The 64,881-nt window shown below is 36.1% G+C and overlaps 4 protein-coding genes across 7 annotated transcripts; 1 reads left to right on the forward strand and 3 right to left on the reverse strand.

The window, feature by feature from the left end:
• Positions 1–19,956: 19,956 nt before the first annotated feature.
• Positions 19,957–47,528, forward strand: Ndfip (Nedd4 family interacting protein). Of its 4 annotated transcripts, none has more exons than XM_089103135.1 (6): positions 19,957–20,022; positions 26,526–26,615; positions 30,744–30,899; positions 34,858–34,993; positions 37,909–38,094; positions 44,776–47,528. In XM_089103135.1, the coding sequence occupies exons 2-6, from the start codon at positions 26,541–26,543 to the stop codon at positions 44,862–44,864; spliced, it is 642 nt and encodes a 213-aa protein (XP_088959261.1). In that variant the 5' UTR covers positions 19,957–20,022; positions 26,526–26,540; the 3' UTR covers positions 44,865–47,528. The 4 variants fall into 4 exon arrangements, with proteins under 4 accessions (XP_088959261.1, XP_088959276.1, XP_088959269.1 ...); XM_089103150.1 differs by having other exon boundaries at positions 19,997–20,043; XM_089103143.1 differs by having other exon boundaries at positions 20,004–20,096.
• Positions 47,529–48,227: 699 nt separating this feature from the next.
• LOC148955592 (uncharacterized) lies at positions 48,228–48,548 on the reverse strand. Its single transcript, XM_089107698.1, has one exon. It carries the CDS (start codon positions 48,546–48,548, stop codon positions 48,228–48,230), a length of 321 nt encoding a protein of 106 aa, XP_088963824.1.
• Positions 48,549–49,737: 1,189 nt separating this feature from the next.
• LOC148955593 (uncharacterized) lies at positions 49,738–50,199 on the reverse strand. Its single transcript, XM_089107711.1, has one exon. The coding sequence runs from the start codon at positions 50,197–50,199 to the stop codon at positions 49,738–49,740; it is 462 nt and encodes a 153-aa protein (XP_088963837.1).
• A 177-nt stretch (positions 50,200–50,376) lies between these two features.
• Positions 50,377–50,706, reverse strand: LOC148955594 (protein CFDP2-like). Its single transcript, XM_089107715.1, has one exon. It carries the CDS (start codon positions 50,704–50,706, stop codon positions 50,377–50,379), a length of 330 nt encoding a protein of 109 aa, XP_088963841.1.
• Positions 50,707–64,881: the final 14,175 nt, after the last annotated feature.

Consider the following 64,881-nt stretch of genomic DNA (forward strand, 5'->3'; position numbering starts at 1 on the left):
TATAAAACTATTAGTAAAGATATCACCGTCATCACCTTGCAGTCTTCTTATTGGTAGAAATTAAACGATAAGTAAAAATTTTTTTTTTTGTTTTTGATGACATTTTGGACCTGCTTCGATTTTTCATAGAAAATCCGAGGGGACCGCCAAAACCCAACAATGGAAAGCTACATGGGTTTTGAGTTTCTCCCCAGGCTTTCCACAAGACCAGGTCCATCTATTTAGATTTAATTACGCAGCTTGATACTGAGTAGGGGATAATTTCCATTGTTCATTTGTAGAATATATGTTTAATTCCATGGAGGAGTGTGAATTCGAAGTACGATGGGAAGGTTTTCAAAGTCACATCGTCGTATAGAATCGACGACATCGATTTTGAAAACACAACCACCTTCTCCATGATATAAGTTCCGTTATTGATCCAGATGATTGGGTAAATTATAGGTTGTCCAACTGATTAATTCTCATTTATAGGGGCATAGTTGATTTTTGTAGGGTAGCTACCTAGTAGGAAGAATGTGCCACAGAGGACCTAAAAACACTTTGTCACCATTGGTCGACCACAAGCTTCCCACCTTGGGTATTTCTCTCTGGTCGCCGACGGTTTGACATCACTTATATTATATATATTTTTTTTCATTGATATTTACTTGATTAACTTTATTGCACACTGTTAAATTTATTATGGTGGATCACAAGTTGATTTTCATAAGGGATTTGAAATTTTTTCTTTACATTAATTAGGGATATTTCCATGTGTCAGGTTTTTTAACCGTTCTAACTGACTGTGTCGTTATTTTTTCCTCTGTTTCTTGCTGTTTTTTCTTTTTCGTTTTTTTGTAGCGAAATAAGGCCAAACTTTTTGTATTGTTTTTTCAAAAATTCTTGCCCTTTTAATTTCGTTTGTTTCCCGTGTGCAGCTACTGAGGTCGGCCTTGATTTCTCTATTTCTTTAGCTACTATATGGTCTGATTCACCATCAGACTCTTCGGAACTAGTTTCCGACGAATCCGGATTAGAACTTTTAGGGGTGGCACTTTTTGACGTGTCACATACCCTTCCTTCGTAAATTTCGACTCCTCTGGAAGTAGAAGGTTTATTCTCTAGGTACTCGTCTTGAGTCCTCAACTCGGAGGTTTGAAAGATTCTTGAGTGCTTTGGGAGGAATCAAGAGTTTTCGCGGGGTTCTTCAATTGTTTGAATGCCATGTCTTCAGATGGATGGGGATTTTTTGCGCTAAAGTTTCTCTCTGCGTAATACAATGTTTAGGTTTGGCCTTGGACACAGTTATATCATAATATTAACCTTGCTGGTCATCCGTTGGAGTTTTATTCCCGGGCAATGTACTTTGACTCGTTTTTATGGGAAAATTTATTAAATCCATAGCCTCTCGCAGATGTGTTTTAGTTAAATCTTTGGGAGGAGTTTTCTTCACAGTAATACCGGGGGTTTCTAGAGCTCTGTTTAATTCTTCCTGTAAAGACAGGGGCCTTTCTATCGGTGTTGCAGGGGAAACCATATCATCTGGAAATCTTTTGGGGGGACATGGGGTCGAAATTCTATCGGGGAAAAATTGGGTTTTTGAAGATATTGTATAATCTAAATCTCCCGCGCTCGCCGATGAATAACTTTTTGGACTCTTTGGCGTTTTTATTTCAGGAAAAAATCCTGGTATTAGGGATTTTTTCTTAGGAACAACTAGATTTTCCATAGCTAAAAATTCTTCAAAGTTTTCCTGGTCACTGTCATTCTCAAAATAGTCTTGCTTGAAATTAAAGGGTTTTAGCTCTGCCAATCTTGATCTAGGGGGTTCATTTTCCGAGTCTGCCAAATCAGTAGAAGAGGGCTGGGATACCCATCTCTCTGGAAATTTGGCTCTTTTTATTCGGCTGACATGCGCCTTGTAAGTTCTTCCACTATCGGGGTTTTCCATTTTAAAAGTATATTCGTTATCGTACTTTTTGACTATTCTGTACGGTCCGGAATATTTGTTGGAAAGTTTTTTTCCTTCTTTTTTGCCTTTTTTTTTAAGTAAACGAAATATTCTACCATGAAATCTATATTTCCCACAACTTTGGGTTGGTTTCCTAGCTCTTGGTTTATTTTACATTTATCCAACTCTTGCCTAACTATTTTATAAGTTTTCCTCATTCTATTTATGAATTCTTGTTTATAATCTTCAGAGCTATTATAATACTGCCGAGATTCAATAATCTCATTATATCGAATTCTAAAATCAAGACCGAAAAGTAAATAAAATGGGGTGTCTTTGGTTGTTTCGGAATAAGAAGTGTTGATTACGTTAGTTAAATAAGGTCGGAATTTATCCCAGTCGCTCCTGTTGTATTTAGTATAAATAATTAGTACGTTCGAAAATATTTTATGTCTGTTTTCTATTTTGCCATTAGCTTGTGGATGATACACATTAGCTTGTGGATGGCGCTGTCACCATTTTCTCTATATTAAGGAAACTCATTAAATCTTTTGTTACTTATGCAACAAAATTGCTCCCGTTGTCGCTCAAAATTTTATTAGGAATGCCAAATTGTAAAAATAATTTTGCTAATTCATTACTTGTGGCATAATCACCTTGATTTTTTAATGCTTTTGCAAAAGTAAATCCGGAAAAATGATCTACAACCGAAAGAATACAAGTATTACCTCTGCTAGAAACAGGTAAGCCTCCACTTGTCCCGTATAGGTCAAATGAGATAATATCGAAGGGGTACTTTGCTACTGGGACCCTTCCCATTGGAGGATTTGGATACGCTGGGGGGATTTTTCTCAAATTACATGGTTCGCATGTACTTACAAAGTCTTTAAGTTTTTTCCGTGCCAATTGTATGTAAAAGTATTGTTTTAGATTGTCAAACATTTTCATAATTCGTGGATGTCCGCATGTATCCGAATGAAAATATTCAAATGCAGGCCCTTTCATGTTTTTTGGTAACACAGGTATTATCAAGGTTTGGTTTCTATTTGTCTCAGCAGTCACGATTCTACACAGTATTTCTTCATCAAGGTCGTAGCAAAAATTATCTATCTCTTTTCTAAGAGTTTTGAATTTATCCGGTAACGCTTTGTCATTCACAAAATAATCAATTAGTGCTACACACATTTCGTCCTTTTTTTGCTTTCTTTTTATATTTTCCAAAGACAAGGGACAATAGTCAATCCTATTTTCTTTTACTGCGTCTTTGACTTTGTTTTTCTTACAGCCATGTTTGCTTTTAGCATTAATAGCATTGACTTCATTTTCTTCAGTTTCCGACGGACTATTTTCTGGGTATCTACTCAAAAAGTCGCAAGCCGCGTTTTGTTTTCCCTTTAAATGTTCAAATTCATAGTCTAGGTCTTGGATTTTCATAATCCATCTAGCTAGAATGCCCGTGGGGTTTTTAAATGTGCCCAGGTACCGCAAGATTTTATGTTCTGATCGTAGTATAAATTTTTTACCAATTAAATAATGTCTAAATTTGTCCAAGTGGTAGATAATAGATAACAATCCTAAGTTTGTGGCGGAATAACTACTTTCGCTCTTTGATAAAGTTTTACTTGAATAGCATATAACTTTTTCTATTTGTTTAGGCGTTCCCTCTAGAGGGTTAGGGTTTTCTACCGGGATTATTTGCGAAAGGATAGCGCCTATGCCCTTTGAGCTAGCATCAGTGGTAACGATGAATTTTCCGTTTTCGAAATCAGGGAGTGATAAAATTGGTTCAGAAGTGAGCGCCTTTTTGAGTCTAGGGAAGTTTGAGCTTCCTGGGACCAGGTAACAATATGGGAGTGTTCTTTGGTTAATTCCGTGAGAGGTTTTGCAATTTGGGAATGATTGCGTACGAATTTTCTAAAGTAGCCACTGAGGCCCAAAACTTCTCTTAATTCTTTCATAGTTTTGGGGGGCTTGAGGTTTTCAACACATTTTGTTTTATCAGGGTCTGGGGATATCTCTCTCTAGGTTAATACTACACCCAAGAATTTAATTTTACGTTGAAATAAATTAACTTTCTCAGGCCGGCATTTTAAATTGCCTTGCCTGAACTTCTCGAACACCTTAGCTAAAGTTGCTAAGTGTTGCTCAGTGTTTTCCCCCACGCATATAATATCATCAACAAGATGAATTATATTCTTTAATCCTCTTAACAGGTGCAATAGGGGTCTACATAACGCGCTTGAACTTGTTTTAAGCCCAAATGGTACCCTTAAGTATTCATAAGATCCATATTCGGATGCTGAAAATGCAGTTTTATGGACATCCTTTTCGGCTATTTTCACTTGGTGGTAGCCTTGGGTAAGGTCCAAAGAGGTATAAATTAATTTTTTGTTTGAAATTAAGTCAAGAATTTTGTCTATTCTTGGTAGAGGAAATTTATTGCTAACGACTTGTTTGTTGAGGGCCCTATAATCTACTAGGAGTCTAAGATCTCCATTTTTTTTCGGTACTAAGATCACTGGTGCGCTATATGGATTTTTACTTCGGCGTATAGTTTAGTTTTTTTCTAATTCATGGATTTTATTTTTTAACCACTCTTTGTGCTTATATGGCACACGATATTGCTGTTTTGCTACGGGATTACCAGTCGTTAAAATTGAATGTTCGTAAAATGGTATTAGCCCGATATCATCTTCAGATGCAGAAAATACATCCTTGAATTTCCATAATAATTCGCATAATTTTTTCTTTAGTTCCAAGTCCGTAATATGATCCATATTAAATTTGTTTAAAAATTGCGATTTAGTCAAAGGATATTCGTTATTTGAAGTTTTAATGCCGTTAACTAGGTTTATTTTAAAATTTTCCCATTTATTTAAATCATTTTCCGTTAAAACCTCAATTTGGACTAAAAACGTCCCCTTTTTAATTGTAATTGTATCATTTTCATGGTTATTGGTTACCCAAATAAAACCTTTCCCTTTGTCATAAGATATAATCTGTTCCTCGCATAACAGATTTTCGGGTATTTCAGACGGTGTCGCAAACCACATTTCTGATATGCTAATTATTGGCTCGATCGTTTGTGATATTTGGATTTTTTGCATCGTTTTGGGAGGGATTTTTGTTTTCCTTATCGCAAATCCGTAATATTTCTCTTCATTTTCATTGTTTATTAGATTCATACTGGCGCTATGCTGCGCCATTGCGGCATCTTGCGGCGTCACGTTGGGTTTTTTTATGTTCTTCCATAATTCCGCTATTTTTTGGATTTCGTTCGACCTGTACTGTTGTATATTTCCTATTTTTATTTTCGCAGCTTCAATACTGTTATTATTTAAATTTACTTCATTTCTGCAATATCTCTTAGGGTAATTGAATAAATTTCCAATTATGCCATGTCTTTGCGAGACATGAGGTTCAAAATACTTCGACATTATACCACTAAGACTTTTGTTTACTGTTATGTTATCTTCGTAACCTCTGTTAGGATTTCTTAAGGGAGATATTTCTTTCCTTACTTTAGCTGGGTATCCGAGCTTCTTGTTGGCTATGTCTAAGAGTATTCTATTAGAACTTAACAAATTTGCCCCTATAATAGTTTCATATGGGAGATTGTCAAATATAATGAAATTTGTACTGAAGGTTCTATTGTCTCTTTTTACGTTTAGGCAAATTGACGCTTTTACATTTAACTTTCAACCCGTCACGCTCGTTGAGTAGGGACTATGAGCGTTAGCTTACCGCCTGGTATACAGAGGCAAAACATTGCATATGTAAAAGTTAAAGTTATTTACGGTCTATCCGGTGTTAACTATGACCATGAGGTATACGTTTTCTACATAAAAATCTGTTAATATAGGTAACTTGCTATTCATATCACTAAAAGAAGGCAATACTATTTTTTTGGACCTATTAAATATTCCTGGCACCCTCTGGGTCCAACTTATGTTTTTGAAGGGCCCGAAACGTTTTCCTGAGGATTTATTTCATGTGTTGGTGCACGTAATAGATATTCAGACGTATTAGGTTCCGTAGGCATATTTAAATGATTTACGTCTGCCTGTCTTTGCCATGTATTATTATGGTAACGTGGATGTCTCGTGTCAGTGCCGTTTGCTGGCGCTGACTGCCAGTGCCGTTGGCTTGTAAAATTTTCATTTCTTATCGGCAAATTTTCATGATTTTTATATTGCATTCTCGCATTATATTGGCCTTGGCGAGTATTTGGGTTTTCAAACCGATAATTAATTTGCCTGTTGGGGAGAGGGTTATACGAATTTCGTTTGTACGCATTATAAGGTACTGATTGGCGCAATCCCCCCTGTCTATAGCCTATTGCACGACCGGTGCTAAAATTTGTTCTTTTGAATAAATGGTTGCCGTAATTTTGCGTATTACCGACAGCATTTCTTGGTATGGGATTGGGGACATAGTAGCACTCTCTCGCTATGTGGCCAACACTATTACAATTATGGCACCTTATTATTGTAGGGTTAATGGGCTGGAAACGTACTGTTTTCTGCCTAGCGGGTTCTGGCGTTTTATTTCTTTGTGCCACTGGGGAGTTATCCCTTGAAAAGAAATTGGGGGATGCCTGATCACCCTTGAAGATTAGGTTCGCGTTTGAGTCGCCTAGGCTATTTATTTTTGCATTACTATGATTAGCAACAGTAGTAATCAACATTATACTTCTAACACGCCCCCGTACCAAACAGGTTTTTCTGGTAGAACCTTAAATTTCTAACACGCCCCCGTACCAAACAGGTTTTTCTGGTAGGTATTCTATTCTACAGGGCATTACACCTTTACCAAGAGATTTACGCAATTTAAGGACAAGTTTTTCTGACGTAGATTTCTAGTTCATGATATACAAGTTTTTTTTAAGGTTAAATCCGTGGTCATTCATCTGTAAGTTGATTAGTAGGTTTTTTTTTAAACTTGGCTAATAGGTTTTTAAACCTATTACTACGAACGCTACATGCATTCCATTTTTGGAACTAGGAGCGAGATTGTGTGATGCTATCAGACTGGTTTCGTTTCATGGGTTCATTAATAGAAGGACTAATGTTTTTGAAAAGGGTGATTACTTCTTTAGTTTACGAGATTTGCGAATTTTTTGCGAAAAGGTATTTGCGTAAAGGTATTGCGATGGTTAAGAATGCCTCACGGGTAATTAAAGAATGGGATGCTTGCATCAACAATACAAAGAATATGCTCAGATACTTAATACATTTGACACCTACAAGAGACATTGGTAGAAGGTATTCAATAGCTTAATTGAAAAGTAACGATAGAATGACATTGTGACTTGACCTAGCTTTACCTCGCTGATGTGGTCTGTATAATACACAAGTGATGATTTGCACAGTGTTGTCAATTTTAAATAGTTTAGAAATAAAAAAAATTAACAAGAAATGGCTGAAAAGTGTTTTGCGGGAGTTGAGTTGCACGAGGGTTCAGTTACATGCGGTTTCAGTTACACGGGGATTAGTTAAATGAGGTCGAGTAGCACGGAGGTTCAGTTGTACAGGGTTTCGGTTATACATGGGTTCAGTTACATGGGGGGTTCAGTTGTACGGGGTTTCGGTTATACAGGGGTTCAGTTACATGGGGGTTCAGTTATTTTTTCTGATTTTGTGTGTTTTCGCAAGAAAATAACTGGTCTTTTAGCAAACTTAGCCATAGCTACCTGAAACTCTGCATAAATATCTTCATTTTTAATCTAATTGCATAGTTACTAAAGGAACATTGAACATTTTTTCTGATTTTGCGTGACCACCCGGCACCCCAAAGACTCCTGAGCCTCCATTATAATACTTTTTAAGGCTTGATTATATCTTTTCAGAACAAATTATTATTTTAGGGAATTATTTCGGCGAAACAATTAGAGACATTTGAACGGTGTTGTGAGGTCCTTTGCCACAACCCCAAAGGGCTCCGATCCCCTCACTCCCCCCCCGAAGGAAGCCCCCGAACAGCAAAGGTTCTCTGGACCCTCAAATGACCCCCGGCGCCCCGCTGCCTCCTGAGTCCCCCATTATAAGACTTTTTAAGGCTTTATTATATCTTTTCAGAACAAATTATTATTTTAGGGAATTATTTCGGTGAAACAGTTAGAGACATTTTAAGAGATGATTTTAGAAAAGGACTTGAGGGTGAAACTCTGTAGTCGTTATAATACACAAGTTCCATTTGAACGGTGTTGTGAGGTCCCTTACCACAACCCCAAAGGGCTCTGATCCCCCCACCCCCACCCCCAAGGAATCCCCCCGACAGCAAAGGTTCTCTGGACCCCCAAAGGACCCCCGGCGCCCCCGGTGCCTCCTGAGTCCCCCATTATAATACTTTTTAAGGCTTTATTATATCTTTTCAGAACAAATTATTATTTTAGGGAATTATTTCGGTGAAACAGTTAGAGACATTTTAAGAGGGTTGTGAGGTCCCTTACCACAACCCCAAAGGGCTCCGATCCCCCTACCCCAACCCCGAAGGAAGCCCCTGGACAGCAAAGGTTCTCTGGACCCCCAAAGGACCCCCGGCGCCCCGATGCCTCCTGAGTCCCCCATTATAATACTTTTTAAGGCTTTATTATATCTTTTCAGAACAGATTATTATTTTAAGGAATTATTTCGGTGAAACAGATAGAGACATTTTAAAAGGGTTGTGAGGTCCCTTACCACAACCCCAAAGGGCTCCGATCCCCCCACCCCAACCCCGAAGGAAGCCCCAAACAGCAAAGGTTCTCTGGACCCCCAAAGGACCCCCGGCGCCCCGATGCCTCCTGAGTCCCCCATTATAATACTTTTTAAGGCTTTATTATATCTTTTCAGAACAAATTATTATTTTAGGGACTTATTTCGGTGAAACTCTGTGGTCGTTATAATACACAATTTCCATTTTAAAGGTGTTGTGAGGTCCCTTACCACAACCCCAAAGGGCTCCGATCCCCCCACCCCAACCCCGAAGGAAGCCCCCGGACAGCAAAGGTTCTCTGGACCCCCAAAGGACCCCCGGCGCCCCGATGCCTCCTGAGTCCCCCATTATAATACTTTTTAAGGCTTTATTATATCTTTTCAGAACAAATTATTATTTTAGGGAATTATTTCGGTGAAACAGTTAGAGACATTTTAAGAAATGATTTTAGAAGAGGACTTGAGGGTGAAACTCTGTGGTCGTTATAATACACAAGTTCCATTTGAACAGTGTTGTGAGGTCCCCTTACCGCAACCCCAAAGGGCTCCGATCCCCCCCCCCAACCCCCAAGGAACCCCCCGGTCCTCAAAGGTTCTCTAGGCTCCCAAAGGGGCCCCCGGCGCCCCAAAGACTCCCGAGCCTCCATTATAATACCTTTTAAGGCTTTATTATATCTTTTCAGAACAAATTATTATTTTAGGGAATTATTTCGGTGAACCAGGCCCTCATAGGTGTTTGTTGTCTGAAACCTATAGTTTGGGATGAATAGTTTGCTATTTCAAGCTTTTCTGAGCTAAGAATTCTTAGTATTTCATAGGTGTGTGTTGTCTGAAACTTATGATTTGAGGTATTTAATTTGCTATTTCCGACTTTTCATAACCAGATTTCTTAGTCTTTCGTAGGTGTGTGGTGTCTGAAACCTATGATTTGGGATGTGTGGGTTGCTATTTTTTGACTTTTCTGAGCTGGATTTCTTAGCATTTCATAGGTGTATGCTTTCAGAAAATTATGATTTGGGAGGTGTAGTTTGCATTTTGGACTTTTCAGAGCTAGGATTCTTAGTCCCTCATAGGTGTTTGTTGTCTGAAACTTCTAGTTTGGGATGAGTAGTTGGATATTTCAGACTTTTCTGAGCTAAGGTTTCTTAGTATTTCGTAGGTGAAGCTTCCACGTCAGTTTTAAGTTCACCAAGACATAAAAAATTTAAAGTTCAGTTCTAATTTTTCCATAGAAGATAGGAAAAGTTATACTATTATTGTGATTATTTTCTATGAAGATAGAAAGTTTCAATTTAATTCTAAATTTTCTTAAATTCAGTTCCGACTTTTCTCAAAGAGATGAGAAAATTTAAAGTTCAATTCAAAAATATCTCAACGAAGTCAAGGAAAGTTCAAGGCCCCTACCGAATTTTACCAAAGAACACAATTCAATTCTAATTTATCCAGAGAAAATAAAAATCTTCCACTTAAGTTCTTTATTTCACAAAGACATAAAGAAATTTAAAGTTCAATTCTAAATTTTTCAGTGGAAGATAGAAAAAGTAATACCATACTTTTGAAAATTTTCACGGAAGATAAAAAGTTCTAGTTCAATTTTAAATTTTCTCAACGAAGTGAAGAAAAGTTCAAGTTCCCTACTGAATTTTACCAAAGAACACAATTCAATTCTAATTTCTCCAGAGAAAATAAAAATCTTCCACTTAAGTTCTTTATTTCACAAAGACATAAAGAAATTTAAAGTTCAATTCTAAATTTTTCGGTGGAAGATAGAAAAAGTAATACCATACTTGTGAATATTTTCCCGGAAGATAAAAAGTTTTAGTTCAATTTACAATTTTCTCAACGAAGTGAAGAAAAGTTCAATTTCTCTTCTGAATTTTACTAAAGCAAATTCTTTCTTGAATTCGCCTCCTGGATAAATAAAAAGACATTTCATTCAAGAAATTATGACAAATTTTAAGTAAGTAACAAACTGTTTCTTGAATCCTCCTCCTGAATGCACAATACAGATATTTCATTTAAGAAATTACGAAAAAATTGTAAGCAAGTAACAAACTCTTTCTTGAATACACCTCGTGGATACACAATGCAGAAATTTCATTTAAGAAATTATCAAAAATTGTAAGTAAGTAGCAAATTCTTTCTTGAATTCGCCACTTGGATCAATAAAAAAGACATTTCATTCAAGAAAGTGGCGCGCCACTCTAAGTGAACCTAGATCAACCCAACTTTTTGGATATCTCTCTCACTATGACTCTGTTTGTGTGTCGTGTCTGTGCGTGTCTCGTCTCTATGTGTGTGTGTCATCACAGAGACGACACAGAGACGACACAGAGACGTCACTTTTTTTGCAATGTGTAGGAACCAGTGGGGAATCCCCGCTCGTTTGGAAAGGTGCCAAGGAAAGGCAAGCAAATAGCATGTAGTTCCAAAACATGTTTAATCACGTGTAGAGGTCCCAAATAATGAAATTTCTGTATTGTACATGTAAATGGGGAATTCAAGAATGAGTTTTTTTCTTACTTAGTATTTTGTCATAATTTCTTGAATGATAAATCCTTTTTTTTGTATCTAAGTGGTGAAGATCAATAAAGATTTTGTTACTTACTTTACTTTTTTTTATAAGTTCTTTAATTAAATTTATACATCGTGTATATAATTAGTGAAAACAATAAAGCGTTTTGTATCCATGATCTAACTTCAAGAAAGAATTTGTTACTTATTTAGAATTTTTTCATAATTTCTTGAATGAAATGACTTTTTTGTTTATCCAAGAGGCAAATTCATGAAAGAATTTGCTACTTACTTACAATTTAGGAAAATTTTTTGATAATTTATTGAATGAAATTTCTGTATTGTGTATCCAAGAGTTGACTTCAAGAAAGAAATTGTTACTTACTGATAATTTTTTCATAATTTATTGAATTAAATTTCTATATCGTGTATCTAACTCGTGAAAAAAATAATGAGTTTGTTACTTACTTGGAATTTTGTTATAATTTCTTGAATGAAATGTCTTTTTGTTTATCCAGAAGGTGAATTCAAGATAGAATTTGCTACTTACTTACAATTTTTTCATAATTTATTTAATGAAATTTCTGCATTATGTATCCATGAGGTAACTTCAAGAAAGAGTTTGTTACTTACTTAGAATTTTGTCATAATTTCTTGAATAAAATGTCTTTTTTATTGATCCAGGAGGCGAATTCGAGAACGAATTTGCTAATTACTTACAATTTTTGATAATTTCTTGAATGAAATTTCTGGATTGTGTATCCACGAGGTGTATTCAAGAAAGAGTTTGTTACTTGCTTACAATTTTTTCGTAATTTCTTAAATGAAATAACTGTATTGTGCATTCAGGAGGAGGATTCAAGAAACAGTTTGTTACTTACTTAGAATTTGTCATAATTTCTTGAATGAAATGTCATTTTTATTGATCCAGGAAGCGAATTCAAGAAAGAATTTGGTTTAGTAAAATTCAGTATAGGAATTGAACTTTTCTTCACTTCGTTTAGAAAATTGTAAATTGAACTAGAACTTTTTATCTTCCGGGAAAATATTAACAAGTATAGTATTACTTTTTCTATCTTCCACCGAAAAATTTAGAATTGAACTTTAAATTTCTTTATGTCTTTGTGAAATAAAGAACTTAAGTGGAAGATTTTTATTTTCTCTGGAGAAATTAGAATTGAATTGTGTTCTTTGGTAAAATTCCAAAGAGAACTTGAACTTTTTTATCTTCTGTGAAAAATTTGGAACAGTATTTTAAATTTTTCATCTCTTCGAGAAAATATTCATAGGTATGGTATTACTTTTTCTATCTTCCACCGAAAAATTTAGAATTGAACTTTAAATTTCTTTATGTCTTTAAGAAATAAAGAACTGAAGTGGAATATTTTTACTTTCTCTGGTGAAATTAGAATTGAATTGCGTTCTTTGGTAAAATTCAGAAGAGAACTTGAATTCTTCTTCACTTCATTGAGAAAATTTTGAATTGAATTAGAACTTTTTTTCTTCCGGGAAAATATTCACAAGTATGGTATTACTTTTTCTATCTTCCACCGAAAAATTTAGAATTGAACTCTAAATTTCTTTATGTCTTTGTAAAATAAAGAACTTAAGTGGAAGATTTTTGTTTTCTCCGGAGAAATTAGAATTGAATTGTGTTCTCTGGTAAAATTCAGTAGAGAACTTGAACTTTTCTTCACTTCGTTGAGAAAACTTTAAATTGAACTAGAACTTTTTTATCTTCCGTGAAAATATTCACAAGTATGGTATTACTTTTTCTATCTTCCACCGAAAAATTTAGAATTGAACTTTAAATTTCTTTATGTCTTTGTGAAATAAAGAACTGAAGTGAAAGATTTTTATTTTCTCTGGTGAAATTAGAATTGAATTATGTTCTTTAGTAAAATTCAGAAGAGAACTTGAATTCTTCTTCACTTCGTTGATAAAATTTTGAATTGAACTAGAACTTTTTATCTTCTGTGAAAATATTCACAAGTATGGTATTACTTTTCCTATCTTCCATCGAAAAATTTAGAATTGAACTCTAAATTTCTTTATGGCTTTGTAAAATAAAGAACTTAATTGGAAGATTTTTGTTGTCTCTGGAGAAATCAGAATTGAATTGTGTTCTTTGGTAAAATTCAGTAGAGAACTTGAACTTTTCTTCACTTCATTGAGAAAATTTTAAATTGAACTAGAACTTTTTTATCTTCCGTGAAAATATTCACAAGTATGGTATTACTTTTTCTATTTTCCACCGAAAAATTTAGAATTGAACTTTGAATTTCTTTATGTCTTTGTGAAATAAAGAACTGAAGTGGAAGATTTTTATTTTCTCTGGTGAAATTAGAATTTAATTGAGTTCTTTGGTAAAATTCAGAAGAGAACTTGAATTCTTCTTCTCTTCGTTGAGAAAATTTTAAATTGAACTAGAACTTTTTATCTTCCGGGAAAATATTCACAAGTATGGTATTACTTTTTCTATCTTCCACCGAAAAATTTAGAATTGAACTTTGAATTTCTCTATGTCTTTTGTGAAATAAAGAGCTGAAGTGGAAGATTTTTATTTTCTCTGGTGAAATTAGCATTGAATTGTGTTCTTTGGTAAAATTCAGAAGAGAACTTGAATTCTTCTTCACTTCATTGAGAAAATTTTAAATTGAACTAGAATTTTTTATCTTCCGTGAAAATATTCACAAGTATGGTATTACTTTTTCTATCTTCCACTGAAAAATTTAGAATTGAACTTTAAATTTCTTTATGTCTTTGTGAAATAAAGAACTTAAGTGGAAGATTTTTATTTTCTCTGGATAAATTAGAATTGAATTGTGTTCTTTGGTAAAATTAAGTAGGGAACTTGAACTTTTCTTCACTTCATTGAGAAAATTTTAAATTGAACTAGAACTTTCTATCTTCCGGGAAAATATTCAAAAGTATGGTATTACTTTTTCTATCTTCCACTGAAAAATTTAGAATTGAACTTTAAATTTATTTATGTCTTTGTGAAATAAAGAACTTAAGTGTAAGATTTTTATTTTCTCTGGATAAATTAGAATTGAATTGTGTTCTTTGGTAAAATTCGGTAGGGGACTTGAACTTTCCTTCACTTCGTTGAGATAATTTTGAATTGAACTTTAAATTTTCTCATCTCTTTGAGAAAAGTCGGAACTGAATTTAAGAAAATTTAGAATTAAAGTGAAACTTTCTATCTGCATAGAAAATAATCACAATAATAGTATAACTTTTCCTATCTTCTATGGAAAAATTAGAACTGAACTTTAAATTTTTTATGTCTTGGTGAACTTAAAACTGACGTGGAAGCTTCACCTACGAAATACTAAGAAACCTTAGCTAAAAAAAGTCTGAAATATCCAACTACTCATCCCAAACTAGAAGTTTCAGACAACAAACACCTATGAGGGACTAAGAATCCTAGCTCTGAAAAGTCCAAAAAGTAAACTACACCTCCCAAACCATAATTTTCTGAAAGCACACACTTATGAAATGCTAAGAAATCTAACTCAGAAAAGTCAAAAATAGCAAACCAATCATTCCCAAATCATAGGTTTCAGTCAACTCACACCTACGAAAGGGTAAGAAATCCAGCTCAGAAAAGTCAAAAAATAGCAACCCACACATCCCAAATCAAGGTTTCAGACACCACATACCTACGAAAGACTAAGAGATCTGGTTATGAAAAGTCGGAAATAGCAAATTACATACCTCAAATCATAAGTTTCAGACAACACACACCTATGAAATACTAAGAAACCTTAGCTCAGAAAAGCTTGAAATAGCAAACTATTCATCCCAAACTATAGGTTTCAGACAACAAACACCTATGAGGGCCTGTTTCACCGAAATAATTCCCTAAAATAATAATTTGTTCTGAAAAGATATAATAAAGCCTTAAAAGGTATTATAATGGAGGCTCGGGAGTCTTTGGGGCGCCGGGGGCCCCTTTGGGAGCCTAGAGAACCTTTGAGGACCGGGGGGTTCCTTCAGGGTTGGGGTGGGGGATCGGAGCCCTTTGGGGTTGCGGTAAGGGGACCTCACAACACTGTTCAAATGGAACTTGTGTATTATAACGACCACAGAGTTTCACCCTCAAGTCCTCTTCTAAAATCATCTCTTAAAATGTCTCTAACTGTTTCACCGAAATAATTCCCTAAAATAATAATTTGTTCTTAAAAGATATGATAAAGCCTTAAAAAGTGTTATAATGGGGGACTCAGGAGGCATCGGGGCGCCGGGGGTCCTTTGAGGGTCCAGAGAACCTTTGCTGTCCGGGGGCTTCCTTCGGGGTTGGGGTGGGGGGATCGGAGCCCTTTGAGGTTGTGGTAAGGGACCTCACAACACCGTTAAAATGTCTCTAACTGTTTCACCGAAATAATTCCCTAAAATAATAATTTGTTCTGAAAAGATATAATCAAGCCTTAAAAAGTATTATAATGGAGGCTCAGGAGTCTTTGGGGTGCCGGGTGGTCACACAAAATCAGAAAAAATGTTCAATGTTCCTTTAGTAGCTATGCAATTAGATTAAAACTGAAGATATTTATGCAGAGTTTCAGGTAGCTATGGTTAAGTTTGCTAAAAGACCAGTTATTTTCTTGCGAAAACACATAAAATCAGAAAAAATAACTGAACCCCCCCTGTACATGACCCCCTGTCTAACCGACACCCCGGACAACTGACCCCCCCATGTAACTGAACCCCTGTATAACCGAAACCCTGTACAACTGAACCTCCGTGCTACTCGACCTCATTTAGCTAATCCCCGTGTAACTGAATCCGCATGTAACTGAACCCTCGTGCAACTCAACTCCCTCAAAACACTTTTCAGCCATTTCTTGTTAATTTATTTTATTTCTAAACTATTTAAAATTGACAACACTGTGCAAATCATCACTTGTGTATTATACAGACCGCATCGGCGAGGTAAAGCTAGGTCAAGTCACAATGTCATTCTATCGTTACTTTTCAATTAAGCTATTGAATACCTTCTACCAATGTCTCTTGTAGGCGTCAAATCTATTAAGTATCTGAGCATATTCTTTGTATTGTTGATGCAAGCATCCCATTCTTTAATTACCCGTGAGGCATTCTTAACCATCGCAATACCTTTACGCAAATACCTTTTCGCAAAAAATTCGCAAATCTCGTAAACTAAAGAAGTAATTACCCTTTTCAAAAACATTAGTCCTTCTATTAATGAACCCATGAAACGAAACCAGTTTGATAGCATCACACAATCTCGCTCCTAGTTCCAAAAATGGAATGCATGTAGCGTTCGTATTAATAGGTTTAAAAACCTATTAGCCAAGTTAAAAAAAAAAAAACTACTAATCAATTTACAGATGAATGACCACGGATTTAACCTAAAAAAAAAAATTGTATATAATGAAATATAAATATATGTCAGAAAAACTTGTCCTTAAATTGCGTAAATATCTTGGTAAAGGTGTAATGCCCTGTAGAATAGAATACCTACCAGAAAAACCTGTTTGGTACGGGGGCGTGTTAGAAGTATAAGGTTCTACCAGAAAAACCTGTTTGGTACGGGGGCGTGTTAGAAGTATAATGTTGATTACTACTAGCAACCATTTTATCAACTTCGATTAGTCGCTTTACCTCTTGGACTGCAAGATCCAACGTCTGAATATTCTTGGATATTACTACTCTATATAGTTTTGGGGGTAGCCCTTGCAAAAAGGTATTTAGTATGACTTTTTCATACAGTTGCCCAGAACCAATTCCGTATTTTGCTTCTACAGAAATGCGTATATTATCCAGATATTCCCTTACATTTTGTGAAAAATCAAAGTTCACTACTCCATGTTTTAATTTATTTATTGAACTGGTTTCTATAAATCTCTCTTCGAATGCTTTTAACAAGTCATCAACCGTATTTATTCGCAAGTTGACGTTTTTGCCTATGGTATGTGTGCCCTGCTTGAGATGGGTTAAGGCCTGGTCTCGGAATCGCAGAAGCAGTATTTCTTTTAACGCTTCGACGTCTGTTTTTGTTAACTGTACAAACTTGTTCATTTAAATATTATATTCGTCAATATATGACTAACCATTGAACTCTGGTATGGATTTTGCAATCTCTATATTTTTTGCGACTAACTTTTGCACTATTTGTAATTCGCTTAGGTCGTCCATTTTTTTTTGCGTTTATATCAACTTAAAATTTTACTTAACCTATTTTGGGGTAGGCTATTATCTCCTATGATATAAAAGGGGTTTCCTATCGTAGCCTAGTCGTTATAGACCTAATCAATTTACTTATATATCTGTATCTATCCAACAATTAAATTCAAATTACAAAGTTTAAATGGCCTAATTAGTTCGCAGTTTTCCTCCAATTTCCGACACGCGCCATTTGTAGCGATAAAAGATTTATTTGTAGTAATGGGAAAACTTATTATTTGTAGCGATAAAAGATTTGCTATTTGTGGCGATAGAGATTTCTCCGATAGTGCCGCTTATAGCGCTGGAGATTGTGGCGCCGCTCTCAATTAATGGGAGAGGATCGAATATGTAGACATATGATTGTGGCCTCTTCTTTCTTGAGCTATCTGGAGATCAGATTCCTTTGGGAGCATTTACCTTGGAGACTTACGAACTAATTACCTATTATTGGACTAGACGCAGACATATAAATGAAATAAACACAGATAAGAAAGACAATAGATTTATTGAACTTACATGCTTAGTCGCACAGCAACGGGTCACTTCAATAACAATAACAGTGACCAAAATATAATAATTTCGTACTAATAGTTTCTGATCTGACTTAAGATTAAAATTAAAAAACACATCTACCCCACTCCAACACGCGGTTCCTTTATCCTGCACTGTAAGGATTGCTGGCCATTGGATAAAGAGGATCAAGGACGTATATCTTTCGTCCAATGATCTCTTTTAGATTTTTCAGATGATTCAGGCGTTCACACGATTTTTTTGCCATTTAAACTTCCTTAGAAATATCGTACGTAGCATTTTTCTTGCTACTAATTATGTTAGCGAAATTCGAACGACTAGCGCCGTTGTCTGACTGAAGCTAGAAATGCAATTTCTCTTTTTGCTGATTAAGAATTTAGACTCTTGGAAGCGGTATTTGAACTCAATTAGGGGACGTTTAATTTCTGCCCGAATCATCTTTAGAAGGAAAGAATCTTATATTTTAAATATATGGTTTTCTACTGCTGGTGCATAGTCTCGAAAGTGATTTGAGGGCAACTAACCCCCCTCTCTCGCCCACCTTTTCCCCAAACACATCCAATCCAAATTATTAGATAGCCATTTTATTCAGCGTAGTTGAAAGTTTTGGAAATTAGGTCTTTAAGGATGGCAACCTCTTCACCCCACAGCCCTCAGGGCAAGGGTAGTAAGTTGTTTTCCTGGGGGCACATAAGGTTTTTATAGAAAGCGATGTTGTAGAAACTTCAAAAAGGGCTCATTTAACTGGAAATTGAAAGGTCTAGTGCCCTTTTAATAGTCGAAAGTGATTGAAGGGCAATCAACCCTCTTTCACGCCCGCCATTTCCTCAAACACATCCAATGAAAATTTTGAGATATCTATTTTGTTCAACGTAGTCGAAAGTTCTGGAAAATAGGTTTTTTAGGATGATAACACCATTAAGAGCCCTCAGTGCAAGGGTTGTAAGTTTTGCCTTGAGGGCATATAAGGCTTATATAGAAAGTTGTTGTAGAAATTTCCAAAAGGGCTCATTTGATTGGAAATTGAAATTGCCCTTTTTAATAGTCGAAAGTGAGTGGAGAGTAATTAACCCCCCTATCACGCCTACCATTTTCCCGCACACATTCAATCAAAGTTTAGAGATAGCCATTTTGTTCAACGTAGTTGAAAGTTCTGGAAATTGTGTGTTTAAGGATGACAAACCCCCCAGAGCAAAGGTTGTTAGTTATGCTGTGGGGGCATATAAGGTTTTTATTGAAAGCGTTATCGTAGAAACTTCAAAAGGGCTCATTTGATTTGGAATTGAAAAGGCTAGTGCCTCTTTTAATAGTTGAAAGTGATTTGAGAGCAACTAACGCCCCTCTTACGCCCACCATTTTGGATGGATAGAATATGGATGATGGATGGATGGATAGACGCGTTCTTAGCTGCTTTATCGACTCTAGCATTTCTTTTGATGCCCATACGGCTTAAAATAACTTGGAAGTTTGTTTTAAGGGCTAGGCACACTTAGCTGATTTCAGGAACTGATTTCAGCATAGTAGACAAACGATAGCGGTGAGAAAAATTTGTTGAAAGATAAATTTATTGCGCAAACTTTTCAAAACAAAAAATACAAATAGTGAACTCGAGTTTATTAATAGTTGCTTGATTGATCTCAGCTTAGTTATCAGTATAGTTCTCAGCTCACTAGTGGGGTTTTTCACCACAGACATTTCTGGGTGACTATTCATTTGTATCCCTATTTTTTTGTGATGATCATGATGAAAATCCGCGCTGATTTTGTAAATCGGCACCAAAAACTAGAAAGTTTTTCAAGCTCAAATCGACGCCGATTTCCTTTAAAATCGGCGCTGATTTGGAAATCAGTTCCAGAAATCAGCTATGTGCGCCCAGCACTTAAGAGTACTTTTGTTAGAAGCTATTTAACGGGCAGTATGTACCATATAGGTTATAGACCTCTATGTAAGTTTAATGTGGCACTTAATGCTTGGATAATTTTCGGGAGAACCTGACCCGGCACCTGCCCCTGTTTGTCCCGTTTGCAACTTCTGGAGTCGAAAAATGGCCCGAAAACGCAAAACAAAAAAAAGCCTCAGCTCGTGAAACCATATACTCTAAACAGAAGAAGCAGTCAAGGAAAGAGAAAGTTGGATATTTGTGCCATAAGAATCAGGGTAGCCTAGCCTATTAGGCTTGTAAATCCTCAGTTTTGTTTTTTGTTTATAATCCTTACTGACAAGCTAAGTAGGTCTGTGTGCCTAGTCATGTTGTTGCTGTACTTCTGCCTTAGCCTATCTTATTTTGCATACAGGCAAAAGCTTAGGTGACCTAGGTTAATGTGAATGAAAGTTCCTTGGAACATTTGGAGTCAAATCTTGTCTAGAACTAGGGATCAAATTTGTTTATTCTCCTAGTAATTACTTGATAGCCTACAATTTGTTATAGAGGTTAGAACCTAGACAGGCTTTTAGACAAAACTCCTAGGCTAATTCCTAAACTTCATTAGCCTATGCTAGACTATAGGCTAGGCCCATCATGCCAAAATCCCTGATAAATTTGGAGGTATTAGCTTAAATTGCAGCTAGGAGCAATCTAAGGATTTCTCCTTGTAGAGCTCTGGAGTGATGACTAGTTGTATACAAGAATCACTGGTGACCAGGTACTGCTCCATCTTCAATAGTATCCTAATTGAATTTACACTCTTTGGAGGACCACTCAGCATCTAGCCTTTGTTTAAAAACATCTAGGGATGTCACTGACTGGTGCTCTTGGGGCCCTATTGATTCCAGGGGAATAGAGCCAACAAAAGGCCTGGTTGACTGCTGCTGTAGTGTTGCAACACAGCCAGCACACCACAATTGCACCAGCAGCATTGCAACACTTCAGCCGCAGTCAACCAGGCCTTTTATTGGCAGCATTCAGTCAATGCACTGGCATGACGCCAGGGTCTAATCCAAATTAATACCACTAAATAAATTAGGTCACTTGTTGGTTTTTGGTAGAATAGAGAGAGAGAGCAAAAAAAATTATTGTACCATGACTGATGGCCAAGAGGGCCTCCAAAGAAACAAGGGAACTTTAATTCCTATTATTAAAAAAATATTAAGCCTGGAAGCTTTATTTACAGTGATAAATGGGGAGCTTATAGTATATTGTCCAGCCATGGATATACTCATTACCAAATCAATCATTCAGCTAATTTTGTTGATCCACAGGACTGTTCTATTCATACTCAAGATATAGAAAGTCTGTGGAGACGCTTCAAAAAGCACTGTAAAAGACCAGAGATGCAAACAGCATACATGGAGCAGTATGTGTTGCATTTCATATTTCTGCAAAATTTTGAGCAAAAAGACCAACTTCATAATTTTTTTATTGAAGCTGCAAAGCTCTATCCCCCTGGAATCAAGGCCTAGAGCACAAGTCAGTGACATCTCTAGTGCATCAGAAAGTGATGATGAAGAGTTAGATATGCATGATTAGTTTCTTTACATTAAGTGATATTTATCTGATATTTATAAAACTGTACATGTAGCTGCCATAAAGTGTTTGTTTTGATGAAAGAAGTTTTGCTGTTTTTAAAGAAGCTCAGAAGCAATGTTGAAAATAATTTGCAACAGAAATGAATTTCATATTTGTATTCAGGATGAAATTCTGAAGCTAGTGGTAAGTTTTTCCCCAAAAAACAAATAATTCAAACTGTTTAGTATTTCTCAAAAACTGTTTAGTATTTCTCAAATCAAATCACCACTCAACAAGATTTAGTATTTTCCATATCAAATCAGAGCTTTCAGCAAAATTTAGTATTTTTCAAATTGAATCGCTGCCATGATGTTTCTGTGAAAAAAAAAACAGGAAAAGTGAAGAAACTTAAAGAAGCTTAGAAGTAATTTTGAAAATAATTTGCGATAGAAAAGAGTATTATATTTGGACTCAGGATTAAATTCTAATGCTAGTGGTATGTTTTTTTTTTCTAGCTGATTAGTCTGTTAATATAAACCTTACCCACCTCTAGTTCTTGAATTGGTACTAACAGTAGGGAATAATGCTGGGAGAATGTTACCCCTCAATAACTTAAAGGCTAAAATGGCATCCCCTCTATTTCTCCTGTATACAAGTGTAGAGAGATTCAACTTTGATAGTCTTACAGGATAGGCAAGCTCTTGCATGCCAGATATCACTTTAGTGGCATGTCTCTGCACATCTTCAAGAACTTTTATATATATTTTTTTATATGGAGAGGCAAGTGACATTCTAACTTCAAGCTTAGGATGCACAAGTCCCTTATAAAGAAGACTGATGCCTTTAGAAGAACAAGTGGAAATGGTACACTTAATCAAACCCAAGGTTGAACTAGCCCTAGCAGCAGACCTCTTAGCATGAGTGCTGAATTTTATTTCATTATCAATAGTGACACCAAGATCTTGCTCATTATTTACAGAGGAGAGTGGGTGGCCTAAGAAAAAATAAGAGCAACAAGGATTCAGTTTGCCAAAGTGAATAATATGGTACTTGGCAATTGAATTCAAGAAGCCAGGCCTCATCCCATTGACCCAGCAGTTGAAGATTATTTTGTTGCAGGACATGATCTTCACAGGACAAAGCTGGCCCAAGAAGCTTCAGGTCATCTGCATAAAGAGTTGAATTACTGCTGATAATGGAAGGAACATCATTGATGAAAATATTAAATAATGTAGGACCCAAGACACTTCCCTGAGGAACTCCACTCAGAACACACGTTGAGAAAGAAAGAATGAGTAAAAAAACACTAAAAAATTACACCACAGTTAAACTGGGTCATTTTTTTCAGGAGTTACTAGCTCTATTTAAACATTTCCACAAATCTGTTTTCAAAATAATATTTTACTGTTTAGACTAAAGGAAATAATAACTAACATTCCTGAAACAGGTACAAATGGCAATTTAACCATGTTTTACTTAACTTGCTTTCTCTGTCTGTTTGTTGGTTGCCGCCTTTAAGCTATTTTCACATAAGAGCAGAGAGAACAAAGATTTCATCATACAAACTGATGCATATTCTGGATCTTGCTACTGGATATATCTGCATAACAGAAATCCAGGTTTGAGAAAGGAGAAGTAAATTTTGGATTCAGCATTCACAAGTCAAATGTCCTAGGCTACTAGAGATTAATGAAAATTAGAAAGGAAAAGGCTCTTTATCCTCTTTTTAAGCATTGTGGTTTATAAATGCCAGAATTTACAAAGATTAATGGAATGAAAATCAGTATTTTGGAGAATTGTTCTTGGGATTTTAGGGTTGTCTCAGTTTAGCCTGATAAAAGGCTAAGTTTCCTGCCCAGATTCACATATTGCTTTTCTCTTTATATTTTCTGTAAATGTATGAAGTGGCTTAGTGTTTTGTGGTTTTAATACAGCATGTATTAAAGAACTAAGTAGGCACAGTTTAAAACCAAAAAGAGTTAAATACATACTTTATAAAAAAACTTTAAAAAAAAACACATTTTACAAATAGACTAAAAAGGGAAAATACAATTTTGCAGTTCTAAAGAATACTTTTAATATACAGACTTCAAAATTTCCTTGAATGTTTGAATGTTGTGAACTCTTTTACTTAAACTTGTAAAAATTTGAACATGGTGTGAACTTTACTTAGTAAAGAACTATCAATTTGTCATCCACAAGATTCATAAAATTATGCTTCTATGATAAATAGTTAGATATCATTAAGTAGTTGACTGGAAATGCACACCATATTCAAATTTTTACAAGTTTAGGTAAAAGAGTTCACAACATTCAAAATATTCAGACAATTTTTAGTATATATATCAAAAGTATTCTTTAGAACCAAAAACCTATTTTCCCTTTTTGGTTCATTTGTAAAATGCTGTTTTTTGATTTTTTTTATAAAGTATTTATTTTCTCACTAGCTATTTTTTATAGAAACATTTAATCAAACTTCTGGTGACTATGGAGTGTTTTGGACCCTTTAAGGGCTCAAGATGGAATTTGTCTTAAAAGTAATCATTGAATTATGAAAGAACATAAAAAAGACAGCAAGTGATGTATTAACTTTCACCCTAGCTAAATTATATTGTAAACTGCAAATTTATCCTTTATGCCTTTTTTAATGCTCTTTCCAAATAAAATACAGCTCAAAGTTCTTTGGTGCAGTCAATCATGAAGCACTTCAAGCAGATCTTGACCATATTCAAAACTGGGCAACAATGTGGCACATGAGTTTCAATATTGACAAAAGTAGTGGTATACATATTGGCAAGTCCAACCCAGGTTTTAACTATACTATTGTCAATCCATCTGTAGACAACATATAAGAGCTGCAAAGTGTATTCCATTCAAACTACAAGAAGACTGTGTCCTCATACAAACTCTGTCCTTGCACTCTTGAATAAAAAAACTATTTCCAGTAGATCTGGTATGTTTTTGTGAGGTTGTACAAGGCCCTTGTCAGGCCAGTGCTTGATTTATGAATGTGCATAGCATCACCAGGATATAGGGGTGATGTAAAGCTTCTGAAAGGGGTGCAAAGGAGAGCTAAGGCAGTAACAAAGATGAGAGACAAACCTTATGTTGAACATTTGAAGGAGCTGAAATTATCTATACTGGCTTACTGATGACAAAGATCTAATATGCTTATGACATATAAGCTTACTTCACAAGAAATCCCCCAATTCATCTGTCAACTTTCCAAAATGTTGGCACTGACAGGATGGTACATTCCAAGAAGCTCTTCAACCCATATGTCATACTCAATACTGATTATAGTTTTTCTCCTGTTGTGTAGTAAACCACTGGAATCGTCTCTGAGATACAACTATCTCTGCCAGTGACATAATGTTATCAAAATCCTTGGGGGGGGGGGGGCACAGTTGGAGTCAATTTTCCCAAATCAAGTGGAAATGACAGTGAACTCTGAAAAATGAGCCATTTGGTACAATAAAAGTACTATATAGTACTATAAACATAAATATTTTCTAAAGAAAACTGATCTGTTTCCATTGATGTTTAGATTATCCAGGCTTATTTTAGTTTTGAAAATTTTTTTGAAGAAACTAAATTTCAGCTGGTGGGGCAAACTTGGGTCTGGGGAGGATAAACTGAGGTCAGGGAGGGGCAGTGCCCCCCCCTGCCGCATAGCAAATTTCGCCCCTGATCTTAGCACCCAATGATGAAGCTTTCAAGAAGTTACAATGCAAATGGAATGGTGTTCTCTGAAAGTACTAGCAGGATGCAGTTGATGTTTGATGATCCACATAATCAAGTATGGAGGAATTCACAGATCTAGATATATCTTAATTTGCTCCAAAGTGCAAAATACAATAATATCTTACCCCAAACCTCCCCTAACATATAAATATATAACCCAAATTATGTATGTCCCATGTGTTATCTGGTTCTTGATTTTCCGTGATATCACAATTTAGAGCAAATTGAGATCCGTCTTGATCTGTGAATTGCTTCGTACTTGATAATGTTGACGATCAAACATCAAATGCATCCCACTAGTACTTCCAAGGAACACCATTCCGTTTGACCCCTGCCACAGCCAAACATAACACAAAAATATATCAATAAGGGTCCATAAAGGGCTTAAAACTGAATTTCCTAGCAAAACAACTATTATATTCAGAAACAGCATAAAAAACATCAAGTGGTATGTTCATTTAATTCATAGCTCAGTAATGGAAATATATTAATGGACATACTATTGCAGGGGATTTGAATGCCATATTGACTCATGATGTTCAGCTGAAAATACCTATGGTTTTCACAATTGTTTGTTTTGTACTTGACATTCTAAATGGTTTTCACTTGCAGAAGCTGTTAAGTACTATAGCATAGTCTCTGGCATCAGCAAAACCAGATTCTAAAAGTTTTAGTTTTCTTGTAATGACAACTTATTAGCTGATAGAGCATAATCAGCAATTCTGATTTTTGGAAATTACAGCACAAAACACTGCAACATTATTATAGGCTGGTTCAATAAATGAAAAGAATATTTAAGGTTTATTACAGGGCAGAAATCAAAAAAAGAAATATGCCATTACATTCAATATTCTATGCTCTATCCTGATACAATAGATCCTGCTATTTCAATTGCCATCCTGTCTAATAGGCCAGAATTAGCCCTAGACAGTGTCTTTTGTGTCAAGACTACCCTTCTAAAGTAGCTAAAGTAAGCAACAAAATTTAGGCTTCATTTCTAATAGAGAAACTTTGTTTAATATTTGCATAGCCTATGTTTTTTTCCAGTTTCATTGCATCTCAGACACCTAATTACAGGATATAGCCATAAACCGAATACTAAGTCTGCTGAGTAGAGGGTACAGAGTTGATCATAGTGTTATTTATCTCTCTAGTGTGGGAGCATCTATAGACCTCCCTAAGATTGCATCACCCCTTTCATCCATAGTTGGTATCTCTATGTATATCTACACAAAGAGGAAAATAGGGGGAGATCTTTTATTATTGGTTTGAAAGATTTCTCCTATGTTTACTTTTTATGTGTCTTTTAAGCTTAGTACTTCTCTGTCCTCCCCAATGGTTTGACATGTCTATAACAACATGTATTGGTTGTATCATAATTAGCAGGGTAGCATAATAGAAAAAAAACAGCACACTTGGTATCCTTATTATTTGTCAAAATGACTACTTTTAAATATTTTTTTCCTTTTAGATAAATCAAGAAGAAATGCAAACTAATGGACCAAATCCACCAAGTGCTACAGATGAGAGGGCTGATCAGAATCTGAATAACCTGAATGATGTATGTATAAAACAGAATTAGCAGTTCTTTCTTCCTTTTTTTCTTTAGATTTTCTTCTGTTTGTCTTTTTTTAAGTGTATTGGCAATGTTTTGAAAATCAGGAGAAGTCTCTTGATACCTTGCATATTTTAATGGTTACAAATGTGTTATCCAGGCAAATAAAAGAGCAGACAGATTTTTTGATGTGATCTTTAGTTTCCAATGTAACTTCTTTAATAGAATTTCAGGAATAAGTCCAACCAAGCATCAAAAAAGTAACTTTTGTGCACAAGTTATTGTAAATCACTATTTGAACTTAGGTGGACAAGAATTGCAGCAGTGCTTTAGGGGAGATAGATAGTCCCCTCTCCAAAGTTCCTGGGGATTGGCTTGTAGTGCTGACACCTTGAAGCTTTTGGTGTCTTTAGCATCTTAATTTAGCTTATGTGTCCACATTTGTTGGCACACTCAATGATTCTGTTGGTACATTCTTCATACCTCCCTCCTAAACTCAAAACCCTAGAAGGTAGGGCTCCCTAGACATTCAAAATATGGCTTACTCAAACAAAAATCTAAGCATCTAATGCTTCAAATTGCTGGCTGCTAACATTTTATTCCATATAACAACAATTCTGGCCTGAACAGGGTCAGAATGTTATCAAGCACAAATTACAAGATTACCAATTGATTTAGAGTTACTGAAATAAAGAGTATATAGCCTCCCAGTCTCAGAGGCCCTGCTGCTGTGCTGTATTAAATTTGTTCCTAAATGTATTAAAAAAAAAAAAAAATGAAAATAAGGAGCAACATTAAAACTCAAAACAAACAGAAATTATTCCAGATATGAAGGGTTCGCCTTCCTCAATACCTTGTATGTTATGCTAAAGCTGTTAGCACTTTTAAAAAAGCTTCTTGTTCTAATTAAATGGCTCCTGTGTTTCAGCAGCCATTAAAAAAAAAAAAAAAAAAAAAAAATGGGACAAACACTTCTTTTTGTTTTCAGTTTTAATGTTGCTCCTTACTTAGAGTTATTTTTTATTTGTTTTTTTTTTTTAAATGCATTTAGGAATAAATATAGTATAGCACAGCAGGAGAGCCTCTGAGACTGGAAGGCTATATACTCTTTATTTCAGTAACTCTAAATCAATTGGTAATCTTGTAATTTGTGCTTGATAACATTCTGACCCTGTTCAGGCCAGAATTGTTATTATGTGGAATAAAATGTTCAGCCAGCACTTAGCAGCCCTAGATGTTTAGATTTTTGTTTGAGTAAGCCATATTTTGATTGTCTAGGGAACCCTACTTTCTAGGGTTTTGAGTTTAGGGGGGAATATATAAAAACTTAATTTTTTTTCAATTAACTGAAAATAATGAGCAACATTAAAACTCAAAACAAACAGAAATTATTCTGTATATGAAGCGTTGCCCCCTCCTCAATTCCTTGTTCCTTATGTTAAAGCTGTTAGCACTTTTAAAAAAGCTTCCTATTTTAATTAAATGGCCCTTGTGTTTCAGTAGCCGTTTAAAAAAAATTGGGACAAACAGTCAACTTTAGTGTAAAGTGCAAGGTATTGAGGAGGGGGCAACCCTTCATATACAAAATAGTTTCTGTTCGTTTTGAGTTTTAATGTTGTTCCTTACTTTCAGTTAAAAAGCTTGTTTTTTTTTTATTTAATTTTAATCATTCTTCAAATAATACTGGTAAATCTGGCTCACCCTCCATGAAATATACTCCCTGCCCCCTCACGTCTACATGGAAACTTTTTTCCAGCATAAAGTGCACCCCCCCCATCGAATTCCCTCCAGACAGTTCCACCCTTGCTGGAAAAAACCCTCCCTGTAAAATTTCTTGCAGACAATTCAGCCTGAAAAAATTACCTTAGCATACTTTCATTTGAAAAAGGCTTTAATCTCTTATTGGTTTCTCAATCACTCCGGAAATGCTTCCTTCCATGGAAATTTTCTCCGGAAATCAAAAGACGCTGAAAATAGCCCCTTGATAATTCCCCCAAAACATCTTCACATGTAAAATTGAGTTGGCAAAGAAAATCTAAGACAATTAAAAAAAATTTTACATAGGGATTTTGTCAAATCCCCCCAGGATTTTGTCAAATCCCTGGAAAACTCACCTCCCAGAAATATCCCTTCCCAAGGAAGATTCTCCCTATAGAAATCCACCCGAAGCACAAAATCCCCCCTCTCAAAGAATGTCTGTATACTTCCCAATAATAAATACTATACATAAACAATGGGGAAATTTAATAACTTACAGGCCTCTCCCCAAGGACTGTGGGGGCCTCTCCCCTAAAGACATATTTATTTGATATTTCTACTACACTGAACAAAATGGCTATATCAAAACTTTCATCAGACACCTTGGGGAAAAATGGGCGTCAGAGGGGGGCCAGTTGCCCTCCAATCTTTTTGGTAACTTATAAAGGGCACTAGCACTCTTAATTTGCGTTCGAGTGCACCCTCTCTAGATCTTCTAGGACCATTGTTTCAATACAATCAACCTTGAAAAAAAACAACAACAAATAAACATGCATCCATGATCAGTCTCCTGGCAAAAATATCAAAATTACACATTTTTGTATATAGGAGCTTGAAACTTCTACAGTAGGGTTCTCTGGTATGCTGAATCTGATGTCTTGATTTTCATTAAGATTCCTTGAATTTTAGGGGGTATTTTCCCCCTATTTAAAAAACCATGCAATTTTTCCCAGGCTCATGACCTTTGATGGTAACACTGAACTTGATGAATCTTATATGTTTGGAATCAGAAAAATAAGCCAATTCTTTTGATGTATCTATTGATATCAGAACTCTGTTTTTCAGAGTTTCGGTCACTATTGAGCTGAGTCCCTACTTACAGTTTGCTACCACAAACTATTTGAAATGGAGTCCTTTATTTATAAGCTGTTATTATCAACTGTTTATTGAATTAAACAAAAACATATTTTTGTCCAGTGGTTTACAAGTACAATAGGATTAAAAGTATAAAAGGGCAATAGAATGTTGCATTGTAAACATCTATAACATCAATTTTTGAAACATGGATGCTATAAGAAAAAATTTGTCTAGCCAAATCATCAATTAGCATATGAGCAAGATTAGATGAGCCTAAAAGTCTATTGTAAACTTCTATTTTACAGCATTGAAGTATCGATTTTTATTGAGTTAAACTCCAAATTAAAAAAAAGTCACCATGAAAAAGACACAAGATGCTAAAAATTAGGGCTAAGCCAGAAATAATCCCTTGTTCCAAACCTGACATAAAAAGGCTCGTATTGAATACAGCCATTTTTATCTTGAAGAATACTTCATCTATACAACTCTTAATTTTTATTAAATGTTGCATAGTTGTATACTAGTTATTAAAGTGTTGGTCCATTTTATATCATATAATATCATACTTTTTATATCATATGATGGATTTTTTTATATCATATGAGGGTGGGGATGTTTAAAGCTTCAAAAGTGCATTTTTCTGCCCACATATTCAAACTTTTCATGAGAGATGCTTCAAATGAATGTATATTTTTCCTCTGACCTCCCTTTACATGGAAGAATGTGTAGGCTATCTATGGAAGAAACATACAACTTAGGTGGTGATGGAGGGAAAAAATTCCCCTTCTATTATGGGAATGATATTTTATTTCTTCAGTCGTAGCTTTTATATATCAAAGCATGGGGATTGAAATTGAGCTTAGGTGCAAAGATTAGTGGCTTGATTACTTCTTATTTTAGGAGCGATTAGTTTTATTTTGAAAAGCAAAGATTAATGAGTTCCTTTTCGTTATGCTTTTGCCTATTATGCAAAAGTTAATTGTAAATGCAAAGTTGGGGGTTGGGGAGGGTGGGGGTGTAGCCCCCTTCAGAATTGAGGACAATTCTGGATCGGGTACTGAAATGAAACAAAGTGGAAAGGAATTCAGACGAAAGCAAAGAGCAATGTCAAACTTAAACAATTACAAATTGTCTTGTTTATGGGGGAGTGGGCTACCTGCTGTTCTTTACATTAAGGTCAAATCTCTTTTTAGTTGTTTTTAGTTGCAATTGGCATTGGCTGCTCTTTACTTACAGTATCTTACCACAAACTGTTTTTAGTGCAACTTGTTACAATATTAATTGTTTCTGTTCATTTAGGCTCCCATGGGGATAGCTCCGCCAGCATATGATGAACTGATGGATGGAACTGTTCCCAAGAATGAAATGTCAGCTCCCCCTGCTTATGAAGAAAGTACAGTGTTGCCGTCTTATGACCAGGTTGCAAGAGAAAAGGCACAGGAAGTACAGCAAAATGTGAGTTTGTATTTTTTTTTTTATGAAGTTCTTATTTTTTCTTAATAATTTATATCCTTTCAAATATTTGTTAATGAGCAGTAGACTTGTGAGATAAATGAGGTGAATACACTTTCCAAAATTTGGGGGGGTATTTGTTAAAAAGCATGAAATAAACATGAAATTATAGACAGTTGGACATTGGCAAATCAATGAAAGCCAAGTCCTATGAAAGAACTATCACCCACAAAAGAGTCTGAGCTAAATATGCAGGTTTTGCTGCACAGGGAGTAGAATTCCCTCAAATATGGTGGAAACAGTCCTTGTTATCAGATTTTGATTGAAAAAAAATACTCATTCAAATTCGAGAAAACGTGAATAAACAAGTCTTATTTTCTTAAGGATTATTATCCTAAAGTAGATATGTAACAATTATCAAATTCCTGTCCCTCTCCAAGGTTGGTATGTAGGGATATCTTGTTTACGTTTTTTCACAATGATAAGAAAATGTATACATCTAATGGCACTGCTGCCAGAACAGAGCCTGAGATCTGTATTAAGTTTAGTGTATTGTTCGAGAGAGTAGTTCTTGGTTTCTTGCTAATTGCCTCACATTAAGTGTTGCCAAATCTAGCTTCCTGATTTTCACTCAAATTTCTCAGACTTGCCGTCAGCTTTCAGAAACTCATCTTTCAAGGGATTCTTTTATTAGACATAGTGATCATTATGTTGGTTCTATGGCAATTTTCTTGATGAGAATCTCTCCTTCAGGGATCAAATTTGTCGAATTGAAATGAAGATATCTAGGAATCTTGCAATTCCTAGGAAGCTGAAACATATTTTTCCTGGGTGGATTCTAAAAATTTTGTTTTACACTTTAATTCACTTTTATGTCACTTGTTGTCCTACTACATTTTCTTCTTTTCTGATAACAATCTCCAGGGTATATAGTAAAGCAAGGAACCTCATGATTGACACGAATAGCTCTATTAATTAGCCGTTGCTTGATTTAAATTCACTTTATATTATTTCATTGTGTCACTTGTTTTTCTTCAATTACTTGGTTATATTCCACTGGCCCTTAAAATTAGACTATCTATTTGTGTCCGACTATTTGGCATATCGTCTTTGTAATTATGATAATATTCGGATTCCATTCAGTCCATTTGTCAGATGAAATTTCAACCACTGGCTGTTTCTCATGCTGACTGGAATACTTTACCAGAGTTGGCCAGAAAGTGTCATTCCTTTGATGCCTTTCGAAGGATTGTAAAATAATCTTTATTATTATTTTTTTTTCTCCCACAATTCCAGCCATAAAGCCTTGCAGGGATTTTTTTGATGTTGATGTTTTTGCTGATGTTATTGTGGGTATGTGTTTTTTTTTCTTTCTTCCTGCATTCCATAGAGCCTTAGAGCCATAGAGCCTTGTATTTGATGTTGGTTGTTTCTGCTGACTATTATGTCAGCATGTAGCTGTTTGTATACTTGTTGTATGTTTTTTTTTTTGTTTGAATTATAAACCTGTTTTTAAACATCTGGTAGTGGCTTAATTTCGTCAAATCCTGGGGGTGGGGGGCAAAGGTGGAGACAATTTTCCCAAATCAAGTGAAAATGGAAGTGAAAACTGAAAAATGAACCCTATATTACCTACCGTAAAGGTAAAGATATTTTAATGAAAACTGAACTGTTTCTATGGATGCTTGTATTATGTAGACTTATCTTTGTTTTGATAAGATTTTGAAGAAACTAAATTTAAGCTGGGGGGGGGGCAAACTGGTTTACTGGGGGAAGTGGATTATAGTTGGCATAGTTTTATTTTCATAGTTTTTGTTTGTCATAGGTTTTATTCATCATAGTTTTATTTGTCATAGTTGTCATATAATTGTCATAGTTTTATTTGGCCTTTATAAAGGATGATTGATGTAGGCTATTCAGTAAAGTTACTGTGCTAAGTAGTAAGCTTTCAGATATTAGAAAAAAATAAGCTTTATCCGTTCCATTGTCTGATAATAGAGGAAAATGAAAAAGTTTGTGATACCTTGGATGTGAGGGAAGATTTGTTTTGTGAGGAAGAATTAACGACAGTACTAAAAGGATTAAAAAATAATAAGGCTCCAGCGGCTGATAGGGTAGTAAATGAGTTTCTTAAATATGGTGGCTCCGAGGTTAGAAACAAGTTACTGAATATTATGAATATGATTTTTGAAAAAGGGAAAGTACCAAATGATTTTAGGAGAACCTTAATTAAGCCAATTTATAAGAAAGGTGATAAAAGTGAGTGTCGTAATTATCGAGGCGTTTGTCTGGTCTCTGTAGGTAGTAAATTACTTAGTAATATGATACTTTTTAGACTGAGAGATGCCGTAGACAAAGTTTTAAGAGAAGAGCAGTGCGGTTTTAGAAAAGGTAGAGGATGCGTCGACCAAATTTTCACTCTTAGGTTAATAATTGAGAAGTGCCTGAGTTGTCAAACACCTTTAGTCCTCAGTTTTATAGATTATAGGCAACTGTTCGATTTTAGTGAGAAAACAGGTTATTCAAAGATTTTATCCTTCCATGATATACCAGGCAAATACATTAAAGCCAGCAATAATATGTACAAGAACTTCAATATTGCAGTTCAGGCCGAACATAAGACCAGCAGCTTGTTTTGTATTAAATTAGGTGTTAAAAAGGGCTGCGTTCTATCTTTCTTTGTATGGATTATTTTGATGGATTTTGTATTAAGGAGCAGAGGAAAGGGAATGGGAGACCACGGAATCAAATGGGAAGGAAAGTCTCCTGGACTTAGATTATGCTGATGATTTAAGCATTCTAGAGGAGACTGTGGGCAAAATGAATGAACTTTTAGAGGTTTTGCGCTTTCAGGGTGCTAGAATAGGTTTGAAAATTAATTTTAAGAAGACTAAGTCCCTAAGGCTAGGAATAAGTGAAGATGAAAAGGTGACGTTGGGTGATGAAAAGATTGAGTGGGCAGCTTCACTTACCTTGGTAGTATTATTAGTAAAGATGGTGGGAGCGGTGAAGATGTTAAAAGAAGAATAGCCAAGGCTCATGATGTTTTTTCACAATGAAAAAGTTTGGAAGAATAGGAAGATAAGTCTCCAAACCAAGATTAGAATATTAGAAGCTACAGTGATGACAGTGGTCAAATATAGCTCTGAAGCATGGGCGCTTCGAAGAGCCGATGAAGATCTTCAGTATGTATTCCAAAAAAATTGCTTGAGGTTTGTTCTGGACATTGAGCTAACTAGCCGTATGTCCAACAATAGAAAGTGCGAAAAATAGGGCTCAAAATTACCATATTGGACAATTAAGAGAAAAAGTCTGAGGTTCCTTCGGCACGCTGCTTAGATGTAAGAATGGAGATTGATGAAGATTATCCTTTCCGACCGACCGTCTAGGGCTAAACGAAAAGCAGGTCGTGCTCGTCTGGGGTGGGAGGACGTCATAAAGAAAGATTTAAAGGAAATGTGAACTTCGTGGGAGGGTGTAAAAAGGGAGGCTTTGAATAGATTGAGATGGAGGAGGAGCGTGTTTAGCTGTGTTGGCCTCAGGCGGCTTGGTGCAGCGGTGAGTTGTTAGTAGTAGTAGTAGTAGTTCCATTGTCTTGAAAGTATATAATTTTTAATAATAAGTGATTTTCATCTTTTTTTTTATGTTTTACTTCGCTATTTATATTTTTGTTATTAGTGGGTTATAAATAACATAATAAAAATATTTACTTTTTTCATAAAGTAACAAATTAAAAACCAATCCTGATTTTTGTTTCTTTTACAGGTCCCGTATTCAATGAGATCATTACTTTTAATTGATTCAATTCTACAATTGATTTTCACTATTGACAGCCAATGAAAACTGACTCTTTGTAAATAGAATAGTTTTCATTGGCTCTTAGTAGTCAAAATCAGTTGTAATATGCTATATTGAATACGGGGATCATATTGAGAAATTCCGATCTATTTCTTTCTTGCAGGTAAATATGGATGGAGAACCCAGAGCTGTAAGGTCCTCTGCTGTGACAGTATTTTCCGTCGACAATAATGTTCCCCGACATCCTAATTCAGACATGGTCCTTGGAACAGATTTTATATTTCTTCTCGCTTTTTTGGGTAATTTCGCTTTATGGACTTGCATTATTTTTTAGATGGTCCTGTTAAATGAATGAATGACTTTTTTTATTGAAAAAAATGCCGTTTTTAGAATGGCATTAACAAATGAAAAAGAAGATGAAAATACGAAAAATGCATAAAAAAAGAGCTACGTAAACAAATAAAAGATAAACTAAATGTTATTAAAAACGTTATTTTTATTATCCGCTTTGTCAGATTTATGCAAGGTTAGTTTAGGTTTCTAACCCATTCTGAGATTTATAACCTAAGCTTAACTTTTACCATCAAACTTTGCATAACACGGACAAAACTGACTGAATCCAAGCAGAGAAAAAGGAATTTCGGACATTCACCGGTGTCGACATTTACCAGATTTCGGTCTCTCACTGTAACATTACATAGGTAGGAAACACACAGCCAGAAACCATATTTTAGGCACCAGTAACCGGTTGGTTTCTGACAAATGTCAAAACGATAAAGTATATGAGATGGTTCTAGTATTATGGAAAATCCTTCACAGTAAATATTAGCCACAGTCAGAGATCCAGCCAGACCTAACTGGCAACTAGCCGCCTATTCTTCGAGCATAGGAGGACTCCAAGAGCAAATTTCCGCGTATCTGAAACACAAAGAAAAGGCGCTCTTTTTGTTGGTGCGTACACACATATACCAAAATAGAGGTAAAAATAAGGACATCCTGAAGAGCGAACGAGCTGTAGACTCTAACGAGCTATAATGCGTCTTGTGTTTCGTCTTTTGCAACAAAAAGAAGTCCACATGCTATTTGCAACTTTTCACCTTGATGTGCAAGCAAGAGAGTAGATTGATTTGAGACTGGAACCCATTGGAAGGCTAGTATGCTTGTTACGTGGCATACAGTTTGAATTCCTAGTGAGAATGCACATTCCTGGTCAGTTGTATATTCCAGTTAATTGACAAGAAACTCCTAATGGTCTCAGTTAAACATGTATTCTAGTAAATTAATTTCCTAGTCCAAAGGCCGATTTAGAGCAAAATCTTGGGGAGGGGGAATGTAATAAGGACGCCAATAATTTACCTAATTGATATCTTAATTTAAAAAGAAAGAAAAAATTGGGTACCAGCAAAAATAGATCCGCCCATGTCCTAGTCAGAGGAAGAACTTTTCAAAGGAAGAACTCTGTAGGGTCGTGTTTATGATTATTTTGAAGCTGTTTTGAGTCCAGTGAAGAAGTCAGAGTTTTTTTTTTTTTTTTTTATCAACTATACTTTCTCAGACACAACCAAATATATATAGTTTTAAAACAGATTTTACCAGTCAGCCAAATCTAGCATGGGCATAGTAGAATTACAAAACCTAGTATCTATGTTCAACAAAAAAGAAGTCGCAAAGACAGCAAGAAAAAGACCTTAATTGTATTTTCAGGCACCGGTTTTGAAGTGCGCTTTGAGCGGATTTGACAAAAAGGGTTTTCAGGTTCTCCGTGTTTAACCAAGCCAAACTTTAAAGCGTTTTCATCTTACGAGTTCAAAGTGTGTTGGACACGGGTTCTTCAAAATTTTAACGTGCCAGAGTAGCATGGTTGGACACTGGTCCCGAAAAGACCCAGACCTGTGTTGAACATGGTACTCAAAACGATAATCTGCACAACCCGTGTCGAACTCCGCGCTGAATGTGGGTGGCCTGAAAACGGAGCTATTAAAAAACATGTCAACGAAATGCTGTTTCTTCATATATTTGTTTTCATTCTAAATATGAAAAAATCACTATTTTGCTATTATACTGAAATCTATAAAAATATAGATTCTAGGTTTTGGCAGAGGACAGACGAATCTGTTTTTAATGTTAAATATTACAATCGGCTTAGTAAGTTTGGTTAAGTGGAAATTAAATCTTGTGGTCAAACAAAACTCGATCAGTAAAAGGTTATTCTCTTTTGCTAAGTGACACTGTATGATGAAAAAACAAAATCCCTTTTGAAGCAGTATCTCCCGGGATTCCCTGCTATAGACTATGGAGGGAGAGGGGGTGGGATAGTATAGTTCTTATTGGTTACTATTGTTTGTTCGTTATAAATAAATAAATATGTGTCAATTTAAATGAATCTGCATACTTTCAGAAAATATAAACTTGGGTCTAAAGAATCGCTGAACTATAGCTAAAACCTTAATTTTTATAAATTAAAAATTCGCCCAATTTAGGATTTTTCTGTTATTGTTCTGTAGCGCTGCACTTTAAATGGGACTATTGCTCCAGGATGTATTTTAAAGGTAATAAATATTTTTGTTGTGCTATTCTCAAAAGATTTTATCAATTTCTTAGTTTTTCGGTTTACCCAGGTTAGAAATATCAAGAAGCGAATCCATTGTCACAAATGGTAGTTGGTGAGCGTGCATTTGAAATATTTAATGTTTTTTTTTTTTTTTTTTGGGGGGGGGTTTCCTACCTTGATATCGCCCCCCCCCCCCCAAAAAAAAAAAACACACTAAAACTTTCCCTTTAGTTCTGTGAAAACTAAAAATTTTTCACACATTCCTGAGTCCTTTATTCTGATGGATAATTTAAGCTGTCTCAGTTCTTACTATTGATGAACGACACTCAACTGCTTCTTAATGCTTATCCCCTTTTTTTTTAAGATCCCAACAAAGAGTATTGGTAACTTGTAAATGTGGTAACTGGCGCTAGTGTCGACACAAACCCCAGTGCCATATAAAGTTTGGCGTTTCTTGACATTTTTTAAACTTTGTCATTTGGGTTTTTTTCCAGAAATAAAGATCAGGCAGTTATTAATACGAATATTGCTCACTGCACTAATTACAATAATTTGCCTTATTATTATACTAAAGAAATAAACATCGAGAAACCCCAAATGGTAGATCGGGGTAGTGGTTTTTTCTTCTATACTAGTGTTGATTCCCACCTTAATCCTTTGCAGTGACATTCCTTTTCAACTGGGTTGGTTTTCTGCTTTGCACCTGTGTTTGTCAAAGCATTGCTGGCAGATATGGAGCTCTTTCTGGATTGGGCCTGTCACTTGTCAAATGGGCCTTGATTGTCAAACAGCATACTGACCTTATTTCGGACGAGAACCGCTGGCTATGGTACCTTCTTCTAATGCTAGGTAATTTTTGTTAAATTGTAAGATTTGCAATATTGTAGTCATTTGAAATTAGCTGTTTTATTTACTACATGAAGATAAGTAAAAGCCCTCCCGCTGCCCCCAAAATAGTTTTAGTAATTTTATTGATATCAGAAACCAAAGATAGAAAATATGCTTTAAATTTGTCAACAAGAACACTAAAACTTTCACTCTTTTAAACAAACTCTACCGTACTATCAAATAGGTTTCGAATAACTTAATTGATTTTAGCTGTTACAAAACCTTTCTAAAATTTGATGACAAAAATTAGTGAAACGTTCAACCTCTTTTGAAACTTTTTGTGTGCTCTCCTGTGATGAAGTACATATTTGTAGTTCTCATTAGTCGGGATGAATAAGGGGAAGGGGCGGGGTTTAAACACAGTTATGGATGTGTCAATATATGCATGGGTACTAATTCACCCTTACTACGTTGACCCTCTTTTTGAACCTTATTGTAGCGTGCAGTGATAAAATCACACATGCGCAGTTTCATTACTCTGAGTAAATTAGGGGGAGGACCCGGGATTAAACTACGTTTCTTATGTGTTAACATATGCAGGGGTATTGTTTCATCTTTCAACTTTCATCCTCTTTCCGAAAGTTACGAGAAGAAGATGGCGTTATCCTCTTTTGGAACCATGTTTTTGCTGTCGGATGAAAAAAATACATATGTGTATTTTTAATGACTCTGATTAAATTAGGGGGGAGAAAGGGGTTAAACCACATTTCTTGATGTGCCGACACCTGAATGGTATTACTTTACTGTTTCAACTTCCACCCTATTTTGGAACTTTTTTATGCTCTCCAGTGATAAAAGTACATTTACATAGTTTTTAATATTCTGGAAAAGTTAGGAGGAGAAGGCTAGGTTAAAACATCTTTCTTCGTGTGTTAATATAAGCAAAGGTAATACTTCTATTGCAAACTTGTCAGTTTTAGTATATTTCTGAGGTGCTAACCAAAAACCAAAAGTTAAATTCTCTCATTGTTACAGGAGTGATTATCCTGTTAATAACTGAAGAGGAATGCAAATAGACAGGATAAACTGAAATATATTAACCTTTAATATTTCTTATTAGCTTATACTTCTTATACCTCTTATGAGCTGGTTTATATCCGTTTGATGTAATGATTATTATCATCTAAAATCGTTTAATCGCATCTTCGATCTTGCCTCCAGCAATGACATCATAGTCAGTACCTCATGAGAAATTAGCTCAGCTTTCCTCTACTTTGTAAATCCTAAAGATTTTTCAAAATTATTTTAAGTAATTTTTAATTAAAAAAAATATCAATTTTTAAATTATTCTCAAAGCTGTTATTTTTAAAACTAGTAAAGAACGAAGTTCAGCCCATAGTAACCGAAAATTTAGAAACGCTGTTTGGTAAAAAAAAGTGTCTTATGAGAAAAAATAACCATTTAAAGCTAATTCAGAAACGGTAACTATTATTTTGATGAATTTTGAAGGTAAAATTTTATTGGAGAAATAAATTTGTGGGAATTTCGAAAACTTTTGAGAATGGCACCAAATCGAAATGAAAACTCCGCTGTTGGGATCTTTATAGTCGAAAATCCCATACAGGAAAGATATAGCCCCCCCACCTCGAAAAACAAGGAAGAACACGTTTTTACATGGATAGTCCTGATGTTTCTTTTTTTTTTTTATCACCTCTAGCGCAGCCCTGGAACACTGGAAAGCTGTTAAAGGGCTCATTTGAAAAAAGTTACTATATCTAAGTGCTTTTTGTAAGCAACAAATCATAATATTAAGAATAAAATAGAATTTTTGACAAAAACAGCATCTTCATATACAAGATGATGTTGTATTGGGTATGATGTCATATTTGAGTGACTGCTGCCTGATTCCCAGGGATTCGTTTTACTAGATCCAGGTAAAAAAATTTGAAGGCTTCTACATAAAACAAAGAATTGATATATATATATATATATATATATATATATATATATATATATATATATATATATATATATATATATATATATATATATATATATATATATATATATATATATATATATATATATATATATATATATATATATATATATATATATATATATATATATATATATATATATATATATATATATATATATATATATATATATATATATATATATATATATATATTTATATTTATACATATTTATTTTTTTATTTATTAATTGAAAATCCGTCTACAAAAACTTGAAAAGGACGGAACAAAACGAGAAAAAAAGGAAAGAAAAGAAAACAATAGTATGAGACAAATATCGACAAAACCAATAAAAATCAAATAAGAACCTCAATTATAAATAAATCAAGGATAAAATATGAATAAGAACAAAATCAAAACGAAGCTAATCCAAGGACAAAATAAGAACAAAATCAAACAAAGCAAAAGCAAATTCACACATACAACATCGACATATTCATACATAAATAATAAAAAAAAAATCATCAGCAGACGAAGCTATTGCACTAGAAATGGGCCTAGCTCATGACCAACTACTTTTCTATTGTGTTTTCCAATAACTCGAGAGATAGCTATTTCTGGGTCTACAATTTTGTATTTTTTAACTATAGGTGAGTTTCTGTGCCAAGGTGGTAGACGTAGTAAATATTTTGCAAAACGGAAAAACAGCGAACGGATTTGTGACTTTTCAGATTTTGTAAATATTTTCCAAAATGGAGCGATGTACAATATATGGGGGAGGGCTACTGCATTGAACAGGCTAGCTAAGAGATGACAATTGAAGCGGAACTTGCAAGTGACAGTAGAGGCGTAAGATGCTGAAATTCGACGGTTAAGATGAGAAGAGAACTAGTTTGACGTAAATAGGACCCGATGCGGAGGCCTAAGTATACTATTTGATCAGCAGGCTGAACCTTTGAGCTCCCAAGTGTTGTTGAAGGGGTAGTAGGACTCTTCCAGTTGAAAAAAACTATTTTGGACTTCGCCGAATTGAACAGAAGCCCAACCTTGAGGCATTCATCTTGAAAGATAGTAAAAATTTCACTGATTCGCTGTAGCGTACGACTGAAATTCAGAATATTATCCGCGTAGCACACAAACGGCAGCTTAGTAGATGCCCAAATTAAAGAGCATGGACACTGCTCTTGAGCCTCAAGGAGGCGATTATCGAAAAAAATGTGCGAAGAAAATGCACTATGTCGAGCGCCCTTCAAGATTAATTTGAGCCTTTACTTAGGAATCAAATGCAGCTTTTTATCTGGTGGAAGTTTCAATCGAACAGATAGCCGTGTATACATATCCCTAAGTGTACGAATTATATCCGGGTTCATTCCACGCCTACCACCTTTAAGAAACATGGCAGAGTGAATGAGTGAGTCAAATGCGCGTCTTACGTCGTGGCCAGCAAGAACTAGACTTTCTCCCGCAGAATCGACATCAATAAGAGCATTTGCTAATACAATGAGAGCGTCAGCACAGCCAGTTCCTCGTTTGAAGCCGAATTGGTGTGGGGGTGTATAGCAAATTGCTTCGAATTCGTCCCTAAAGAGAAGCTCGAAGAGCTTACAAAGAGAGGTTGCGACGGTGATGGGCCGAAACGAGGTATACTGGGGTACTGCTTTTCCCTTCTTAGGGATTGGAGTAAGGTCACCAATACAGAATGTTGAGGGCACAGTGCATTGAGTGAATATAATCTGCATTAGCAGTTTGAGGTGTTGGGTTAAAAGAATGCTTCCGTTCTTTAGATGCATAGCTCCCACACAATCAAAGCCGCTGGAAGACTTCCATTTTAATTTTTCGGCTGCTATTTCTATTTCTCGAGTTGTCACGGCGTAATGTGTTTCTGGCGAAGAAGCTAAGAAGGCATCTAATTCTTTATCATACTGATCCCGAAGATGGGGATCAGGAAACGAAAACTCCGATTCAAAGTGAGCATACCATTCATCGTCAGGAATATATATAAGAGGGATGCATAGAGGGAGGTTTGTTACGTGACTGGGAAACAAATTTGAAGAGTAGTGCACGGTCATGTCTGGCTCTAGCAGAGTTCCGATCGGCAAGCATCTTCCGATGAAAAGCAAGAGCCTTCGAAAATTGTCTTTTAGTACTGAGGTGTAGATCATTCACGATATCAGATCTCGGTTTATCGCAAATCTTTCCACAGATTGAGCCAAAATTTTGCTTTTCACCATGATCTAACTAGATCAGGATTTGATGACCAGCCTGGGACAATACCTTTGCTATTTCTTCGGAGATGAACTGCTTGGCTCTTGGAAAAACGAAGGGTATGGCAAATCTCGGCAGAATACATGTCCAGGCTAAGGCGTGTTTCTTTTTTCGATAAATTACCTGGAATCTCTAGAAGATTAAACGGTACTCGAATTTTATTTAGGATAAAATCCGAAGAAGACTTGAAAAGTTCACTATTAATTTTTGACCAATCACGTGAAAGTGGAGGTGTTCGAGGATTAGTTTGGTGTGTATGCTGGGGTGGTGTGTGAATTATAATGGAAGATGAAATGGGAAAATGGTCCGATAACTGGTATTCACTCAAAACAGGAACTTGTTCCTTCTCGAGGTTGCAAGATATCGCGATGTGATCCAGATTAGATGTATGAGATGATGTATGAATGTAAGTAAAATCTGAATCCTTATGAGCCACTCTAACCCAATAACCAAATATACCCATAATGAGGATTGTTCGCGGCGATTCTTGGCTATCCCTTTCCGTTAAATTACAATTTAAGTCTCCAGCTACCACACGTGACAGCCCTAAACGCTTAACTTTATCAAGCCACGAACCTAATTTCTAACACGATTTAGCAAAACGACGCTCGGATTCATCACTATAATAATCAGTAGGTAAATAAACGTTAATGAATACACACCCTTCAACTTGGCCAGCCAAGAAGTGATCACTTGTTTCGAAGAGGCTAGAGCGAAGGGAAACACAAACAAAAGTCCCGAGCCCCCCTGACGGGCTGCCTCTATCCTTACGCTGTTCAGCAGGTACATAGTAAGACGAAGACTCCTGCAGCTTAAGTAAAATTACACTATACTTAGTTAGGAAATGTTCTTGTATAAAAATTACATTATAATTCGACGAAAACCATTAAGCACAGGAAGTCTATTCGCAAAAAAGCTGTTGAAGTTCCAGGATAGAAACCGAACTGACGAGCTCATGGATTCACTGCCTTGCAATTTTTAGGACAACTAACGTTGTAGCATGTATGCCCAGGAACTTTGCAATCTACACAGAAAGGACTCTTCTTGCAGGGAGAGTCAGAGTTCGATTTGTGGTCACTGGCACCGCATTTGGAGCAGATAGCACTGTTTAAGCAATTCGCAGTTACGTGGCCAATCATGTGGCAATTAAAACAGCGACGGGGCATGAAAACAAATTCTTGAATCGGTAGTGTCTCATATCCTATTTTCAAGGAGTCCCTTAGAAATTGATCTCGGTCAGCACGAGTTAGGAAATAAACTTTGAACGCACGAGACTTTCCGCATTGTCCAATTTTGCTACACTTTGGGATTAAGTCTTTAAGTGTTGTGCCATTTAAATCCCCTGGAACTTGCTTCAGAACGGCAACGAAGAGTGGTTCTTTGACAGAGAGATTCAGATTGGTATCAGAACGTTTTACAGTATCGGCTATTTGATTCGCAGTTTTCTTTGACGGGATGATGAGCTTCCATTCCTCTTTTTGACGCCTGAGTTCACATATATCACCGCCAGAAGTAGGGCATAGATTGTCTATTTACGCTTTACGCTCAGATGGATCTTTCAGGTCTTTTGGTGGATTTTTCAGAATCACTGTAAATAAAGGCTTGGGGGTCGGGTTTGGTTGGGAGGCCGAGGGGAGAGGGGCACTTGCTGAGGGATCGTAATAAAACCAAGTTTTCTGGACAGTTCACTAACTTTTGCCACAACTTTAGAATTGACAGCCTCACCAATAGTCGGAAAGTCACCCGGGCTTGTAATCACGAATTTTTGGATACTGGCATTTTGCTTATCCTGTGACACCAGGTTCTAACACATCAAGAATTTTCTCTTCATACCTAGCATGAATCACAGCTCGCGATGTGACGCTTAACTCTGTGTATAGAATCTTCTTTGCTTTTATAATTTGATCGTGATCGAAAAACGCAACAGCTGCCTTCTGAATTGTCTCTTGTTTGACCCTATCAATCAAAGACCGACTCAGGAAATTCAAGACAAGGCTCAGAATCAGCTTTTCCGCCATTGCGCACAATTTACCTTGCAATCGCAAATAGTCCAAAGCACAATCCGTAAATCATACCCAATCAAGCAGGCAGTGACGTCACAGTGGAGTGATAATTTTATAGTCTGAGAAATTGTTTTCAAGGTCATTGAATTACGTCAAGTTCAAACCACTGAATTAATGAGATTTCAAAATCTAAAAAGATAATCTCACACTGAATCTAGGTCAGGAATTACAATCACTTACATTCCTTTATATATACATTTATATATGTTTTGTGTTCGGGTCAAATCTTGCCCTCGTTTCCCTGTGTGCGCTTTATTTTTCGTAGTTTTTTTTAGAATATTCATGTTTTGTTAATCATTTTATATATTTTTCTTTTGCAGAATTGGTGGAATTTATAATCATTTTATAGAATTCTTTTATAAGCCTGACAGCTTATCATTTGCTCTTTATTTCAGGACTGACGCTGTGCATCCGTGCAACCGTGATCTACCAATGTATTAAGACCGCTTGGCACCGTCGTGAACGTGTTATTTTGTACGCTTAATATTTGATTTTTTAAATTTAATCTTGAATCGTTTTTTTTTAGTCAGAAGTCGATTAAACAGGTATGTTTCTCGGTACTTCTAAGCTTCGTTTTTATGTAATTCTGTCTGAATAAATTCACTCTTTTTCTCTTATTTTGGTGGTATAATACAATCCAAATACTTTTATTTTAATGCAGAATATTTTATTTGCTTGATTTGAGCCAGTATTAAATTCGAAATAGCTTTAAATTTCATCAGATGCTGGTTAAAAAGGATTACTTATCTGTAATTTGTATTTTAATTTGCGCCATCTTTTTCAAACATAAGCGTATCGGTAGTTTGTATTTTAATTTGCGCCATCTTTTTCAAACTTAGGCGTCATTTCTGTAATGCCTTCTCAATAAGTTCAATTTCTTTGGTTGGCAGTATAATAATCCAAAATTATTTACTCGCTCATTTGCGTAAATACAATAAGGCTCATGTATAATGGTGCTCGTTTATTCAGGACGTGATCACCTCTAGTTTTATTCAGTTTACCATTCAGTTTTTCCATTTTTACCATTTTTATTCAGTTGATTCATTAATTTAATCATTTCATAGGCTCTTTCAGGCTATTTTGTGAATCTCAACTGCTGATTCCTTAAATTTGTTATTGTTATGGTCAGATCTGGGGGTTTGTATCCTGCGCGGGTTAAGAATAAAAAAAGAAGAAGATGATATCACGTACAAATAACACTGTGAATAAATTAAAGTGTATAATAAATAACATAAATATAGTAATCAGTGATAATAATAAAGCTAATGATAAAACTAAGACTAATAGAATTAATTTGATTAATCCTTATAAATGTATTTATCAGTTATCAAATTATTTTATCGGTTTTTTATTCGTTTTATCTAATTTATTAATAAATTTAACGTATTTGATTTATTAATAAAGCTACCCGTAATTTTAACAATAACATTATCTTTGTGATTTATCTGAAAATGATTTTTAATGGTGGGGTCCCAAATAAGAAATGTGTTAACTGTTAATTATCTTATTGTATGGATGGACATATCGTTGAAAGTAAAAAGACTTCATCTGCCGGTGATGAAAAAGGTGCCACGTGTTGTTTTCCACCTCCTGTTTGTAAAAATGTATATCGAGTTCAAAAATATGAAGGTTTGACCGACAAGTCATTCTGACAGCTTATGTCAAAGTGATATTAGAGTTTTTTTCATGTAAAAGCTCAAAAGAGTAGTTGCGTTTTACTCCCACCCCTCCGTAACAGATTCTTGCTTGCATGCCTGAGGGTTAATTCGTCGCGGTTTTTGTTTTTGGCATCAGACGCAAGGTATTTTTTTTCAGAGTATCGGTAGAGAAACAAGGGGGAGGGCTCGATAATTGTATTTTGTTGCCCATTTTTTCGGCGTTGTCCATAAAGGTTGATGGCTCGATGGTAAGACGATGGTTCGATAATTACAGTTTGTGTTGTCCATTTCTTCTGTGTTGTCCATAAAAGGACAAGGAGGATGGCTAGATAATTACAGTTTTTTTTGTCCATTTTTCTGTGCTAACCATAGATAGACAAGGAGGGTGGCTCCTTATATGCAATTTTGTTGTCCATTTTTTTTGTGTAGTCCATAGAGAGACAAGAAGGATGAATTGATAATTAGACCTTATGTGGTTCGATTGAAAAAGCTGGGATATGTGTTGTTTTGTTGGACAGTGATCATTTTCACCTATTTCAAAGCCTAAATTTTAAAAAAGCCGGCCTCAAAGCCTTGGTTAATGTTGAAAATTGCCTTTTGGCAGTCAATTAGGACCAATTCTGATTCCACTGTCCTGTTTTATTCAACACCTAGTGTGGTATATTAGCTGCAAATTTGATTGTTTAAAGATTTTTCTTCATAGGGCTTTTAGAAGACAGAAATTATGTTAATACCAATTGAGTAAATAAAACTAGGCCGTCTTCTTGGTTTGAATGATCTATATAAAACCAAGCCTGGTTTTATTTGTCACCGTGCGCTCACCGTCTTTTCCCTTCATTATCGTTTTATTTTGCAATTTATTCATGCTTAAGTTGTGTTTTTTTTTTACTTTAGTCCAGAAACACAGTAGTGTTCTTGTCTGACAAGGCTGGTGTATTTTCAACGTATTTAATGTGTTGTGATATTTCAACTATTGATCAGTTAAAAAAGGTATCTCAGCAGTTTTGCTGGTTGGTTTAGACCACACTGGATAAAATTAGCAATTAGAATAAAAAGTCCTAATGAAGGAGTAAAAGATACTTCACAAGTAAAACTAGGCTTTAGTGCATAGCTCATTACAAACCAAACCGTTTGAAGGGGTCTTCAAATATTTCCTGGAGGTTGAAGGGGGGGGGGGTGTATAGTTTTAATAAAATATTATATTTTTAAGCTTTAAGTATTCCATTTTCTGTTCGTTATTGTGCATATTTCGGGAAAATTTTCTGATCTTTAGACAATGTCTGGGGTAGCCCGATTGTTTGCATTAACATGGTGCGTCCTTTTTATAACCCGACACTACATGTCAAATTTTCCGATTTTGGTTCGTATTTAGCTTTCAGAAACTGATTAGGTGTTTGAATTTATTTGTTATTACTTGTATTATTGTGGCATGTATTTCAACTAATGAATGTACAATTTACATAGTAATAAAATGGTTATATATGTGGAAAGCATCTTGTATATTGTAGTTGCTGTACCTAACCACTTGAAATCACGAATGGATGTTTCTTTTTGCATTCATTTTTGTCCAGACAGCCAATGGACCACTTTGCTATGTCGGAATTCGTTTGATACTTCCCGTTAACTTCATTAATGAAATGAAGAAACACAACTTGCGTAATTTATGCCAATGAGCCTTTTAACTAATTGAGGCGATCACAGGAAATCTTTCGTTAAAGAATAATATTTAAACTCCTTTCCCGGGCATGAGCTGAATCAGTAGGACCCTTTCTTTTTTTCTTGGTAATTTGTAGGCGTAGCTTGACTTACTTGACTTTGACTTAAAGCTCTTACTGGTGGTTCAGCGTATAGAGAGATGTGACTCTTCGCTTCCATTCCGAACGGTCCTGCGCAAGCATGACTGCATCTTGGAGATCAGTACCGATCAGGGAGAGGTATTAAGTAAGGCTGTCCCGCCATCTGAGCCAGGGTCTTCCACGGGGTTGCTTCCAGCCATATTCAGTGGGATTGAAATTGAAAAGTGTGCTGGTGGGTGCTTCTGATGGCATGCGAATTAAGTGGCAGAACCCCCCTAGGGTTCTTAAGGCAAGGTGACGAGAGTTAGGGCTCTAATCCGTTAGTGTCAGCAGTCGGGTGTTTGAGACGAAGTCATACCACTTGATACCTTCGATTCTTCTTAGGAAATTTGTTTAGGCCACGTCTATGGCATCACGGACAGAAGTAGCCGCCGGCCAAGTTTCAGTACCGTAGAGAAGGACTTGCGTTACGATCGTGTTGTAGATCCACATTTTTGTTTTTCGGCTGATGTTGGGCTTCAACCACACGGAACGGCATAATCGATCCATAATAGACACGACTTTACCGATGCGCAACTGGACTTCCATTTCAATTGAGCCGTTATCCGAGAAGGCAGATCCAAGGTAAGTAAAAGACTTGACAACTTCAATAGTGTGCCCTAATACGTTGAATGGTGGTGAGTTGGCGGAATTACCTGCCGGGTCGATGATCATTATTTTGTTTTCTGCCAGCTAATATGTAGTCCCACTTTCAGGGCTCCTTCCTACAGTTTATTGAGTGCTACCTCAAGTTCAGCTGCAGAAGTGCATATCAGGGCAATATCATCTGCGAAGTCGTAACCGACTAGGACTCTGTTTCCATATTTCAGTCCTAATTGTAGCCGATTCGTTGTTCGATCCATGACAAAATTAATCACCGCGTAGGAAAGTTCAGGAGCAGCAACACAGCCTTGCCTTACACCAGTATCTATTTCGAATAGTGGGCTTCGGTGACCATTGACCTGAACAGAGCTTTTTGTGCCTGTGTAGAGCGCCTTGAATAGGCTGCAGTATTTGTCAGTGAGACTTGTTCGTTTTAGTATCAGCCAAGGGGACTCACGGTCGATCGAGTCGAAAGCTGCTTTAAAGTCAGCAAAGGCATTATATGCTGTACGCTGGAACTCACGGGCTTTCTCGATGACCTGGAGAATAGTGTATATCTGCTCGGTCGTGGATAAGTTGGGCATGGAACCTGCTTGCTGAATCCGGCAGCAGTTACGGATGAACTGGATACTTCTGCTAAGCAACGTTATGGCGAATAATTTGCCAGGCACTGACAGGAGGGTGATTCCTCTGTAATTCGAGCAATCGCTACGGCTACCTTTGCACTACCATAGAGAAAGGATTATTCCTTCCTTCAATTCTTCATGTATCAATTCGGCTGACCAGACGAGGGAGGACAGCATGTGAGGCCAAAGAAACATTGCCGGTCCTCCCATCCTCTAGCAGCTCGACGGTGGTCCCGCAGGTTCCTGGTGCCTTGTTGTTCTTCATTCTCAGCAGGGCATTTAGTATCTCTGGTATATTTTCTATTTTGTTTGCTGAGCGGACGCAGTTAGGTTGGTATCAACGTTGATTCTTTCGGCGTTTAGGAGCTTTCCATTGATCAAGTTGTACGTTTTCATCTTCTAGGATATCACCAGAGACAGATTTAACTGCGCCTATCTTTGGTGATTTCCCATCGGTAAGGTCTCTGACAAGTTTGAAAAGTGACAAGACGTCACCTTTTCGTGCCGCATTTTCGAGCTCTTCAGATTTTTTTATCAACAAATTGGTGTTTATCACTGTGAATAACTTTGTTTCTGATCCCGTTTAGCCCTCTGTAGGAGGGCATATCTCCGGCCAGACTCCATTTCCGGCGCTGCTAAATGATTTGCAGTGCTTCTTGCGATAGCCAGTGCTTTTTTGAATACATCTTGCGACCGATGGTATTAGTGGCAACCTCTAGTACACCCTGTTTATATGTCTCCCAGAACGTGTCCGGGTCAACAAGGGTATTCAGGCATTCAAACCTATTCTGAATTTCAACTGAAAACTTTTGGTGGAATGCCTCAATTTTTAGTTTCTGGATGTCCAACTTTGGCTGGTGCCGTTCTGAAGGCTGGGCTTTAAGACACAGGCGGAAGTTTGTGGAAACTAATCGATGGTCTGTATTCCCAATCTCAGCGCCACGATATGTTCTACAATTCGTAACTAATGAGCGCCATCTTTTGTTGACTATGGTATAGTCAATCATATTCCGCGTTCGCCCGTCATTGCTATACCAATTTGGCCAATAGATGTCTTTCCTGTGAAGCAGGGTGTTGGCAATGACCAATTGGTGCATAGCGCACATCTGGAGGAGTCGGGTCCCATTTTCGTTCAAAGAGTCAAGGGTAACCGGTCCAACCACAGATTTAAAAGCTCCGCTGGGGTTAGATACAGTTGCATTGAAATCATCCACCACGGCCAAAACATCGTGAAGGGAAATCCGAGATAGATCAGATGACAGAGCAGAGTAGAACTAGTATTTTTCATCCACTGGGGAGACATTTGTTGTTGCGTAGCACACAATAATCGACATCTTCCCATGCTTATGGCTGAAGCGGGCAGTGAATAGTCTATTCGATTTTGGGTTGTTGGATATGAGGCATATCTTCGCCTTCTTATGTTGGAGCAGGCCGACACCGCTACTCCTACTGGAGGTTTGGCCTGACCAAATCATCCTGTGACCTGCGCTGGCGATTTCTTTATCGCCTGATCCCGTCAGGTGTGCTTCTGTCATTCCAAGTATGTCAATCCCACGTCGGAGCATCTCCAGCCCTAGAAGGTCTTTGGATCCTGGGTTATTCATTTTCAAAACATTCCAGGTGGCTATTCACAGCCCACCTTGGTCAGCAAGGTTTAAGGGATGTCTGGGGCCGTGCCAAGGTCGTAGTGAATTAAAACCAATAAGGTTGGAGGCTTGAGTAACATTTCTTTTCGCTGCAATTATTTTCAGGAGGAGGGTCGCAAGCCCAACCGTCCTTAGGCCTCGGTTTTGATCAAGAAACCCTAGGGTAGGCTCCGCCCGCGCCCATGAGGTTGCTGCAGCCCTGTTCGGAGTGATTAGTTAGTGGTTTGAGCCCCATATCCAGTGGCACGTGGTCAGCAAACAAGTTTGCATCCTTCCGGTGCTTGATCGCTAAATGTTTCTCTCTTCAACAAGTACTTGTACATCCCTTTTAGGCATTAATTTTAGTTAATTTGCTTAGATTTTGAACTGTCTTAGATTTAAGAATATCATTTGCTTAGATGATGTAATTTCGATTTTTCCAAATCAGATTGGCAATTTAGACGGACAAACAAATTTCTCTTCATCCAAATATTTTATAAAATTTTAAGTGAAGTCGCAAATTAGTTTGAAGTTGTAAGGCATTAATTTAATACACATGGAATAATTTAAAACCAAACTTCTTATGAATGAGCCTTTTCGATGCTCCGGCTCCTTGTAAAAATTAAATAAAAAAAACAACAAGTTTTTTCAACTGAAAGTAAGGAGCAACATTAAAACTTAAAACGGACAGAAATTATAACGTGTATGAGGGGGGTCGCCCCCCAACATTTTGCTCTTCACGCTAAAGTTTTTTGGTACTTTGAAAAAATTACTTATTGCTCTAATTAAACGACCCTTGTGTTTCAGGAGCCGTTTTTAAAGAATTGGAAAAAGATGTAAACTTAAAAGTAAAGAGCGAGGTGTTGAGGAGGGGGGAACCCCCCTCATATACGTCATAATTTCTGTTCGTTTTGTGTTTTAATGTTGCTCCTTACTTTCAGTTGAAAAAAACATGTTGTTTTATTTAATTTATGATCGTTTATTAAATCACCCCAGGAAATCCCAATCCCCACAGAAATATCCTCTGGATAATTCAGTCCTGGCGAAAATTTACCCCGGATAATTACCCTTAACATCCCCACGAGTAAAATTGAATCGGTAAAGAGAAAGCAAGACACAAACAGAAATTTCGTATAGGAATTCCGGAAAATTCCACTAGTGTAAAATTTCATCCGAAAAGTTCACCCCCTGGAAACTTCCCTCTCCATGGAAAATTTTCCCCCTGGAAAATCCCCCCAGCATAAAATTCGTCCTCTCCCCACCCGAAAAAATGTATGCATACTTCCCAATAACAAATACTATACGTAAACAATGGACAAATTTTATAACCTGAAGACCTTTCCCCAGGGGTTTTGGGAGGTCATGTTATCTCCAAAGACATATTTATTGGGCATTTCAACTACGCTGAACAAAATAGCTATCTCAAAATTTTGTTCAGACGATTTTGGGAAAAAAATTGGCATGGGAGGGGAACTAGTTGCCCTCCAATTTTTTTGGTCACTTAAAAAGGGCAGTAGAACTTTTAATTTCCGTTAGAATGAGCCCTCTCTCGACGTTCTATGCCCACTGGTACCTCCGATAAAAAAAATACGTATCCATGATCTTCCTTCTGGCAAAAACTACAAAATTCCACATTTTTTGCAGATAGGAGCTGGAAACCTATACAGTTTGGTTCTTTAATACGCTGAATTTGATGGTGTGATTTTCATTAAAATTCTTTTACTTCTAGAGGGTCTTTCCTCCTTTTATCGAAAATTTGACGAAGTTTCTCAGGCTCGTACATTTTAATGGGTAAGACTAAACTTAATAAAACTTATTTATTTGGAATCAGCATAATTTGTCAATTCGTCTGATATATCTATTGGTATCAAAATTCCGCTTTTTAGAATTTCGGTTACTATTGAGCCCGGTCGCTCATTACTTACAGTTCGTTGCCACGAACTGTTTTGATCAAATGAACATATTATTGACTCAATGCCTTTTCTGTTAAATGGAGGAAGAAGGCTACGGAATAAGTAGGCAATTTTAAAAAAAAGTCAATTGTTTTCCCTAGACACAAGCGGAGATACTAGAATTTATGTATGTGATATGTGATATATTGAAACAACATTTGAATTCGGATATTTGAACGTCATGGAACCAGAGTTATTCGAATAAATAAAATAGTGCAAGGTTTATTCCCCCCGCGAAAAATTCCCTCACATGCGAAATTGAGAAGCCAAAAAAAGTATGGCAAATAAAAATAATGAAGAAAAGAAGGGATTTTGGCATATTCTACCCGTGTTCCAAAACATCGACAGAATATATGGTATAGAATATCCTATAGTATTTATTTTTACATTTTTATTTATTTTAATTATTTTTCTTGTGTTTGAGGGTTGATTTATCATGCAATAAAAATACAATTTCCCACATTTTTTACATAGGATCTTGAAAACTCTGCAGTAGGGTTCTCTAACATACTGAATCTGATCGTGTGGTTTCCTTTACGGTAACTTTCCTTTTTGGGGCGTTCTTTTCCAGTTTTATTTTTCTTATTTTTTTTTAATCAGGTAAATTTTCTATGGCTCGTGGGGTTTGATGTGTAACATTAAACTTAACTAACTTTATATATTCCAAATCAGCATTAAGAACCAATTCCTTTGATGTATTAATTGATATCAAGATCTCTTTTTTTAGTTTTTTCAATATTGACCTGCATCACTCCTTACCTACACTTCATTACCACAAACTGCTTGATTCTACACGTTATATGCTGGATTTATTTTGATTAATTAAAAAAAAACCTTTTCCACAAAATAAGTTTTTCAAAAAATGTAAAGAACTCCGTTAAACCAAAAATGAACAAAAATAGAATCAAATAATCTACCAAGCTTACAACTACCACTAATCAGTATCAATAAATAAATGAAACCCAAAACAAACAGGAATTAAAATAAATAACAGAGTCAAGTTCAAAACGAGCAGAAATTAATATGATTAGGGTTCTAAACCTCATGCTTTCTAAAAGTAAGAATATAATTTGTACTTTACTGAAAAAAATTCAAATGAATTAACTGAAAAAAAAATGCACATTGTCAGTTTAATATACATATGCTGATATTTTTTCATTAAAATCTTAGTTAATTTTTGGTTCCTTAAATATATAAATGTGAAAACATTTAAAAGAATTTTTTTCAGTAAAGTACGAATTATATTTACAATTATATTTACTCAAGTTCATCATAGGCAGCGCAATAGCGCTGCCTATGATGGACTTTTGTCGTAGAAAATTCAAAAAGGGCTTATTTGATTGGATATTGAAATGGCTTGTGCCCTTTTTAATTGTCGAAAGTAATTGGAGAGCAACTAATCCTCCTCTCATGCCCACCATTTCCCCAAACACATACAATCGAAATTTTGAGATAGCCATTTTTTTCAACATAGTTGAAAGTTCTGGAAATTAGGTCTTTGAGGATGACAACCCCCCACAGCCCTCAGGCTATGGGTTGTAAGTTATGCCCTGGGGGCATATGAGGTTTTTATAGAAAAAGTTGTCGTAGAAACCTCAAAAGGGCTCATTCGATTGAAATTGAAAGGGCTAGAGCCGTTTTTAATAGTCCAAAGTGATTGAAGATCAATTAACCCCCCTCTCACGCCCACCATTTCCCCAAACACATCCAATCAGTATTTTGAGATATTTATTTTGTTCAACGTAGTTGAAAATTCTGGAAATTATTTCTGTGAGGATGACAACCCCCCACAGCCCACAGGACAAAGGTTGTAAGTTATGTCCTGGGGGTATAGAAGGTTTTATAGAAAGATTGGTCGTAAAGCTTCAAAAAGAGCTCATTGGTTTGAAAATTGATAGGGCAAATGTATTTTTTAATAGTTGAAAGTAATTGGAGGGCAACTAACCCCTCTCACGCCCACCATATCCCCAAACACATTCAATCAAAATTTTGAGATAAACATTCTTTTAATGTTTAAAAAAAAATTCTTTCGAATGTTTTCACTTATAACTTAAAACAAAAATTAATTAAGATTTTAAGGAATAAACATCAGCATATGTATATTAAACTGACAATGCACATTTTTTTCAGTAAATCCATTTGATTTTTTTCAGTGAAGTGCAAATTATATTCTGGCTTTAGAAAGCCTAGGGTTTAGAACCCTACTCAGATTAATTTCTGCTCGTATTGAGTTTGACTTATTTTAATTTCTGTTTGTTTTGAGTTTCATTTATTTATTGATACTGATTTGTGGTAGTTGTATGCTTGGTAGATTATTTGATTCATTTTTGGTTTAATGGAGTTCTTTACTTTTTTTTGAAAAACGTATTTTGTGCAAAAAGTTTTTTTGATTAATTAACAAAATGGCTGTCTCAAATTTCTTATCGGATGGGTTTGAGGAAAAAAGGGCATGGAGTAGGTGGGGGGGCTAGGTGCCCTCCGATCTCTTTTGATTCTTGAAAAGTGAACTAGAACTTTTAATTTCCAATCAAATGAGCCCTCTTTGAAACTTATGCGAGCATCCCTTCGATTAGAACCATATATACCCCCATGGCATAACTTACAGCGCCTGCCCCCGGGCCCTTGGGGTTGTGTCGACACCGGAGTATTTATTATATGATTTTTGAACTATTTTTAACAAAATGGCTATCTCCAAATTTTTATCGGATGCATTTGGGAAAAAAGTACGTGGTGGGGGCTAATTGCCCTCCGTTCTCTTTTTAATCTAAAAAAGTGAACTAGAACTAATAATTTTAAATCAAATGAGCCCTTTCTGAAGTTTTTACGAGTATCCTTTCTATAAAAACTATATTTGCTCCCAGGGCATAACTTACAACGCCTGCCCCCTGACCCTGGGGGTTTGTGTCGACCCCGGAGTTTTTGTTATATGATCTTTGAACTATTTTTAATAAAATGGCTACCTCAAAATTTTTATCTGTTGTATTCTGGGAAAAAAGGGTGTGGGGCTAGTTGCCCTGCTATCGCTTTTGACTCTTATTAATTAAAAAAACTTTTTCACAAAATAAGTTTTTCAAAGAAAAGTAAAGAACTCCACTAAACCAAAAATGAGAAAAAATAAAATCAAATAATCTACCAAGCGTGAAACTACCTCAAATCAGCATAGATAAATAAATGAAACCTAAAACGAATAGAAACTATAACAAATAACCGAGACAAACCCAAAACGAGAAGAAATTAACATAAGTTGGGCTCAAAACCCCTAGGCTATCCCAAGGCTAGAACATAATTTGCACTTTAGTGAAAAAATATAAATGTTTTTACTTTTATAACTTAAATAAATCAAATAATATTAACATTTTGATAACTAAATATCAGTATATGTATTGTATATTAAACTGACAATGCACATTCATTTGTATTTTTTTCAGTAAAGTGCAAATTATGTTCTGGCCTTGGGAAGGCATAGGGGTTTTGAACCTAACTTATGTTAATTTCTGTTCGTTTTGAGTTTGACTCGGTTATCTATTGTAATATCTGTTCGTTTTGGGTTTTACTTATTTGTCAATGTTGATTTGTGGTAGTTTCATGCTTGGTAGAGTATTTGATTATATTTTTTCTCATTTTTTGTTTAATGGAGTTCTTTATTTTTCTTTGAAAAACTTATTTTGTGGAAAAGTTTTTTCAATTAATTTCTGTTCGTTTTATGTTGACAAAGTCTTTTCAGGAAAAAAGAAAATAATACTTTAAATCCTTTTGTTTTTTAAGAATTTATAGTTTGGCCTGCTATTTGTATGCCGGAGAAAAATTTTCAGTAATTCTTAACAACATACACCTTTTTAAAAATCTAGACACAAATAGTAGTGGTTAATTTGGTTTCATACCTCCTCTAGAGACAAGATATTTATATATCTTACGTAAATTTGTAAGCTGCAAAGATATTTATGGTGTTTCATCAAAAATTTTAATTTTTTAATTGAAACTAGAGAAATACCTGGCAATTTTAAAGAAGTTTTATTTTCTACGAATGAAACATTACAAAAGAAACATGGTTCAATATAAAATATCAAATGTAATTAGTCTATTTACAAAATGTGTTTTAAGTAGTTTCATAATGCCCAGAGGACAAATGAACAACCTATACCCAACAAGGGATTACAGCAATTCAAAAACCTTAAAAAAAAAACAAAAAAAAACAATGAATCGTAGACCCTCGCATAGTTACTTTTCAAAAGGATCCGGATGATTATTAGTTTGGAAAACCATCGGGCTCCCGGTACTACTAATTTAATGTAATAAGGTTAATGTAAGGGAACATTAACCTTAATTCTCAGCAGTAACTAACTTTACAAACCCTGCATCGAAAATATTAAAAGTATTGAAACAATTTATCGCCCTTTAATAAGTCACCATAAAAAAGCTAGAAATTAGTGTTAATCCAGAAATAAATCTCAGTTCAATTCGAAAGTTGGCGGGCCATGTTGACACCGCCATGTTGAGTAATTTAGAACGTCTCTACCTTAAAAACCACTGCGCCTGTCGTGCCCTTTACTCAATATACGCAATATGAAAAATAAGTATGTGGAATGCATTCTTAATTTGAAACCAATTTGAAAATGCTATTTTGGGTGACATTCTTGCTACAAAATTGAGAGGAAATTAAGTCCTTCCCACATTACTAACTATCAGTCTCAGTCCTACCTTACTAGGAATAAAGTGATGGCGAAGAGGTTATGCTAGGTAGCGAAAAGATCGATCAAGCTGATAGCTTCACCTACCTAGCTAGTATTATTAGCACAATAGAGAGAATATACAGTAGCGACTTCTATTTCTAAACATGATACATATTTCATATCAGGCATAAAGAGTCAGAGCCGTGTCGTCACAGCCTAGTTCAGTTGCTACTCGGCCTCACAGCTCACAGTAGAGAGAATATAGGAATCGCGCGTGCTACTGTATATTCTCTTTACTGTGATTATTAGTAACGACGATGGGTGCAGTGAAGATGTTAAAAGTAGAATAACCAAGGGTGTTTTTTCACATTTGAAAGAATAGAAAGACAAATCTGCGAAACAAGATTATACAAATTGAAGCTACAGTGATGACAGGAGTCAAGTATGATTCTGAAGCGTGGACACTACAAAAGACAGAGGAGAATTTGCTATATGTTCAAAAGAGAAATTACCTACATATTTTTTTGGGTATCCGACTGCCCGACCGTATTTCAAAGCGTAAATTGTACGAAAAATGTGGTTAAATCTCGCTTTTTAGGGTTATAATGAGAGAAAGTTTGAGATGGCTAGGACATGTTCTGTGCATGAAGATTGACAGATTGCTAAAAATCATCCTTGTCGGCCAACCATCTTGGGCAAAACGAAAAGCAAGCGGTCCCCGAATTGGGTAGGAAGATGTCGTAAGGAAAAATTCAAGAGAAACGGGAACTTCTTGGGAGGGTATAAAGAGGGTGGGTTCTACAATACACTGGTGGAGGAGCTTGCGTAGCTGTGTTGGCCTCAGGCAGCTTGGTACTGCTGCGAGTTGTGAGTAATAGTAGTAGTATCCTGTTTCCATACGTAATTTATTAAAAATGTATACAAGCACAATAGTCCGTACTGTTTCCTCAATGTTTAAAGAGCAGTTTTCTTCGATATTGACTGGTAAATGAAGCCTAAAAAAGTAATTGCCGAAAGCACCAATAAAAATTTGCAGCTATTCTATTTTCATTGTTATTACATGAAATCAATGCTATAGTTCTAACTTTCACCGAAGCTGGCGAACTCTTTCACTTTCCACAGTGGAAAGTGAAAGAGTATCATCCGGTTTTGTGTTTGGATGCTTTGGTTTCAAATGACATTAAATAAAAAAAACAAGTTTTTTAAACTAAAAGTAAGGAGCGACATTAAAACTTAAAACGAACAGAAATTATTCCGTATATGAAAGGGGCTGTCCCCTCCTCAACGCTTCGCTCTTTACGCTAAAGTTTTTTATTGTTTTAAAAAATAAAGTTGTGAGACAGAATAAAACTTTAGCGTAAAGAGCGAGGCGGTAAGGAGGCGACAGTCCTTTTCATATACGGAATAATTTCTGTTCGTTTTAAGTTTTAATGTCGCTCCTTACTTTCAGTTTAAAAAACTTCTTTTTTTATTTAATTTCTGATCGTTTTTTAGTTAATGCAGCTTTTATTTTGGCTCACCGTCATTGAATAAGTAAACAAAATTTGCATAAAATTTTACTCTTCTTTTGCTAAATGAATGCCTCTAAATTTGGTTCTGAAGTAATTTACAAATCAGCTTGCGTAACTAATTTCTATATTCGTATATTTTTCTTCTGGCAAACAATACAAAGTTACAGATTTTTGCAGATATGAGCTTGAAACCTATGTAATAGGGTTTTCTGATACGCTGAATCTGACGGTTTGATTTCATTTAAATTTTGTCACTTGTAGGGGATATTTCCCCCATCTTTAAAAAAACGAGTAAATTTTCTCAGGCTTGTAGCCTTTGATGAGTAATACAAAACTTAATAAAATTTGTATATTTAGAATCACCATTATAAACACATTCTTCTGATACATTTATTGACATCAAAATTCTGTTTTTAAAAGTTTCGATTGCTATTGAGCCTTATTATTGTTTTTTTTAAAGTTTCGATTACTATCGATTACTATTATTGTTTTTTTTATTACGTATATGTTATTACGTATATGAGGGGGTTCTCCCCGTAGTCAATACCACACTCTTTACGTTAAAAGTTAAAAAAAAAACTTATTAAAAAAACACTGAATACCAAAAGCCGGTTAATTATAATAGATAGCTCTTATGAAAGCGCAAAAAAAAACGTGGCGTAAAGAGCAAGGTATTGACTTGGGGTAGACCCCCCTTATATACGTTATAATTTCTGTTCGTTTTAAGCTCTAATGTTGCTTCTTACTTTCAGTTGAAAAAACTTGTTTTTTTTATTTAATTTCTGATCGTTTTTTAAATAATGCTTGGAAATCCGGCGCCCCCTTCATAGAAATGTCCCTTACCCCAAAGAAACATCCTCCACGGAAAGATTCTCCAGAATAACCCCTTCCTCTAGCCCCACCCCTCCAGAAAAAAATCCTTCCTGAAAATGTCTGTATACTTCCCAATAACCAATAAATAAGGCTGGCAAGTTCTGCGCCCCCTTCATGGCAATCTCCCTTCTCCCATGAAAACTTCCTTCATGGACAGATCCTCCAACATAACCCCCGACCCCCCCCCCCCCACTACCAGAAAAAAACCCTCCTGAAAACTTCTGTATACTTCCCAATAACCAATACTATATGTTAACATTGGGTAAAGTTCATAACTTTTAGCCCTCCCCCTGGGGACTTCGGGGAATTAAGTCATCCTAAAAGACATATTTATCATATTTTGGACCATGCTGAACAAAATGGTTATCTCAAAATTTTGATCGGGTGACTTTGGGAAAAAAATAAGCGTGGGAAGGGGCCTAGTTGCCCTCCATTTTTCTGTTCACTTAAAAAGGGCACTAGAACTTTTAATTTCCGTTCAAATGAGCCCTCCCACGATTTTCTAGGGCCACTGGTTGAATTTGATCAATCCTGGGAAAAAAAACAACAAAAACATAAAGAAATACGCATCGACGATTTTTTTCTAGGGAAATATACGAAATTCCATATTTTAGCTTATCGAAGTTAAAAACCTCGGTTGTAGGGTTTGGCGATACACTAAATCTGATGGTGGGGTTTTCATCACGATTATTCAACTTTTAGGGGGTCGTTTGTCCTATATTTGAAAACCATCCCAATATTCGATGGTACGCACCTTCTGATGAATAACTCTAAACTTGATGAAAGTTATATATTTGAAATCAGCATTAAAATATAATTCTTTTGATGTATCTATTGGTATAAAAATTCCGTTTTTTAGAGTTTCGGTTACCATTGAGCCGGGTCGCTCCTTACTTACAGTTCGTTACCACGAACTGTTTGATTCTAAATCTCGCTTTCTGACTAGAACCTTGTTGCATTCTCGGCTACAGAGGGATTAAGTCCTTCCCACATTACTACTATCAGTCTCAGTCCTACCTTACTAGGAATAAAGTAATGGCGAAGAGGTTATGCTGGGTAGCGGAAGGTGTGCGTGTAACTGAACCACCGTGTATGAACCCCAAGCAACTGAACCACTGTAACTGAACCACCGTGTAGCTGAACCACCGTGTAACTGAACCCTCGTGCAACTGAACCACCGTACAACCGAACCACCGTGCAACTGAACCACCGTGCAACTGAACCACCGTGCAAGTGAACCACCGTGTAAGTGAACCACCGTGCAACTGAACCACCGTGCAACTGGACCATCGTGTAACTGAACCACCGTTCAACTGAACCCTCGTGTAACTGAACTACTGCACCGAAGCAGGTAATTAACCTTTTTCAAACCAAACGATAAACAACTACGAGCGTAGAAAATACCACAAAATTAAAAGAACAAAATAAGCGAAGTGGTAAAAAAAATTACAGTATGTAGACGGTGAGAGCCGCAGTTTACCCCCCCCCCCCACACACACAAAACATCCCTTAAGGAAAATACCCCGCGGAAAATAACAGCTCACGGAAAATACCCCCCCCCCCAGAAAATACCTACCTATGGAAAATCACCCCCCCCCCTAAAAAAAAAAAAACCTCTTGCGGTTGGTTAGTTTCCAATCACTTTCGGCTTATAAAAAATCGAACAATTTCTTCCTCCATACTCCTGTCGTCTCTCCCTTAGAGGTAATTCTGTATTTATTTGAAGGCTCAATGAGTGCTGAGATGTTTTGGCACCAAAATGCACCCTTTGAGATATCTCTCTCTCTCTTCCTAGCTATAAAACAATCAGATAACCCCATTACAGAATTTTCAGTTTCTTTTTAAGTTTTTTTTGATTTATCTATTGCTTACAGATAGTATTTGTAATTGGGAAACATATGGAAATTTTGTGTGGGGGGTTTTTCTGGAGGACAGTATTTGCACGGAGGGGGGGGCAAGATTTACACATAAATTCCTCTTTCCACTTCCCTTAGAACTTCTCAATTAAAAAAAAAAATAACACGACTCAAAGAAGATTTTTAAATTTTGAAAACCCTAATTTCCGCGAAGGGGGTATTTACCAGGTGATGAGGTTTCCGGGGGTGGAGGAGGGGAAATTTTCCGCGGGGGAGGGGGGTAAATGCTTAGACCCGTAGAACAGGGTGAAGAGAATCCCAATTAACAGACATAAAAAAGAAAAATAAATCTGGATTTAAGACTTTTTAACGTCCGATTTTCTTTGTTTTTGTGACAACAAAACAGAGCATTTTTATAAATCCTCTTGACAGTAATTTATATAAAGACTTAAAACAACAAACAATTCCAACAAGGTTGAACATGTAAAGATTCTAACTTGTGTTTTACCCAATGTGAGTATGGTGGATGAGTCGCACAAGAGTTCAGTTTCATGGTGGTTCAGTTGTATGGTGGTGGTTCATTTGTATGATGGTTCAGTTGCATGGTGGTTCAGTTGCACGGTGGTTCAGTTGTACGGTGGTTCACTTGCACGAGGGTTCAGTTACATGGTAGTTCAGTTCCACGGGGGTTTAGTTAAATGGGGTTGAGGTGCACGGGGGTTGAGTTGCACGAGGGTTCAGTTAAAGGGGGTTCAGTTGCAAGAGAGTTCAGTAGCACGAGGGTTCAGTTGCACGGGGATTCAGTTGCACGGGGGTTCAGTTGCATGGTGGTTCAGTTGCACGGTGGTTCAGTTACAGGGGTTCAGTTGCTTGGGGTTCAGTTACACGTTGGTTCAGTTACAATGGAACCGGAGCAGAAAGATCGATCAAGCTGATAGCTTCACCTACCTAGCTAGTATTATTAGCACAGTAGAGAGAATATACATTAGTAACTTCTTTTTCCAAACATGACATATATTTCATATTGCGCATAAAGATTCTGATCCGTGTCGTCAGAGCTTAGTTCAGTTGCTACTTGGCCTCAGAGCTCACAGTAGAAAGAATATAGGAATCGCGCGTGCTACTGTATATCCTCTTTACTGTGATTATTAGTACCGCCGGTGGGACCAGTGAAGATGTTAAAAGTAGAATAACCAAGGGTGTTTTTTTCACATTTGAAAGAAGTTTGAAAAAATAGGAAGACAAATCTGCAAAACAAGATTAGACAAATTGAAGCTACAGTGATGATAGGAGTCAAGTATGATTCTGAAGCGTGGACACTACAAAAGACGGAGGAGAATTTGCTAGATGTTCCAAAGAGAAATTGCCTACGCATTTTTTTGGGTAACCGACTGACCGACCGTATTTCAAACCGTAAGTTGTACGAAAAATGGGGTTCAATCTCGCTTTTTAGAGCTATAATGAGAGAAAGTTTGAGATGGCTAGGACATGTTCTGTGTATGAAGGTTGACATATTGCTAAAAATCATCCTTGTCGGCCAACCATCTTGGGCAAAACGAAAAGCAAGCTGTCCCCGAATGGGGTAGGAAGATGTCGTAAGGGAAAATTCAAGAGAAATGGGAACTTCTTGGGAGGGTATAAAGAGGGTGGGTTCTACAATACACTGGAGGAGGAGCATGCGTAAGTAGAGGAGGGGGTGTTACTCGTGACCGGGCTCCTTATATGGGCATAGAATACTGACAGGGCTCCTAATAAGGGCATGGAGTCATTAGGGAGAACACGTGGTTAATGGGGTCAATGACCTAAATTTCACAACAACAACATCGACCTTGACATTCGCTGAGAGCGTGCACTTACAACAACAACAACATCGACCTTGGAACACCTGTGCTGTCGACCTCAATTCACCTATCGTGAATCAATAATTCCCCTTAGAAACAACAAATTAATTTCCCCTTTCTTGACAGATCAATCAATCAATGACATCATCTGTCAGACTTTAAAAATTTTCACCCTAGAAACATTTCTCCGGGAATAGATCCAAATCATTAATGTCTTTGCCTCGGGAACAACTCTTTTGGTCGAACTCCAAAGGATATTAATAACCCAAGGCCATGGAAACAATTAGGCAAGAAACATCTTAGCGATGAATTGTTTTCGCGCGCGAAAAGGTTTCTTATTAATTTGAAATGCGTTAGCGCAGAGATGCCAATAACAAAGGAACACGCTGAATTTACGTTTAGGGATTATTTGGGCGAAACCGTTTTAGACAGGTTATGGAACTATTTCGGCGAAACAGATAGAGACATTTTAAAAGAAGATTTTTGAAGAGATTTTGGAAGAGGTTTTGAGTGTGGTCGTTATATCAACACACACCTAGGAAAGGCTAATAAATCCAGCTCAGAAAAGTCAAAAATAGCAAACTACGTATCCCAAATCATAGGTTTCAGTCAACACACACCAACGAAAGACTAAGAAACCTAGCTCAGAAAAGTCAAAAATAGCAAACTACTCATCCCAAACTATAGGTTTCAGACAACATTCACCTACGAAATACTAGAAAACCTTGGCTCAGAAAAGCCTGAAATAGCAAACTACACATCCCAAATCATAATTTTCTGACAACACATACCTATGAAAGGCTAAGAAACCTAGCTCAGAAAAGTCGAAATTAGCAAACTACACATCCAAAATCATAGGTTTCAGACATCACACACCTATGAAAGACTAAGAAATCCAACTCAGAAAAGCCCGAAATAGTAATTTACATATCCCAAATCATAAGTTTCAGACAGCATTCACCTACGAAATACTAAGAAACCTTAGCTCAGAAAAGTCTGAAATAGCCAACTACTCATCCCAAACTCGAAGTTTCAGACAACAAACACCTATGAGTGACTAAGAATCCTAGCTATGAAAAGTCCAAAAAGCAAACTATACCTCCCAAATCATATTTTTGTGAAATGACATACATATGAAAGTCTAATAAATATATATCAGAAAAGTCAAAATAGATAATAAAAAATCACAAATAATAGTTTTCATTAAACACAAACCTACTAATGGTTATTAAATCCTGCTCAGAAAAGTCAAAAAATAGCGACCCACACATCCCAAATCATAGGTTTCAGACACCACACACCTACGAAAGACTAAGAAATCCGGTTATGAAAAGTCAGAAAAGGAAATTACATAGCCCAAATCATAGGTTTCAGACATCACGCGCCTATGAAAGACTAAGAAATCTAACTCAGAAAAGCCCGAAATAGTAATTTACATATCCCAAATCATA

This window comes from Artemia sp. Qi Xiang Cuo, chromosome 2 (genome assembly GCF_049724085.1).
Source record: "Artemia sp. Qi Xiang Cuo chromosome 2, ASM4972408v1, whole genome shotgun sequence".
Taxonomy (NCBI): Eukaryota; Metazoa; Arthropoda; class Branchiopoda; order Anostraca; family Artemiidae; genus Artemia; species Artemia sp. Qi Xiang Cuo.

Coding starts and splice junctions, on each gene's coding strand:
- Ndfip (XM_089103135.1), top strand. CDS start 26,541: ATGCAAACTAATGGACCAAATCCACCAAGTGCTACAGATGAGAGGGCT. Junction 30,900..34,857: donor CACAGGAAGTACAGCAAAAT/GTGAGTTTGTAT, acceptor TCTTTCTTGCAG/GTAAATATGGATGGAGAACC. Junction 34,994..37,908: donor ATTTCTTCTCGCTTTTTTGG/GTAATTTCGCTT, acceptor AATCCTTTGCAG/TGACATTCCTTTTCAACTGG.
- LOC148955592 (XM_089107698.1), bottom strand. CDS start 48,548: ATGATCATCGACCCGGCAGGTAATTCCGCCAACTCACCACCATTCAAC.
- LOC148955593 (XM_089107711.1), bottom strand. CDS start 50,199: ATGCACCAATTGGTCATTGCCAACACCCTGCTTCACAGGAAAGACATC.
- LOC148955594 (XM_089107715.1), bottom strand. CDS start 50,706: ATGAATAACCCAGGATCCAAAGACCTTCTAGGGCTGGAGATGCTCCGA.